The following is a 71,427-nucleotide window of genomic DNA, read 5'->3' as shown; positions in this document are numbered from 1 at the left end:
GAAGGAAAAGGATGAGCACCACCCAGGCACTAGGCACAGGGGCTTTGCAGACGTCTAGCCGATCTGCAATGCCTTGTGGCTCCTCTGCCTCTGGCGAAGTGTCTGGAGTCAAGGGCCTGCAGGAAGTCTGAGGACAGGTTCTCAGTGGTTTGGGACGCCACAAGCCCCCGGTTCTCGGAGGGGACTGAGAGGGTTGTCGGGGAGGAACAAGGAAGCCGGGAGGGAGATCTCAAGGTTCCAAGTGGCATCCTTTAAACAGACGCTGGAGACAGATGTCTAAATTATGCAAACCGGAGTGGTTTGTTTTAATTGTGGGAGTTCATGGGGCAGTTGTTGCCGCGGTCCCGTCTCTAAGCCTTGCCCTGCGCGCTGCGTTGGTGGACTAGCGAGGCTCTTCCACCCTCGAGCGCAATCCCCTTCGCCACCTCCCGAGGCGATGACCTGGGGAGATCAGGCATTCTTGTAGGAAGGCCGCAGAAGGGTGATTGCTGTATGAATCCTCCCCGAGAGAACCTCGGAGGGTAGCTTGTGCCCTGAAACGACTGAGCTGAAGCTCGGACGCAGCTTATGGGGGTCTGGAAAGCCTCTGCCCCGGGTCCTTACTCCAAATACCCCGCACCCACCTCCACCGGAGGCGAAGGCGTGGCGCCCCGCTATCGCCCTCACTGCCGCCCCCGGTCCCTCCGCAACTTCGGTGACAGCCCTTCCCGGAACGTCTCGAACTCCGTCGAGGCGCTGACCTAGTTTCCTGAGCTGCGGATGCAGGGACCGGCGTCTTCCCTCCCCGCGCCTCCGGCCTCTCTGACCCGGAGCTTCACCCTCCCAAACTTGCGAGTCGCACTCACCACCAGGACGTGTCTACGCGGACTGGCAGCGTCAGCAGCGTCAGCAGCAGCAGCAGCAAGCAGGCAAGACTCAGGCGGGCTGAAGCCCGAGAGCCGTCGGGGGCCGCGGGTCGGGGCGCGGGAGTGGGGACGGGGGCGCGGGAGCGCCGAGGGGGGAGCTGCGCGGCGTCCTCCGCACCACCGGGCTTCAGCATAGCTCCCCAAAGACTCCCGCCGCGCGGCCCGGAGGGGCGAGGACGCGGCACCGGCTGGGGGTACTCAGGCTGCTCCTACTCACCCCCCTGGGGGGCCATAGGCTCACGGTCGGCTGGGGACCTAGGGGCACCTGAGCTCCAGGAGTCGGGGAGCAGGGCCCGGAGAGGGGCACAGTGAGCTGTGTCTGGAAGCCGACGGTGGCGCTCGGAGCTCGGGGTTCGGTGTCAGGGGGTCGGCAGCGCGGAGTGGGGCTGCGGGTAGAGTGTGCGGACAGCCCCTCAGGCCGCGGGCTCTCATTGGACGGCGCGGGGCGGGGCCGAGGCTGGGGACACGCGGGGCCCTCAGGGCGGCTCCGCCCGCGCAGCCCCGGCCCTCCGCTGCGCCCTAGCCGTGGCGGCCGCCTCCGCCCCTCGACGCCTGGGCATTGCACCGCTCCGCTCCCCCACCTGCTCCGGCGGGTGCAGTGGGCGCAGCGGCGCCCCATGGCGCCCAGAGCGCCCTGTCCCATCCGACACCGCGCCACCGGGTCCTAGCGCCCTTCATTCGGCAACCCCAAAGTAACGTGGGCGATGGCCCGGAGCGCGGGGCAGGGCTTTCAGACACTTCCCCCTGTCCGTTAACCTACAGTGACACTGGAGCTGAGCACAGGGGGCGCACACTTTTCCTTGGGTCCTCTCTCCGTTCCTGCGCTCGTGTGAAAAGCGCAGAAACGGGAAGTTGCAGGAGAATCTCTATTCCCTTTGCAACGGTGCCAACAGGGCGCCTTGGGCAGCCGGCTCCAGGTAGGACTTCTCTCTTCTAGGGCTCGTTGCCTCAGTTCCTCCGACCCCTGCCCCACCAAAAAAACTTTTAGACTTGGCTTCCGTCCGCCTATCTGGTCCTGCTGCTTCCCTCCGGCGTGAGGACCGGCGATCGGTAGCAGAAACAGAGGGGGCACACCTGCGGACCGGTTGCGGACTCCCGGCCTGTTACAGCCCGGGGTCGGCAGAGCTCCCTCTCCCCCGGCTTCCCCGGTGCTTTGGTCCCCCACCCCCTGGGGCGGGGCTGCGAGTAGGAAAGAATCAGAAACAGCTGGGCGGCTTTCCCGAACAGAGGCCGGGGTGGGGGTCCTGCCGAGAGAATGGAAGCCTCCGAGCCATTTCTCTCCTTCGCCGTTCCACCCTGGGTCCTCCCCACTGCTCCCCGCCCTCCCTCCCGGCACCGCACACCGCCTGGGGGCGTGGCAAATCGGGAAGGGGTGGGAGGCGTTACTGCTAAAACCGACTCCCCTCGTCTCCCCCAACACACACGCTCTCTCTGTCTCTGTCTCTGTCTCTTGTCTCTTTCTCTCTCCCCGCCTCCCTCTCTCCATCCCTCCCCAGCCCTGCCCCGCCCCACACTTCCCCGGCTGGCAGGTGGAGCCTCTGGCGTTAGAATGGTCCTTACAAAGACTCAAAAATTCTTAAAACCCTGGGTCCCCAACTTGGGGGTTCAACTGAAATCTGGCCCCACCCCCTTCTCCAGCCTCAGTTTCTCCCACGTAGCCCCCTCATCTCCGGGTGTCTTTCAGGCCTCTTCCCTCGATTTATCTAAACTGTAAAGCCCTGGTGTAAACAACGCTGTGGAAACCGCCCGCCCCCCTCAACCCCAAACTTACTGTCAGTTCTTGGTTGGGGGTGTTAGAGACGCGGGAGTGTGAGCGGACAGGGCGCAGCTGGCTGCAGAGATGCCGCAGACATCCCGGAGGCAGCTGGGGGAGAAGGGCTCCGAGGGACCTTTATCCCCTCTTCCCACCTCTTGCTCCTTTACTCCTCACTTTCTGTGTCGGGGGGCGGAGTGCGTTCATGAGTTCAACAAGTATTTATTTCTTCCCACCATGTGCCAGACCGTGCCAGCACTGAGGACTGTCAGTGAACAAAGCAAAATGCAACAATCTCTGCTCTCATGGGGTTTGCCATTTATTGGGAGAAGATAGACAACAAACAGTACACATCATATGTAAAACATAATATGTAAGAAAGCTGTAAGTGGGAAAAATAGATTTGGAACTAGGACGATCCAGCAAAGGCTCTGTGGAGGCAGGGGTCCATCCAGGCAGATGGCCCAAGCTGAGGGAGCTGCCAGCACAGACCTAGGGCATGGGCTGGCGTGCAGAGCTAGCAAGGGGCCGCTTGCTGGCGCAGAGGAAGGCAGGGTGGAGGAGCAGAGTTCAGGTAGGTGGCAGGGCTGGGCCAGGTGGTGCAGGGGAGAAGGTGCCCACCCTCAGGGGAAAGGTGGGAAGTGGAGCTGGAGTCGGATGGGAGTGGGAGAGGGCTGAACAGAGACCAACCGGCTGACCCTTCCCCTGCCCTCTGTCCTTTTTCTCAGCCTGGGAGGCGCCAATGGGCCCTCATGTTTCTTGAAAAAGCAGTGGACTTTATGCTGAGCTCTTGTGAGAGGGGCAGGTGGGAGAAGAGTGGGCCCAGGCTCATTGCTGGCCCAGCCCCTTCCCTCGGACCACGCTTTCACCTCCTCCCAGCCAGTCCCACCCCGAGGCTGGGCAGCAGTCTGCAAGCTCCAGCAGCCTCTCCCAGACTCCCCTGTGCTTAGGCCTGGGTGTGACTCTGGCCCCGTGTTTATTTCTGCATATGGGCCTGAGGTTGCAGGGTGGGGAGCTGGAGATGATCACATCAGCCCTAATCATGGGTGGACTCACCCACATGGGCCCCAAACTCACTTCTGAGGCCCCTTCATTGGCTTCAGCTGTCTTTACAGTCAAGTGGGACTGTGTCTTGGCACAGCACATAGATGCTCAACTATTAAAGCATGTTGCTGAGCTGGGCGGGGGGCGTGGCGCAGAAACATCAGTAGCTTCAAAAGGAAAGTGGGTGAGGGGACAAGACTTCTCTCCACCGCTCACAGGCTACCTCTGTCCAAGAGTGGACAGCAGAGGATGGGGCTTCACTCCCTCTTCTTCCTCTCTCCTCTGAGCCCCCAGCTCCCAAGGAGTAACCCCAGGCCGCAGGAGCCAGCTGACTGCAGAGCAGTGCTCAACCACTTAACTGGAGAACAAATACAGAGCCAGAGAAGAGGTTTTCTGGGATCTGCCACTTTGGAGCTTCCAATCTTAAAATAAACTTCCAGCCTCAAGTCCTAGACACTACTGGAGAGTTCAGCTCCTCACGCAAGGGCTTGTTGTGGGACTTCCAGGCAGGGGGTCAAGGCCAGAGGCTGGGTTAGTGGCTAGTGCCTGACCTGCTCCTCCCTCCTACCCCGACCCCACTCCACCACAATGGGGGCCAGGGGAAGAGTCACTGATTTGGGAGTCAAATTCTGGTCCGGAGGGGCCTCCATGGAGTCATGTAGGCACTCGCGGAGCACCTGCTGTGTGCCCAGCACTGGCCAGGGCACCTGAAACGACATTGGAGGAGTGAAAGGGCGTTTTCTTGCAAATACAATAAAGCTCTCTGAAGGTGGCACATCAGGCTTGACTGCCGGAGGCTCAGGCTGCAGATGTCAGCAGAGACCTGGAAGCGAACCCCAGTCCCCCCCAAGGCTGCTGCTGCTGCTGCTCTGCACCTCCAGCGGGACAGCTTCCCCTCAGCCTGCAGAGCCAGGCCTTCCTCAAGGTGGCGCCCTAGCCTCCTGCCCTCACACCCAATGCCTCATCTACTCTGCTGCCCTGCGGAGCCACGTAAGATTCATCTTCTTTCATGCTATTCTCAGCTATATGTGACTGAGCAATTTTGAACTTGTACTGGCCCTTGGAGGGGAGTGGAGATCAGCTCCAGGAGCTTGGGTGCAGATAAACAGCTCTTACTCTGCCGGGCCTGTCCGCCCCAGAGCCCCTCCCCCACCCCCTTCTCGCCCCTTTGGCGATGACCTTCTCTCTTTCCCAGTGGGTGGGAGGTGGTGTGGATGGTAATGAGCAGAGAGAAGGCCGAACGGGTGGGGGGGAGGTTTGGATGAAAGTCAAGGAATTCCTGCTCCTGCTGCTTGCACTAGGGGCCCTGAGCTGCCTTTCCTGAGATTTCTTTGCAAACCGAGGCAAGTCTCATTTGAAATGGGGCCAGTTTCACACAGGAATCCCGCACTCCCCACCCCCCCCCCACACACACACCCCGTGCTCAGCCCCTGCTCTGTCTCCCCCTTCCCAGCATCCCCATGCAGGTGTCTAGGGAAGAGAGGGGAGCTTGGGAAGAACCCAGGGGATTTTAAGGGGGTGGGTGGGGATCTATGTTTTCTACATAGCCTGACCGGCCTCTCTTTGGTATTTATGAGGTCCCAGGCGAGGCATGGAACGTGTCTCAAAGAGGCCAGGCCAAGAGGGCTTTGGAAGGAAGGAGCATCCAGTCCCAAACCCCGGAAGGGGGTTGGTAGGGCAGGGACCCCCTTCCTCCCAGCCAGTGACCACAGCGGGGTAGACTGCTCCCCAAGGGGCCCCGGGTGGAGGGAAAGGAAGAGAGGGAGCTGGGGGAGAAGGGGAAGGAGGAGGGGAAGCTTGGGATGTGGGACCCAGGGGGCGGGGCGTGGGGGTCTGGAGCCTTTTAGCATTTTGGCTGTAATCAGACTGGAGCCAGGCAGTGGGCGGGCTGCCGGCCATCCCGGGCGGGGGCCCAGGTTCTGTGTGAGGCCAGTGGGTGTGCTGCAGGGATCCTGGGTGGTCACTGGCCAGCCTGACCCCAAGGGATCGTGGTTCCTACTTTGCCTCCAGCTCCCCTCTTCCAGTCTGCATGTATCAAACAGGCCAAGCATGGCGCTTTCTTTCTCTCCCCACCACCTGTTCTGGGCCCGGAATGATCTGCTTCAGTGGACCAAAATCTACAGAGCCCACTGTCTGCCTCCCTCCCACTCTGCCGTCCTCAGTTCACTTGGCCTCTTGCTCTCCCCGCATGGCCTCTCTGTGTCCCTCTGGGTCATATCTCTGTCTCTCGGTGTTTGTCTCTCTGTGTCTGTGTCTGCCTTTCCTCTGTCTCTGCCATCAGTCTCTGTCATTGCCCATCTCTTGGTGTGTATGTGTCTCTCTCTCCATTCTGCCCTCTGCATGAATCTGCGTGAGTCCGTCTCTCATTCTTCTTTCACTCTCCCCATCTGTCTCCTCACTTCTTTCTGACTCTCTCTGGCTTTCTCAGTCTGTGCATGTGTCTGTGGTCCTCTCTGTGTTTTCCTTGGTGTGCAGCCTTCTTTTCGTCCCTGTCTCTCTCTCTCCCTCTGTGTTACACCTTCCCTGGCAGTCCCAGCAACACAGTGCAAAGTGCACTAGCCTGAAAAAGAACTAGAAAAACCTCAGTCTCCCTCCCCCCCCAACTCAGTCACACATGATTGCATGGCTCTGTAGGTCACTTGCCATCTCCTGGCCTCAGTTTCTTCACTCTTGAAGCAAGTTGGGTGATCTAGTTCCTCCGGTGGGGATCTCTCTCTCTTTACCTCTCTCCTATTTCTTGCAGCACAGTCCATCCATCCTGCTTCCCTGCTCCCTGAGGTCAGGGCCTTGGCTCCCTTTGGTTCCCGGTGGGGGTGGGGGAGTTTCTGCCCCTGTCAGCCAGCAGGCCCCCGAGAAAGGACTCCTCACGCCTTTAGCCGGTAAACGTCAGTGCAGACAAGGTCCCTTTCTGGGGCCTTGTCTGGGACACACACCAGATTAGCTCATCTCTCTAATCCTCTTTGTGCTGGGGCCTCTGCCAGGCAGGGACACCCACGGCGCAGGGCGAGAGTGTGTGTGTGAGTGTGCGCAGCTTCTCCGAGAAGGCAGGACCGAGGCTCTCCGTACACCCGCCTGCCCGAAAAGCCCCAGTCGGCGGCTCTCACTGTGTAAGAAACCATCAGGTTTGAGCCAGATCTGGGTTTCCTAATCCCAGCCTGCCCTCCCCCACCCCTTCTTTTCTCCAGCCTCCACCACCCCCCTGCTCCCGAACAGCCCAGAACCCACTCCTTCTGCACACACAACACATGGCATATGTGCGCACATTCTCCATTCCTTCGAAGAGAAGGGTCCTTCCGTCCCTTCTTGGAAAGCCTGCAGTGTCCGGCCGCGAACAGGGGGCAAGGGCTTCACACTCCAACTTGGAGGCCTCCAGCCCCTCTCCGAAGTTTCACTTGGAGACGTCTTTCTTGGCTGATAAGATCAAAGTATTCCCTCTGCCAAATCATTACCTTATTCTTGAGACAATGACAGAACTTATTGTATCAATTAGCCGGGTCTCCAGATGCAGCCATTTATCTCTGCCTGTCGTGCGATTGCACACGAAAGGGTCTGTGGGGCCCAGCCGGCCGGGCCAGCGAGGGCAGGGCGGGGAGCAGGGCGCTGTCCCGCTGCTGGTTGCGGGGACAGGCAGGTGGAGGGCACGGGGCTTCCTCGGGGGAGCGGGGAGCGGCCGGCCCCTCTTCGCGCGCCCCGGCACTGCCGCAGGAACGCTCCTGCCCGCGGGCGCACGCCTGATGGGACCCAGGAGGGCGAGCCTGGAGACTAGACGGTTTAGGTCCGGCCGGGACCCCGGCCCCGCGGAAGACCACGCTGCGCTGCAGCCCAGACACCCAGACACCCGCGGTCCTGCCTGGCCGGCGCGAGGCTGGCTCTGGGGGCCGTGCGCCCCGCAGCGGCGTTTCCTGGAAAGGCAGGTCAGGGTGAGTTGGCTCCTGGAGGAGAACTCCAGCAAGTCAGGCTCCGCGAAAACCTTGGCGGAGCGTGGCACCGAGCAGCGTGTGTCCCTGTGGGTGTCCAAGTGTGGCCTCCTATGCCTCTGCCCTGTCTGCAGCCCCTTCCTGCGGAGAAACAGTGCCCACACCTGGTCTGGGGGTCAGGTGGGGTTCTCAAACGTTTTGGTCTCTAGAGCCCTTTACACTCTTAAAAATTATCAAGGACCCCAAAGAGCTTTTGTTTAAGTCGTATCCACCCATGTTAAAAATTAAAACGAACACAGGAGTCAGCTGAGAGCACCCCCAGTAGTCAACACTAGAAAATATGAGCAACAACGTTTTTAACTTATTGCCCAAAGTATAAAATAAATATGTATGAATCCGTACTGATATAAATAAGTAAGTAAATAAATATATGGGGGAAGACACAAATCGCCCATGCAGAAGAATTCCAAATACTTTCCATAGCTACTTGGCTCTTACTGAGGTGGACTCATTAATAGTTCCCTTAATAATTCTCCCTCCTTACCTGTGGGCTACAGGTCGTGACTTCCTCCCAAAGAGGACAGAACATAAATGGTGTGGTGGTAGCGGGAGGTGAGGGTAGCTTGACAGTGAAGAACGCGGCGACCTGGGCCAGGTGGTCCAGGGGGCAGCGTCAGTGCTAAGGCGCGTTGGCAGCAAGCATCCTTCGTAGGAAGTGATGAGGGTGACCCTTTACTTCTGCGGGGTCCTTCCCATGACCATGGTCCAATTGTAGAAAGAAAAAAGAAAAGAAAAGGGAAAAGAAGAGAAGAGACTTTGAGTGTAATTGTTAATTTTATTTATTGGGTTCTTTACTGACCACAAATCTTAATTTTGAGGTAGTCAGAACTACCAATTTTTGCCACGTGGTTTTGTGCTGCTTGGGTTTAATTTGCCAGGTCCTTCATCCAAGAATTACAAAAATATTCCCTTGTATTTTTGACTAGTTTTATGTTTTATACTTCAGTTTTTATTTTCCCTAGACTGAATTTTGTACATGGTTCAAAGTCTGGCTTTACCTTTTTTTTTTAAAGATTTTATTTATCTTTAGAGGGGAAGGGAAGGAGAGAGGGAGAGAAATATCAATGCATGGTTGCCTCTCGTGAGTCCCCTGCTGGGAACTGGCCTGCAACCCAGGCATGTGCCCTGACTGGGAATCGAACCCTGATACTCTGGTTCACAGGCCCGCGCTCAATCCACTGAGCTACACCAGCCAGGGCTACTTTTTTTCATATGTCTCTGAATTTTTTACATTTCTCTGACCATTAACCAAGTACCCTTGGTCTATAAATAAACTATTTTTTCCCAACTATCTCAAAACTTTTTTCAAAACTATTTACCCTCCCTTGCCCTTCCCTAACCTCTGAATGTGTTGAAAATAGAGTCTACACTCTCCATTAAGGAGAAATCCAATTTTTCTACCTTAATTTTCTTAACTCCTATTTATTTCTTAGGCTGCTATAATCTGGTTTCAGTACTCAAAAGTCTATTTGGCCCTGGCTGGTCTGGCTCAGTGGTTAAGTGGTGGCCTGTGAATCAAAGGGTTCCCAGTGTGATTCCCAGTCGGGGCACATGCCTGGGTTGCAGGCCAAGTCCCCAGTAGGGGGTGTGCGAGAGGCAACCACACATAGATTTTTCTGTCCCTCTCTTTCTCCTTCCCTTGCCCTCTGTCTAAAAATAAATAACATCTTCACAAAAAAAAACACAACAGTATATTTAGAATTGTTCTCAGTATCATGGCCTATTTTCATCTTGTATTTGCCTAAGAACTGCTTTATCTGTGTCCCACAAATATTGATAAGTTGTGTTTTCACTTTCATTCATATACAAATATTTTTTAATTTTCCTTTTGGGTTTTTCACTGACTCCTGGGTTATTTAAAACCATGCTACTTTTCAGCCCTGGCTGGTGTGGCTCAGTAGATTGAATGCTGGCCTGTGACCCATAGGGTCTCCAGTTTGATTCCCAGTCAGGGCACAAGCCTGGGTTGCAGGCCAGGTCCTCAGTAGGGGACACATGAGAGGCAACCACACATTGATGTTTCTCTCCCTCTCTTTCTCCCTCCCTTCCCTTCTCTAAAAATAAATAAATAAAATCTTAAAAAAAAAAAAACGTGCTGTTTTTCAACCATTTGGAGATTCTCCAGAGACATTTCTGTTATTGACTTCTAGTTTAATTCCATTGTAGTCAGAGGAGATGCTTTGTATGATTTAAATCCCTTTAAACATAATATTTAGACATTTAATGGTGAGTGTTCTATGTGCACTCAAAAATAATATGTATTTTGTGGCATTTGGTTGGAGTATTCTGTAACAATCTACCCAATTTATGTCTTTAAAGTAGGTTCATTGTCAGGCAGCCTGTGTGTGAATCTTACTGTTTTATCCAACATGACAATCTCTGCCTTTGGGTTGTTTAGACCTTTTACATTTTAAGTCATTTTTTAGATGGTTGGTTTTCAATCAGCATTTTTGCTGTTATTACATCATCTGTTCTTTATTCCCCTTTTCCTTTGTTTTAGATTGAGGACTTTTCATGAGTCGACATTCATCTCTTTTGTTGCTTTACGAGTTTTTTTTCTTTTGGTTGTTTTAGGGATTGCAATATAATATCTTTAACACTTTGTGGTCTGCCTTCATATGATATACTGACTCATGAAAGTGTAGGAATCTTACTCTGTTATACTTCCGTTTCTCAGCCTGTGTGTTCTTGTTGTCAAACATTTTACTTCTTCTTATGTTTTAAATCCCACAGTACATTCTGAGGGATTTTCAAAGACATTTAAAGAACAGAAAATACTCTTTCATACTCGCCCACATCATTACCATGTCTAGTGCACTACATTCCTTTGTACGGATCCAGTTCTCCAGAGTCAACACCCTTTCGCCTGAAGTGCACCCCTCCGTATTTCTCCTACCATGAGTCTTCTGGGGATGAGCTCCTTCAGCTTGTGTAGGTTGGAGAAAAGTCTTTATTTTGCCTTTGTTTCTGACAGCCATTTTCACTAGGTATAGAACTCCCTCTAGGTTGACAGCTTTTTTCCCTCAGGGCTCTAAAGCTATCACCCGACTCTCTTCAAAATTGTATTGTCACCAATGAGAAGTCTGCTGTTACTATTCTTTTTTCTTTTCTTTTTTTTTAGTTTTTTAAAAAAATTTATTTAATTACTTTTCAAGTACAGTTTTCTGTCTATTACTCCCATCCCATCCCACCGCCCGTGCTCCCCCCTCCCTCCCATTTCCACCCTTCTCAGTTGTTGTCCATGTATCCTTTATTTAGGTTCCTCTAAATCCCTCCCCTATTTCCCCTGAAATTCCCTCCCCTCTCCACTCTGGTCACTGTCCCCCTGTTCTCTATTTCAGTGTCTTTGGTTATATTTTGCTTGCTTGTTTGTTTTGTTTGCTGTTACTATTCTTGTTTGTCTGTGTATAATATGTTTTTTTCCCCCGTCAGGCCGTTTTGAAGGTTTTTCTCTTTATTATTAGCTTAGACACTTTATGATGTTCCTTGGTGTAGTTTCATTCAATGTGTTTTATGCTCAGTTTTCACTGATATTTTTGTATCTGCGTATTTCTCATTTTCTTCAAATTTGGAAAATTTTGGCCATTATATGGTCAGATATTTTCCTTCAGAGACTCTGATTAAACTTATATTAGATCACTTGAATTTGTCCCAAAGTTCATTGTTAACATTTTTTTTACATTCTATGTTTCACATAGTTTTTATTGCTATTTTTTCAAGTTTAGCACTAATTTCTTCAATAGTATGTAATCTATTAATACCATCATATATATATATATAAATAAAATACCATCCTACATATTAAAATGTACATATATTTTCATTTTAGATATTGTGGTTTTCATCTCAGAAGTTTGATTTGGGTCTTTTCTATATTGTTCATGTCCCTAGTTATTTTAGTCTTTTCTCTATCTCCTTGAACATATGGAATATAGTTATAATAGCTGTTTTAATAGAATTGTCTACCAATTCTAACATTATGTCATTTTGGTTAGATATCAATTGATTGATTTTTCTCCTAATCATGGGATATATATAGATCTAGATATATTTTCTTCGCGTGCCTGGTAATTTTTGATTGGGTGCTAGACTTTGTGAATTTTAATTTGGGGGTTTAGATATTTTTGTTTTTCTATACAAATTCTAGAGTTTTGTCTGGGATGCAGTTATTTTTAAAAATCTGATCCTTTTAAGTCTTGCTTTAATTTTTTTTGGGGGGGGTCAAAGAAGCATTTAGCCAGAGCCAAGTTTGGCCCATTATAGAGACAAAACTGTGAGGTGTGAGATTGTCATTCTGCCGGTGAGAACAAACCACTCCCATCTCAGTGAGCTCTGAGGATCGTTTCCTCTGCTCCTTTTGGGTGGCACTCTCCTTGGCCTTGGGCCAGGGTCCTCGCCTGCATCCGTTGAATAGTGCCAGGCTGAAGCCTCAAGGGAAGCATCTGAAAATCTCTGGAGGTCTCCAATACTCTTGTCTCTAGTACTCTCCCCTCCCAGCTCCCAGCTCCGTCTGGACTTGGGGAGGTGCCAGGCTGTGCTTTGACCCCCCCTCACTGCTGGGGCAATCGGAGGACTCACACTGTTCGCTTCCGCTCTGTCCTTTGTTGCCTGATAGGTAATGTCTAGAAAATTGCTGTTTACTATATTTTGCTCCAGGTTTAGTTGTTTTAGGCGGGAGAATAAATACAGTGCCTGCTATTTCATCTCAGTCAGAAGCAGAGTTCTCTAAAACTGAAAAACACGCACACACCCGTTTTGACTCCTTACTCTTTGATTACATCTTCATATTTATGATTGTGTACCCTGCATCACTGGGTATTTTCTGGACAATAATTTTCCTTTCATTAGGCAATGATGAGAAATTAATTGCCTGCTCATAATTATACACATCCAATAACTGGAAGAATGCTCTAGAGACCATCTTCCAGCTCCATACATTTAAGACCTTCTTTCTCCTCCTCTTAGAGCAGCACAGGCTGGTGTTGCATCTCCACGTCCCTGTGCAAAGTGAGGTGGCGTGTGCCTGCGGAGGGCATTCCTGGGAGCCTCCCCTACACTGAGACGGCTGCACGTGGGCGACTGCAAGCCTCACAAACACAGTTCACTCTCATACAACTTACCTGGAGCCGAATTCCCAAAATGCTGTGGCTGCCACTCCAAGGCTACCCAGCACGGTGTGACATAGGAGAAGTCAGAGTGACCAGAGCCAGCAGTCTTAACTGATTGAAGTCATCTGACTTCAGCAACTTTGGGACAAACGTATGACCATACGAACACACAGCTTGGGCCCTTCGGGGTCTGGAAAAGACTGTGCCAGGAATGGTCCCTGAAGCTTAAACATCCTGGTAAATCTGCCTCTGCTCAGGATGCTCCCCAATTCAGGCTCTCCGTGGACCACCACGCAGAGTCCCGGTGCTTCCCCTGGGCAGACCGTGCCCTTCCTCACACCCATCTGCCTCTGCGGGTCCACCCTCCAGCCCAGACTCCTCACCAGGCCCCTTGGCAGCTCTGTGCATCGCTCACGCTGTTCCCAGTCCCTGGGATGCCCTTCCTCCCCTCCTTTGCCTGCAAGCATCTACCCCTCTTTGGAGACCAGGACAGGCATCATTGCCTCTGTGACCCCATTCCTGACTCCACTGGGGATGAATTGTCATGGCACAGAGTGTCCCTATTTTTATTATAGTCCACAAACAGTGATGGAGCGCATGCAGGGAGTTGGTCACAGTTCCAGGAGCTATGTAATAGTGGTGGCTGTCACTTGCAGAGCGCTTACTAGGCCCCAGCTAGTCTGAAGTTGATTTGCTCACTTCAGGCCCACAGCACCCCTGAGAGGTTGTCGCTGTGGTCTCCCTGTCACTAGTTTGGGCTCCCATCCAAGGCCTTGGCCCACCCTTCGCTGTCAGGGAGATGGTTGAGCAATCAGGGGACACACCTGTGCTCACACCAGATTTCTGAAGTGAGTCCTGTCTCAGGGAGGCGGAGGCGCGGCGGGCCTCGGTGCGGAGAACCTCAGCAACAGAAACACCAGGGGGCGCGAGCCGCTCAGCTTTGGGAATAAGGGAGCCTATAGCCTTCCCACTTCGACCTGCCGCCCTCTCCGCCCCGCGCCTTTCCCCAGAGGCGCAGATTGTCTCCTGTTGCCCTGACCCCGGTGCTGAAAGGGAGGCTAGCAGAGGCTGACCTGCCCGCGGCCCCGCTTCGGCACCCCCTTGCCCTCTTCCACGCAGACCAGTATCCCCTCCTGTTCCTTTACATCTGGGTCTCGACCCACAGGTTTCATTGCTGCGCTGAACTTCTTAGGCATTTCGGGGGTCCCATCACCCATCTGGGTGTCGGCTGCATCCTGCCCAGCACTGCCCTGAGGTATCCCATCCACCAAACTCATCCCCCCTCAAAGTGTACTGGGCCCTGGTGGGGGCTCGGCACACAGTCAGTGCTTAACACACGTGGGCTGAATGGATGACCGGCAGGCACGGCAGGCGTGTGTGTGGGCAAGAGTCCCTTTCAACCCGGCTCAAGGTCTGCAGAGCCAGCAGCAACACACACCAGTTGGAAATATGCAAATGAGGACTTCATAGTTCAACATTTCTATTTTGTTCAGCCTCCTTTATGTTTGTGTCCAGCTGGGGCTGCAAACTCCCAGAAGGTGTGGATGAGGAATGAGGGTGTGTCTGGAGGGCGGGGCAGAGCTCAGGGGCGTGGAGCCGGGAGCAGAGCTTTCCCAGGGAGAGAATAAAGCCTACACAGAAAATGGAGAGAGAGATGCCAAGGGCCGAGTTAGGGCAGAAGGAAAGTGAGCTCTGAATAGGAGCCTTGTGTGTGGCCCTGTGGTGTTGACTCACCAAGTTTCAGGGGAGGGAAAACCCACCAGGGATGAAGAAGGGGCCTGTGTGCCGCGGGCACCACCCCCATACCACCCGACCACGCTGAGGCCCAAACAGTCCTGGGAGGCTTTGCCTGGGCTGGGCAGGCGGGGAAGCAGGGGAGTGGGAAGCTGGGCACTGCAGGGAAGGGAGGGGTGAGTTTTGGGAGAGTGAAAAAGGCCCTTCTTGGGAGGGCTGTGTGTTTGCGACCAGGAGGGGAAGGTGTGGCAGGTCAGAGGCACACCCTGGGAGGGGACAGACATCCATGGCTTCAGTGAGTGACTGCATGTCCACACCTGAGGAGCAAAGGATGCCTTGTGAGCGCATGCTTCCCAGAGCCAGTGCTTCACAGACGGAGGCACGGCCCCGGGGGAGAGGCCCCACTGTCCTCCCCTCAGCTGTCAAACCGGTTCGGAGACAGGACGACAGGATTTTTCTGGCAACTTGTACAGCGGACAGCCCTAGGCCAGTGGACAGAGGGCAAGGTCTGGAATCTGGGGCAGCTCAGGTGAGCAAGATCAATGCCCAGAGAACCAGGTAAAGGGAAGGAGGAGTGGGGAGGCAGCAGCCAGGGCTGAGCTAGCAATGCCTGGTCCCAGGGCAGGTCAGGGGGAGCAGGTGGCCGAGCAGAAGCAAGGGAGCAGGACTGGCTCTTCAGCCCCATCCCTGCCAAGAGCTAGGTGTGGTGGTTTGGACCAGCCGCCCGGCCTTTCTGGGCCTCCCTCTCCTCTGTAAGGAGGGAGCTGGAACGAAGGGTCTCGCTTCCTTCTCGCTTTAAGGCTCAATGGCCGGTCACCCCTCTCCTTTCTCCTCCTGGAACCCTGTTGTCAGTGCCCTGCTCCAAGCTGAAAGTCTCCAGACTTTCACACGGAGGAATCTGAAACCCACAGAGTAATAATCTAAACTTTCCGCGTGTGTTTCCCCATAGAGTTGGCTACAGTAGGGCCCATGGGAGGCAGGTGGGCTGGAAGGCCGATGGGAAGGTTTCAATTCCAGCTGTGCCATCGAACCTCAGCCCCGCTCTGCTGGGGCACCTTGGGCCACGACGGGTGCCTCGGTGAGACTCCATTACCGCGGGGGTCACGTAGGAATACCAGCCTCGCTTACTGGTTAAGTAACATAAACTTAAGGCCTGGTTCAGAGTCTGGCACCAAATACTTTCTTTAGGGGACTTAACCACGGCCACAAGGCCCATCAGTCTGAGAGGGAGATTGAGGCGCCCTCAGGACCCACAGGGAGGGAGGGTAGGGTAGGGAAGGGAAAGTTGAGTTGCAGCCAGTCAATCCTACAGGGGGGCTGAAGCTGGGGTGACCCTTCAGAGCTCCCCTGATTAGAGAGAGACAAGGCGCCCGGTCTCCACCCTCCACAGCAACCAGCCTGTTTGCCCACGGAAGGAGCTGTGACCTTGGTCAAACTGGTCTTTCAGTTACGGCCGTTCCTACACGGGGCTTATGGCCGAGGGAGTTCACTGCCCTCGAGAGGGAAAAAACCCTTCACTCCTGAAGGGAGACGGGGTGTCTGCCTGGTTAAATGAGTGAGCAGGTCTCTTGTCAAACTAAGTAGGTGACTCTCCAGGGATAAGGCCAATCTGGTTGGGACACTTCCAGTAATTGCTCAGGGCCAACCACTTGGGCGGTGTGGACAGAGCCCCAGGCTACTCTGTGTCACCTCAATTCCACCCAGTGCCATCGCCAGGACTGCCATCGCCAGCCCCACTTGGCTTTTTAACGCCACTTGGGCTCCTCAGTTGTAACTTCTTGTGTTAATGTTTCCCTTCTCTGAACTGCAGTGTGAGCCCCCTGAGGGCAGGGGGCACTTTAAAACTCGTCTTCCCTAATAGCTACCACGATGTCAGTCTCCTCTGAAACAGTGATGTGCAGCTTGAGGGAAATCAGTCTCCCTGGTCAGGTCTGATCATCCACCCCTGAGGGTGGGGTTAGGGGGTGGGGCGGAGGCCCAGTGTGGTGCCCTGCAGGGTTGAAGCCTAGGCCATTCTCAAATTCAGACCAGGCTTTTATCTAGAGCCCCACCTTACTCTATCGAATCAGGGTCTCCAGAGGGCCCGGGGTCAGCTGCAGGACATTCTTATTTATGAAACCCAGGGAGTGGCAAGAGCACAGCCCCGGGGCATCGGTCCAGGCCCCTCACTTACTAAGGGCCCTGTACAGCCTCTGGTCCTCAGTGACCTCACCCACACACCCAGGGCCAATACTACCTCACAGCCCCTGTGAAGCTCAGGAAGGTAGTATGTATGCGAAAGCATTAACACTGCTCAGAGCTCGGAAGCCAATAGACATTCGTGCCTCTGAATACCACTGCCTTTTAAAGGCAAAGAACAGGTTCTTGGGAATGAACTGGTGAGGGAGGGCTGGGAGGCACTATTTCTCCGAAGGTGATCCTCAGGTCTGGTGCACTGTGGACCCCACGCCCACCCCAGGGGTCTGTGCACTCAGCAGGCTTCTCGGGTCGTACTGAAGCAGTCAGGTTTGAGAACCGCTACCCTCTCCTTCCCCTTCCGCTCTTGCCCATGAATTGGCCATTGATACGAGGGCCGATGGCTGGATATAGATCCTTGCATTTTCTCAGCCAGTTTTACAGCAACTACATTCAAATGACTCCCGTGGGACAGTGCTCATTGCCTGCCTGACTCACAGTACGGAGAAAACACATCAGGGTTTCCAAAGACAGGTGACATTTCCTCTCAAGTCCTGAGCACCAAAAGTGTTCTTTACAAACCACACACATGCAGACTGATGGGGAGGCCCTACTGGCAGGCTGCTGTGGGAAACTGGAGGCCCAGCGTTTGCGGAAATGATCATTAATTGGCTTAAACACTGGAAACTTAGGATACGTCAACACCCACAGTTTGAGCATCTTTTGTACATCAAAGGATTTTCCAATGCTTCTGTCTGGCTATGCCTTGCATCTACTAACAATGCAGCTACAACAGCACTGGACCGGGAGGTGAGGGGTGCATGCGTCACTGGTGAAACAAGAGCAGGCATTCTGAAGTCAGGGTGCATGAACCAGGGATGGTTCCAGGGTCTCTGGATCCTGTGACTGCCACCAACCTAATCTGCACAGGAGCATATCCGTTTTTCTCAGGATGGAGTCTACCCTTTAGATTCTCAAAAGGTCCAGAACGCCCAAAAGATTTCAAAATGATAGGCTAGATCCTGTGAAGGCTCCTCCCAGCTCTAAGACCACAGAAAACCAGCGTCCCAGCTCCTCTGGGGTCTCACCTGCATGGGCCGCTGCCTTCATCTGCTTTTTAAAAAAAAAATATTTTATTTATTTTTAGAGAGAGGGGAAGGGAAGGAGAAAGTGGGAGAGAAACATCAGTGTGTGGTTGCCTCTTACGTATCCCCTACTGGGAACTGGCCTGCAACCCAGGCATGTGCCCTGACTGGGAATTGAACCGTGATTGTTTGCTTCACAGGCCCCAGCTCAATCCACTGAGCTACACCAGCCAGGGCTTCATCTGCTTTTTTGAAGGCACCAACGAACGAACACTCCCTCTACACCACCCGCTTCTTCCCAAACAAAACAGGCCCTGCAGGGCAACGTTCTTTTGCTTTGTACAAACCAGACTCTCCCCCCGACAGGATGATTTAACTTGTTTTAATGTAGTCTGCTATAAAAACGGATGCAGACTTCTGCACGGCGCATTTGCTTCACAAATGTTAATGACAAATCAATGCTTGTGTTATGTGTTGCACATCGTTACACAGAATCTGTTGACCAGTGACATAGCTCTTGCAACATGGGTTAAACACCAAAATCGCAAATCATGGAAATTCTATTTAGCACACACAATCTACAGCAAACTTAAATACTAATCTATAATACCTAACTGGATCATTGGATCCATTGCAGTATTGTGCTTATTTAGCTCAGAAGATAGGCAACTAGCAAAAATACACATTTTTTCATTTCCCCACCCCCATATTACACTGTAAAAGAAATACATTATTCAGTGCACTTCCTAAGAAATAAACTTCCTCATAATCTCTCTCTCTATATATATCTATGCCAAAACGAAGGAAGAGCACAATGCACCTTTTAAGATTACCATTTAAAGCAAGAGAGGTATTAACGTTCCAGGATTATTGAAGTTCAGCCATTATATCAACACCATCGTTGGCTGTGCATGGGAATCAAGGTCAGTGCATGGCGGCCTCAGGCAGTTTCAGGTGTCCCCTCCGTCATGCGGAAGACTCCCGGGGCATCGACAGGTTTCGGTTTCTGCGGATTGGCCTTTGCCAGAGCTGTGGCCACACCAACGTGCTCCCGTGTTACACACAAATTTCCACCACCGGCCCATCAACTCGTATTGGATTCAGAGGGAATAGACTTAAACGACAGCAGGGAGTCGGGGGAGAGGACGGCTGGGGGAGCGTGTGAGGTGCCCACGGCCTCTCCATCCCTGTGGACACAAAGCCACGTCAGCACACGTCAGTGCTGGGCTGTGTGCAGTCTTGTCTGAAAGAGGGAGACAGCTCTCAGGTTCTAAGGACTTTGAATCAATCACATCACCATGTTCTAAGGACGGCTTCTGTCCTCACAAACTTGCTGTGATGGAAATGATATAAGTTTCTAGAACAAAAAAGATATCGCAACTTGGTAGCTTGTGGGCTAAATGCAGCTGCAGAAGTGCTTAACTGGCAGTGTTTAACATTTTTTGGAATTTCCTGATAGTTAAAATGAGAGTGTTTCTCATGAAAATTTGAGGAGCCAGTAACATAGCTTTTGCATGGCACCTAAGTAGCCGGAGCTGAAGGGGAGAGGACGGGCCTTTTAAATGGGCTTGGGCAGTCCAGTTTGCTGCGGGTCCATCACGCCACGTGACTGAGTGCCCGTTCCGCTCATCTGCGTGGCCAGCTGAGCTCTGTGACACCAGGGCCAGGGTGGCTCTGCCTTTTTACGAGCCCAAAGACCTGACTTCACTGGGCACGTCCCCCATCCCCTTGTGGACAAGGCAGCTCCTCTGGTGGACCGGGTTCCAGGCCCGCCCAGCTGCTTTGGGAGGTAATCTTAACATGCATCTATACTCATCCTTTGCGCTCTACTGCAAACTCCAAAGATACGCTCACGCTGATACTTATGTGGCGTGTGTGTGTGTTAAACATGTAAAGGGGCGTGTGTCTATACAGATATATGCACACTCGCATTTAGGCAAAAGTTACACATACAGACACCAGGTGCTGCCAGCCTGGAGAATAAGGGTAACAATTTGGTAAAACCTATATAATTCTGACTTACAATATTACAAAGAGTGAATTTTAAGTTATTGCTTTTTGATTACAGAATTAAAGATCTCATTCTGTTGCAAAACGGTTATACAAGAATGAGTAACCAGTTCCTATTCAAGTAACAGCAATCAGAATCAGAAGTCCCTTACACAACAGTAGAGGCCTGAAGACATTTTTTTGAATGGAGATGTGATTTCCTTCTATTCAAGAATTTATGCAGGAACCGGGGAGTGACCTAATTTTTAAAAAGTACAAGAAAATCAGCACCCCAACTACCTAATGCTCAGGAGGGCGTCTCGCGGGCTCTGAAGGGCTCCAATGCGCAGTGAGTTCACACCCACCTTCAGGATCCCCACCCTACTCATGCAGCTGGTAGTATTCAAGACAGTAAAAGAAGATTAAAAACAGTTTGTTTTCAACATTAGGAATTCACAGAGGATCTCATTTTCTGCAATTAAACGAGCCGGTTTGTGTTTTTGCTGCAGAATCACATTCATATGGCAGTCTTATTTCAGGCACTTTTAAAACATGTTCATCTGGAATAAAAATCTGCATGAACCACTTCTGCATAATTAAAAATGAGTGTTAAGTGATTCTAGTCCCCCAAAAAGACAGCAAGTCACCACCTGGGGCTCAACTACCTTCGCACGATGGTGACCGCCAAGCTTGAGACATCTTTGAGGTGCCCTTCGTAGCTTTATGGTACAAAGAGGTGAGTCATAAAAATCCAAAGTACTTAGTTTCTACTTAAAAAAATACAAAAAGGCAAAATACACTCAATGTATTATACAGATGGTTTCAGCTGCTATCAAAATAAATAACGTGATCTGACTCAGCAGTGTGACTCTGAGTGCTGATGGCAGCAGACGGGATGGTGAGCAGAGCCCCTCCCAGAGACTAGCTGCCGGTAGGCAGAAGGACCCCCACGTCCTTGCCGTTGGCCACGGCAGCATTTGAAGAGCAGCTGCTCGCCAGGTCCTCTGTGCTGGCCAGCGGGGTTGCCTGGGAATGAGTCTTGGTCAGTGGAGTGGTAGTGGACGGAGAAGGAGCAAGGCCAGGCTTTTTTGGGGGGATGGGTGGAGGGTTTCCCCTCTCAGCTCTGGGGATAGTCGGGGACTTGATTCCTGGAGACAGGGGACTCAGAGGACTGGACACTTTCCCTGGAGTTGGTGAATGGCTGGTGTCACCTCGTGGGCTGGCAGTACTGGCCAGATTTCGATAGTCTGTGCCGAAGGGGGAGCTGTTGGGGGAGACGGGCTTGATGGGCCCTTGCTGGCTGGTGAATCTGGAGAGCACCTGAGTGACTGTGTTGCGGGCCAGCTGCTTGGCGGCAGAGTTGTCCATGAGGGTGGGGGACAGGTCCCTGGACGGGGGACTCTGCAGACCGCTGGCTTGTTGGTCCTGATCTGCTTGGGACTGGAATTTGTGCCGAGCTGCATGGAACCGCTGGTTGATCCCTACCTGGTAGGATGACTGGTAGCCGGGGCTGTTGGCTGAGGACCCCAAGAGGCGCTTAGTTAGTACTGGTGACGAGCAAGGAGAGGATGTGAGAGAGGAGGACGCGGTGCTGCTGGGAGACAGTGAGCTCCCACCGGAGGGGAGCTGACTCGGCACTGGGACCAGACTCTCGGCGCCCACAGGACACCCACCGTTCTCCACCGCTTTCTCTTGGGCTGACCCCACAGATTTCTCTCGTGGAGGCACTTGGTTTTCTACATTGCTGCCTGTACTCAACTCCTTGGTAGTATGCATCTCTGGGTCAAAATGGCCATTGGTTTTGGCGTAAGAGAAAGTAGGAGTGGTGGGGCCAGGCAGCCCAGTGATCGTCGCCTTGGCCGCACTGCTGCCGTGGGTTCTTTCTTCCTGAAAACTCTCCGTTTGGCAGAATACAGACACTAGTCTGGGGGGCTCGGTCACTGTGCCTTTAGATGTGGTTACTGGTTTCTTCGACTGCTCATTAGAACTACTACGCTGGTGAGAAGCTTCTAGGTCCTTCACGATCTTCTTCAAACTTTCCATCTCTTCTTTGAGAGTTTTGGTCCGATTCTCTTCTCGGTTCAGTTTTGCTCTCAGTTGTTCCCTTTCGATGTCAAACTCAGACAACTGCTTCTCCACCTGGGCCTCCGTCTGCAGGCCTCGCTTCCTCTCGGCGGCCAGCTCCTCCTCCAGCTCACTGACGCGGCCGCGCTCCTGCTGCAGCTGCAGGCTCAGCTCCCCGGCGCGGCGCCCCTCCTCGGCGGCCTTGCTGCTGGCTTTCTTGCACTCGAGCACCAGCATGGAGGAGAGCTGCTTGTGGCGGGCGCGCTCCTCTTCCAGCTGACTGCACAGCTTCTTCTGCTCCTTCTCAAACTTCTTCACCTGGGACTTCTCAAACTCCAACTAGGAGAGAATGCCACCACACGTGTCGGTTAGAGTTGGGAACCAGAGCTACACTGAAAACGCACTGTAAGGAGAGCGCTCTGGCTCGCTGCTCCTGGCACCCAAGGTGACATGCATGCCCTGTGCTCAGGTCGGGTGTCCTGAAGTGTCAGGACACTCACCATGAAACTATACACGTTGTGATTTTTTTGATCCTCACCCGAGGACATTTTTTCATTGCTTTTGGAGAGAGAAACATTGACTGGTTGCCTCCCATACACACCTAGACTGGGGACTGTGCACGCCTGGACCGCAGGTCACAAGCACCCACACCCAGGTGGGGAGTCCAACCTGCAACCTGTTGGTCACAGCACGATGCTCCAACTGACTAAGCCACACTGGCCAGGGTTACACATTATAACTTCATCTTTCTCTGATGCTTTAGGAGGCACCTGTAGTTCTTATAGAGCAGGGGTGTCAAACTCATTTTCACTGGGGGCCACATCAGCCTTGTGGTTGCCTTCAAAGGGCCGAATGTAATGTGGAGGGTGGGATTCGGCCCACGGGTCTTGTGTTCGCTACCTGTGTTATAGAGTCTCAGGGTTGTTAGTGGGACTACGAGCCATCACTGTGTTTTAGGTGTGGCGAGTTCAGAGGATTAGAAGCAATCAAAACAGGCAACAAAAAGCTACATAAACCAGATTTTGTGATGAATGCTGCTGAAAACAAAGCCTTTAATAAGCTTCAGTAACTATTCTTTCTGTTCTTAAATAACAAACACACATTAAATAGTTCCATTTAAATCATACTTTTTACACAAATGCAGTCTGTTTTAGCCACCGTCTCAACCACATTAAAAGGGAAGGGTTGCGGGAACCCTTTTAGTCAGTATTTTTCAAACTGTGAGACCCATTAACGGATTGGGAAACCACTTTAGTGAGTCATGACCAGAATGAGGACATGGTCACTGATTTTAGAGAAAGCGGGGCAGGGGGAGAAACATCGACCGGTTGCCTCCAGGATACGTCCTGATCAGGGATCGAACCTGCAACCAAGGTATGTGCCCTGACTGGGAATCACACCCACAACCTTTAGGTGTATGGGGTGATGCTCCAAGCAACTGAGTCACCCAGCCAGGGCATGACTGGAACTTTTAAAAGATAAACTGGAAGATAAAGCATCAATGTGTATTGTAAGCGGTAAGGATTATGTGTGATTTCATGGTATTTTTGTTTCAGGCCTCTGTGTATATAACTGGGTTGTTAAATGTATTTCTTACTGGGAGTCCTAAGTCAGAAAAAGCATGAGTGTGTTCTATGGAACAACAGTCCCACAGTGAGTGATCTATATCAAAAAAGATTTGATGGAAACACAGATCTGTTAAACATAGAACACATGATCTTCTTGAGGACACACGATGTGCTTCTGCATCCCAGAGGGTCTAAGAAACTGAAGTTAGGAACCTGCTTAACTTTGTTTAATCCAGTCATCCCCAGACTCACTTGACTATAAAGCCCTTTTTCTCAAGTAGTGCCAGTTCACACCCTGCAGGACCGTCTCTGAGAAATGCTGTTCTTGGCAAACGTCGCACCAACCCTCCACCTTAATCACCTGTTGAGTCAGCCGCTCTCGCTCCTTCTCCAGCATGTAGGTGACATCATCTCCTTCAGCCGTGTCCTGGGCATGCCTTTGCCTCTCTTCCTCAAGGTCTAGGATCACCTTTAAAGAATTTTAAAAACAATCATTTCCGAGTACCAAGGAATCCCAATTATAATACAGTTAAATACTAAGAGCCTACCTAACTAAGCAACTAAGACAGTTCCCGAGTCAGAAAGATAAGGCATCCCAGGCAGGGCCGACAAGGAGCTCCTTGTCTCGTGGGGTGAGAGACAAGCAAGTGGGGTGCTGGCAGCCGGTGAGGAGGGGCTTTACTGAGCTCCACACACACGGCAAGTAGACAGCAGAGGGTAATGGCGTGTAAGTGACTGCAGGGCCAAGGAGGTTGGAGGTTTCAGGGAAGTGACAGAGGCCCAGGGGAGAGGGGGTTTGGCAGCGCAGGGGAGAGGACAGATATGGGGAATGACGCCAGACAGGACAGTGGGAAGCGGGGTGCCGACAGCTCTCCTCAAACGCGCAGGTCATCCGAGGCACCAAAAAGAGGCCCGAAACGAAGTGTTTCAAGTGGGTGGCATTGTAACTGTGCCTTGCTTTGTTCCTAACATGCAGTTTGTGTCTCGTTAGGTAAGAGGTGAAAAGACTCTCTTGACTTCGTGGAAAAAGGCCCGGTTATTGGGATGTTAAGTAGAGGTTTTTCACAAGGCCTTTTAGTTAACCTGCCTGCCCATTACACTTCTCCCGATGCCAAAGGATTACGCCCAATTTTAAGGGCAACACACACTGAAAGGGACACTGGCAGCATCACCCTCCCCACCATTAGCCACACGCTGTGCGAAGGGCCATGGGCTTTGTAGGGGCCGCCGCTCACGCTACGGCAGGGCCGCGGCAGGCGCAGGGCCGAGGCAGGCGCAGGGCCGAGCTCTGACGCCCTAGAGGCCATGGCTCGCGGTTTCTCCTCACTCACAATTTTTATAAATGGAGGCAGAATATTTTCTGGGACATGAAACACCCCTTTAAACCCCCCAAAATGAAACTGTTTTGGCATACTTCCTAAAGAAACATCAATCGGTTGCCTCTTGTATGGGCCCCAACCAGGGATCAAACCTGCGACCTTTCTTTCAGTTTACGCGGAGACACTCCAACCAACTAAGCCTCACCAGCCAGGGCCCCCCAAGTTTATTTTTACATGTAGAATATCAGCAGCCAGGCATCTACGGCCCAGGCATAAGCCAGAGACTAATCCTCTGAAGACACTGAACAGGCAGGCTCAGGATTTGGGAAGAGTGGGTACAGTGGAGAATGGGGGTGAGGGAAGGAGGTTATGTTTGTGTTGGGAAGACGGCAGGGGGGGGTTTAAGGTAACAAAATCCATGTCTGAAATAAAAGGAGGTGGTTAAGTGTCTAAAACTGATCGAGCATGAGAGCTGTTTGTTATTTAGAAGCATGGGATTTATCTAACCAAATAAATGGGCATTAGAAAACAGGGCTGTCTGCATACTGAGGGGCGGGAGTGGGAAGGGGTGCACTAGGAACCGCTACTTTTCATAATGAGCAGAGCGACCATGAACTTCACTGTCCAAACCGCTCCTGAGAGGCGGAGCAGACGCGCCGTTAATAACGCCGTTAATAACCGTGCCGGGGGCAGGCGCAGGCTGGGCTCTCTCGGCAAACTGGGACTCCAAGTGCCCCAGTTATAGACCTCTCGATGCTGCTTGGTTTCTAACAAAGTCGGTGTTCTACCTTAATAAAACACTTAAGGCTAGACGGGCAGCTGGTTTAAAGAGTTAACATGCAAAGAATCTTGTGTCGAAAGTTTTAAGAATTCTGAATTATTTCTAACTTCTTCCTTCCCTGACCACCCAGAGCCACAAATCACCCCAAAGCTACCCCTTCCGTGGGTGCCACAGCCAGCTCGCCCCTCGCACAGCTCAGAGACGGCGTGTGTGAAGTGGGGAAAGGTCCGCCTGTCAAACAAGGGTGCTGTGGAGGTTTTCTCAGAGGGTTATGTAAAAACCCTCTCCCCAACACGGAGGCAACCAACCCAAACCCACTGACACCCGTCAGGTCAGGACACAGATGTCGTCAGGTTCCTTCAGCAGACCAGAGGTTCCAGTGTTCTAGGTTCTGGGCCACTTTAGAATTCAATTAAAGATATCTTATAGAAATCTCCGTTTTCTGTAAAAATGCACAAGTTTTTGGCACTCTGTATATTTTTAGGGGGATCATGAGACACCTGAGGCCCATGAGTAGCTAAGAACCTGCACTCCGGTCTCTCGTTCGGACTCTGTGAAGGGACAGAAAAGCCATGGGCAAGACGCAGGCCTAGGTGACCTGTCTGTCAGATGTATTCGAAGTGGAGGGCTCTCTAATGCAGGTAATCAGGAAAGTACACTAAGGAACATTATACTGCAGCCGCTGACCCAGTTTTTCAGGGCATGTTGCTTCTTACTAATTGCACCGATGTCCCCACTTGTTGGTATAAATCTAAACCAACAACAGTTAGAAAAACAGTGCATATTTTAGCCAAGCATGCTTTACAGGCCAAATTTGAGTAGTAAATGACAAGACTGGGAATTAAATCATAAGCACCAGAATTCCAATGAGATGAGGAAAGCACAGGTTTGCTTTGCTAACCAGGGGCTGTAAGACCTGGAGCCAACCATCCCCCACCTCGCCTCTCCTTCCCACTTCCCTAGCAGGGCCGATCAGTTTTAAGGTAAACACCCTTAGGGACTGTTTGTGTATGCTTTCATGAAGTAAAATGCAATGAAACTCAAAACTAGCAATAAATGAAAATAATCTATTGGCTTTCATGTTTATAGTCCGGTAAATTCTCTCTCATTCCACAAATACCTGTTAATCTTGCTATCTATCACTTATAGTCCAGTAAATTTTTTCTTTCTCTCTCATTCCGCAAATACCTGTTAATCTTGCTATCTATCACTTAAGTAAGCAAACAGCAACCGCTCCTTTCAGTTACAAGCTTGGTCAAATCCCAGTTTGTTGCCAAAGTTTGAAAGATCGAGAGCTGAGAAAACATACCAAGTGTTTGGAGTGTCATATCAAGAAGGAATGCTGTCTTGAATGTGTCTGGCACACTCCCTAAATTTAACACTTGCAGTAACCTGTGTTTTCTTTCCTGCCTCCTGGCTCTTTGGTGAGCTAAGGATCTTTCCAATACCTGAGGGACCTCTGACTGAATTGCTATGGAAACTGGCAGCTGCCGATGAATCACAAGCACTGTTCATGAGGCCTTCCTAAGAGTTCACGCAGCCCATGCCCCCGGGCGGGCCCACCTTTCGGTGCCTGCTCTCGGCAGCGGCCAGCTGGGACAGCATGCGCTCCTGCATGTTCTTGCACTGCTTCATCACCGTCTTGAGAATCGAGAGTGGGTTTGTGCAGACTGGCTGCTTTTCACCGTCGTTTTTCTCCTTCAGGGTTTCAAAATCTCTCTGCAGAGCCATTAAAGGATCACTGATGTTGTATTTTCCATAGCGTTCTTCAATGAAAGTATCTCTGTGTTGGGCCTGGGAAAGAGAAAATGAGTTGCATTTTGCTTTTTAAAACTCTTTAGGAGGGGGAATTTGCTAGTAGTTATACATTAAGGGTGGTGAGTTAGTATGCCTGTCGCCTGCTGACTACAAATCCAGTGGGGCCATCATCTAAATGCAGAAACAGTATCAGGATGGGCACGCAGTGTAAATATTAACGAGAACGAATACTACACAGAGCGAACCATGAACCAGACGTTGTTCTAAGCACTCACATGAACATTAACGTACTTAAATTTTACAGCCCTGTAAGGCGGTGCTCTGATCCCCATTTTGCAGCTGAGAAACGATTACACAGAGGTCAGGTAACTAGTTCCAGGTGACCCCGCTGGCAAGGGATCAGGCTGGGATTCACACCCAGGCAGCCTGGCCCTAATGCCTGGTCTCTTAACCACCACACTCACTACCTCTGCTTACGATGCAGTATGACCGATAGGTACATCTGATCTTTTCTTCCCGAGGTGTAGTATCTGAATTTTTAAAACAGGCCTTGCATGATATTTTGCTGAGTCCACATATTTGGAGACCCAACAAGGAGGCCGTAGATAAGTGAAGGATGCTAAAAATATTTTCATGTTATGATCTGGGTCTATCTGTGACTTGTGCATACAGAACTTCACTGAGCTGGTGGGTCAGGAGGGCAGAGGCCCTTACAATGAAAGGTGCAGACAAATCCCTTCCAGCCACTGCCAAGTCCCCCCACCCCTGTCCTTCTAGTCTCCGCGTGGGCAGCTGTCTTCCACTCTCCTATCTGTCCCCTCAGGGTGGTGCGCGTTGAGGACGAGAGAGGGTGAGCAGGGAATGCGGGCTAGTCTGGTCAGGGAGCAGAAAGCTGTTCTCGGGGCTCCCGCTTCTCTCACGTCTGCTAGGAAGGCCCTGAAGCTCTGCTTCACGAGAGCACCACATGTCGCGTGCAGGGGACATAGCAGCGATTACCGTACCGCACAGACTTGAGAGCTTCCTGAGACGTTTTACCAAAAAAGTATTACTACAGCATTGAGGGAACTTCCTTAAAAACCCCAGCAAAGTACCATACGATTTAAAGTTTCAAATGAAATCTAGTTAAGAAAATTACTGTCATTTATCAGTTAAAAAATTATTTCACCAGCAGCTCTATTTTCCTTAGCACCACCGTCCAACAAACAGGAACCCGTTTGAAAGGGGAAATTCACAATTCAATGACTGCTTAAAACAAAAAACCCTAAAAACCCCCCAAAACAAAACATGGGGTGTCTTTTTTTAAAAAATTTTATTCATTTATCTTTAGAGAAGAAGGGAAGGAGAGAGGGAGAGAAACATCAATGTATGGCTGCCTGTCTAGTGTCCCCTGCTGGGAACTGGCCCGAAACCCAGGCATGTGCCCTGACTGGGAATCGAACTGTGATCCCTTAGTTTACAGGCCCGAACACAATCCACCAAGCCACACTAGCCAGGGCAACAAAACATGGGGTTGGTTTGACACAGAAGTAGGTTTCAGTGCTGAAAATGTGATGCTTCCTTTTTTCATTAAATGGTTCAGGTTCAAGGCCCAGGAATCACAGACTATGCAGTCATACTAATTTGCGTTGGTCCAGTTGGCAAATGTTCAGTGCAGAGTTAGAAGCGCTGGGTTTTACTTATGTATTGACAAAAAGATGGCACTGTTGGAATATGTGGATAACGCTCGTATACTGGAAATATAAAGAGGGAAATTTCTTTGTTCCTTTAAGTTACTGATAACCATTTTCCTCACCTTATTGTGTGTGTGTGAGCAAGTGAATTAAACGGTAGAGGGACTTGAAAGACAGAATCCTATTTTTTTTTCAGCTTCAAATTAAAAAGGAAATTTTCAGTAAAATTTCAAAATAAGCTCTAGTCCATTTAGAATGGAGAAAGACAAGACCAATTCCTGAATTGCCTGTTTATATGCATATGTTATTATTCTATTTAAACATCATAGTGAGAACAAAACAAAAAAGCTAGTTTTCAGTTAACACTTGAAAAAGCAACTCTGTTAGACAACATGGGACTCACCAAAGTTTTCCTTTCACCGGGAACATCTGTTTCTTTATGTTCAAGTATAAAAACATGAGATTGATAACCAAGGATTCAATGAAAGCATCTATTTATAGTATTAATGTCCTGAGGCAAATCCATGGTGAGCAAAATGCTCAGACACATTTTTTATTCATGGTTACCATTTCTGTATGCTTAGCGATGGTAACGGGATGATTATGGGTACTGAAAATGGCTACTAGGCAACCCCCCAGCAAACCTCATTATTCTATGACCTCTCCTTTTTTCAGAACACCACGGAGAAAGTGGAGTGACAGGGCAGGAGCTGGGGGAACGATTCATGACCTTGACATCAGAGCTGCTGCGAAGCCTTCCCTCAGGTTTGAGTATATAGTTAGCCAATCCTTAAAAATATGACTTTTTAAAACCCACACTGTCATTACTCTGTATAATTAATAAGCATCACTGAATTATGAGTAATGGGCGAGGAGCTTGCTTGGTGAGGTCTCAGGCTTCCGACAACAGTCGTTAAGCTGTCTGTTTTCTCTCGAAGCACTTCACAGTAATTCCATAATCACTCGCATAGTAATTACAAGTTGTACAAAATTGGTGGCTTTACACACAAATGAAAAGAATCTGTGAAATAATCTAAAAAGGGCTCCCTATCACAAAACAGTTCATTTAAATACGTTCTAATAGGCAAAGTGAACTCAAGGTCTGTGTTTATCATGCCCAACACTGGATTGGAAAATGACAGAATATGGTATTTTTCAACTAACTTAATGCCTCAATCAAGTGAGTTGTATGGATGACAGGTTAATAGCACAAATAATAATGACAACAACCAAAAATAGATGTTAAGATTTGAAGAACGAAAGAAGAGCTTATTAGAGGTAAGCAAGCATTGGTTGTCCATTCCTGTGTAACTGATCACCCCCAATTTAGCAGCTTAAAGAGTACATGTTTTTTTATCTTCTAAGTTTCTGAAGGTCAGGAATCTGCGAGGGGCCGGCTGGGTGGTTCCAGCCAGTGTCTCCCAAGGCTGCAGCTCAGCTGCTGGCCGCACAGTGGCGTCGCGAGGTGAACGTGGGCTAGTTTTCCAGAGCAGGTGATGCAAGATAGAGCTCGACACACCATGACGGAAGCCCCAGCGCCGTTCATAATAATCTGCAGTGACATACCATCACTTCTGATGTCTTCTGTTGGTCACACAGACCCACCCTGGTTACTGAGAGGGGATGACGTACAGGCGTGACTGTCAGGAGGTGGGACTGATGGGGGCCATTTGGGAGGCCAATGACCACAAGGTGGTCGACTCAGTGCTGCCACCATCCGCACCTCGGGTGTGAATTTAGTGACAACTGTCAAGGCTGAGTTTTAGTACTTTAATGGTATGTCAGCTACTTTACAAAAAACCGTAAATGATCTTGACGTGACTTTTTTGGGGAAGAATTCATGACTATGGCTGAAATCAATCAATTTCTTGTAATTTATTATTTTCACTTCAATGACAACATATATTTTAATTGCACAGAAATTCCAACATTGTCAGAAAGCATAATGCTCTTTGGTTTCAAATGACAGGAAAATAACTGGCTGGTTAGACAGATTCAATTTCACAGGGTGTTCCTGCAGCAGACAAAACACCCGAGTCATCACTCACGCGCTCCCACCACCCCAGGCTGAACGAAACACACCACTACCGAAAGCTTAGAACAAAACCACGTGACGTCCTTGGGGTCTGCCATGCTTGCTCTCCAGAAATTTCAGCTCTGCTCTGACCAACTTCAAAGAGAAATGTGAAGCAGGCACCTCCTCTCCCCTTTCCAATATTACCTATACCATTACAAGAAATTGATCTCTTTATTCTCTGGATGATAATCACCAACATGAAAGTGGTTCCACATCTGAAGGTGAGGAATTAAGGTCTATTTAATTGGGGCTTATATTCAAGTACAAGGTTTTATGTTCAAGAAGCAGGCTGGTACCATAACTGTATAGAATGTATTTTTGTCTGGGCCCTGGCTGGGTAATTCAGTAGGGTACAGCATCATCCTGATATGCCAAGGTTGTGGGTTCAATCCCTGGTCAGGGCACATCCAGGAATCACCCAGCGAATGCATAAATGAGTAGGACAACATTTCAATGTTTCTCTCTTTCCCTTCCTCTCTCTAAAATCAATGCCATTTTAAAAAGTAAAAAAGTAAATTAAGGAAAAAGGAATGCATCTTTGCCATTTACTGAAAATTCTGAAGTGCTACTTTAAATCATCAGCAAGACATACTTTGTGTCTTTGAAAGTAGCTGAGTACCTCCTCTATGCCAGAGATCAGAAAGACAAAAGAACGTAATTTCAAGATTTTACAAACACTGCCAAAAGCATGTTAAACAGAACCCTTTTCACACACAAGTTGAATCAATTAATGTTCAAATAATTTACACCCTAGGGTCCCTGATAAACTATAAATAGCTTCCTGAGCAACTGGAAATAAAGCAATCATTCTGGATAGAGATGGCATCATTACAAGGGTACCCTTTGTCCTGGAAATTCCTTTCATTTGCTGAAATAAAACCAGATTTTAATGTCTGACATATTGATAAAAGAGGATTTATCCTCACTTAAATGGAATTTTAATATTTGAAAAAAGGTACAACATTTAACAGGGAAGTAAAAAGCAAATATTTTCATGATTTAAAAAATATTTCCAATACAGTACTGAAAACCAGTGCTCCTTCCATTTCACCGTAAATGCTACATTCTCAAATCCTGCCTCTTCCATGTTTAGTTTCTTCAATCAGTTTCAGCTCTAGAACCTGGCAGAACTGGGACCTGACCTTGGCTCCACAGCTCTCTACCTGTGTCGCATCAGCAACTCCATCGCTTCCTCTGTACCATCAGAGTGACCACCTACCTGCGGGCTTATTATCAAAATTAAATGAGCAGTGGGAGGTGCTTCCTAGAGTATCCCCCACAGAGTAAGCACTGTAAGTAGAAACTGATTATTTAATAACAAGTTTAGAATATAGGCTTTCCTTTATTGCAGGCCCAATGACTAAACCTACCCATGCAGATGAAAGATTCTGTAAAACTGAGTCGGGGCAGGAAATCTTCATTTAAAAAGCAAAACAAAATCCACCAATCCCCAGATAATTCCCAAGTAACTCCACTAAAAATGCTTCGGGAACCCAGATAACCAGTAACTACGCATTCATTTAGCAATTAGTCCTGAACTGCTATGTGACATTCTGTATCTATATAATGTGGAATTAGTATTTATCTCTTGCATTGTAATTAAACAGTTCCCATCCTGCCTAGATTGTAAGCAACTCAAAGAAGCACTTCTTACATCTTTCTTCTTCCCATATCCTACATTTTCCGTGAAGCCCAAGACACGTAACAGATGTTTACTTGCCAGCCTCTGTCCTCACCTTACTCTCATCATTTTTGTGAGGTCAATATTTTACTTTGCTGTTAGTAAAGTCTATGACTTAGTACAATCACCTAAGGCAGCAATTTTCAACCTTTTTCATTTCATGGCGCACACAAAGTAATTACTAAAATTCCGCAACACACCCAAAACCTATTCCTGCTGACCTGACCCCCCTCAAAAATAAATGAGAGGGGACCCTGGAATTATCTTCTAGAGGGTGGGCCCCGTGTGGCGCAGGCTTCCCCCGCTAGGTGAGTGCTCTAGCAACCCATTTGTATCAGTGTGCCAGCTGGTGGTGTGGTGAGAGGCTGCATTTGGCTTCAGTGAGTTTTTTTTGAACACTCAGAAGCGTTTGCCCATTTCATGATGGTCGTTTAGAAGCACACCTGCTCACACTACACCGAGTGTTCAGTAGTTTTTGACCAAAAACGGCATGACCTCTGTGCCCCACCCTCCCTATTCACCTAATCTCGCCCCAGCTGACTTTTTTGTTTCCCTGGATGAAAAAGTCTTCAAAGGGAGACATTCTGCTGATGTGGAAGAGACAAAACAAAAAACAGCACACGCACTAAAAGGCATCAAACTCGGAGAGTTCAAACACTGCTTTGAGTGTGGGAAAAGGTCTCGGTAGGTGTGCACTGAATCAGATGGACTGTGAAGGTGGCTGAAGTTTAAATGTAAGAATAAATACACAATTTTTTAAAACAAATTCCGTTTTTTGGGTCCCCCTCGTATATCCTGATCCATTTACATCAAATGGCTACTTACTGTTGGGTTGACTGTTGTCATTTTTTTATTTGACAGTCTCAGGGAAAAGAGGCCAGTGCCCCCGACTAAACAGTCAGGTGCCGCATGTTTTAAACGTTCTTGTGGCACAGCAGCTGAAAGTCGCTGACTTAAGGTATTACCGCTTTATACATTTAGCAAACTAACTCTGAAGTAAAATGAGTGCCTCCACAGGTATGTACAAAAGCAATTACTTACATAAGGACAGACGATCGTTTATCATTATTGGACTAAAGTGGACTAAATTCGTTTGGAGACTAACAATGGTAAGGGCAACACAAATACCTACATGTGTGGCACTTCTGGCCCGTGAGCTGCTGGTAACAGCAGAGGAATATGGGTAAGCAGCACAATGTAGCTGCTCCAGTATGCAAACTCCAGGGAGCCCTGTGAACACTTCGGGGAAAAAAAGAAATACATGTGGTTGAAACGAGTTACAGGTAAGCTCTGGGCTGGGTTTACGACTTTTTGAAGTGGGGGAAAAATGTGTAAAGGGATTCAACAAGTCCTGAACAAATTAATGCTTTGAATATAAACTAAGGATTTTAAGTATAATTTTAAATGATGTGTTAGATCCTAATCTGTTTTGTTCAGGAGACCGTACATCTCTTAAAATGAGAATGGACACCTGCCTCATAACATCCACAGAAAACAGATGGATCACAGGCCTGGGGTTAAATTGGAACAGCCAAAAAGCATGTGCATGGGTGCTCACCCCCTTGGTGAGCAGGGAGGTGCACGTTAACGCAGCGATGAGACACCACTATCCAGCCCCCAGAAAGGGTGAAGCTGAAGGCTGGCAACACCCAGTGTTGGAAGGGATGCAGAGCGACTGGCGCACGCACACACTGCTGGTGGGAGTGCAGATTGTGTAACTGTTTACTTTGGAAATTAATCTGCAAGTTTCTCATAAAGTCAGAAAAACACCTACCTGAAATTCCACCTAAGTATTTATCCAAAATAAACGAAAATACCTATCTACACAAAGACCTTTACACAACTGTCCATAGCAGCTTCACTCATAACAGCCCCAAATGGAAACAATTAAATATTGGTCAACAGAAGAGAGAAATAAAATGTGATGCATTCAGACAATGGAATACTACTCAACAATGAAAAGGAGTTACTGATGAACCTGAAAATTACCATACTGAACAACAAAGCCAGACTTCAAAGAATACATTCTGTGTAACTGCGCTGTAAGAGGCAAAAATATCTGAATTACATCTTTAGTTTATTTATCTTATGTTTTTAAACTTTATTTATTTTTAGAGACAGGAGAAGGACAGGGGAAAGAGAGGGAGAGAAACACCAATGCGTGGTTGCCTCTCGCTCCCAGCCCACAACCCAGGCATGTGCCCCGACTGGGAACTGAACCACTGACTCTTTGGTTCACAGGCCAGCATTCAGACCACACCAGCCAGGGCGGAATTACATCTTTAGTTTACAAATATAAAATATATAATGAGCGTTAAAGGAAAATTAAGTTATATGTAATATATGCTTTATAGATGGTGCTTCAGAAACATGGGAAATTCAAAGCAATGTAATTTTAGTAATAGTAACAGCAGCAGAAAGGACAAAGGAGGGTTGACACTGGAGACCTTGCTGCCCGCCCAGCAGGGCACAGCTCTGCATGCCTAGCTGATCCTAACATTTTTCTGGAGGTCGACACTCTGTCTCTGCATTTTAGAGAAGAAACCGAGTCACCGTGTGGCTTTCCTAAGGCCACGAAGTCAGCGAAGCAGTGGAGAGCAGTGAACGGTATACAGGAGGTGCCGACTACGCTGACTGAGTGATGCAGAAACAGATCCCCAGACCCTAAGGCATGGGCTGTTGTGAGATCTTTTCTTTTCGCAGAAGAGCACAGGTGTGGGTGTGTTGGTGTGTCCCCTGGGCAACAATATAGTCTATTTATTACTATGTGTCCCTGCCAAGCAAGTTTGGAAAACGTTAGACTAGAATGAAGAACCTAAAAGTCTGACTCCTGAACTTAAGATTTTAAACAGTTTAAGCTATGATAAATAGGTAATAGCTAAAAGTAATATATAATCAGTATCATTTCATTTTAGGCTAATGAATGTGATAAAAGTCTACAAACCAGAACATCAGCCTAACATCAAATACACAAAACACAACCAACCATCTCTCTGTGTTATCGGTGTTACACAGCCGAAGCCAGCACATGCTTGGAGTGCTTTGCTTGGACACTTAGTTTGCCGGGTGCTGAACATGCTGGATGGTGTGGGCCATGGTCTGGGGTACAGATTTGATGAAAGTTAAGATCTTTACTCTCAAGAAAGTACGTCCTCTACTCTTAAGGAGCTCCAAATTTGCCAGGCAAGTTTAAGGCCTAACAGCAGAAATAAACAAGTTGCCTTTGCTTGTCAAACGCTTTCTAAACAGCATCACCAATGTTGAGAGGAACACCGAGTACAGTCTGTTTGATCAGAACTTGCTAAGACTCGGACCTCACACTTGTAAAGGAAAGGAAGGAAAAGGCCGACCTTGGAAGTGCGCGGGCTATGGCAGATAAATGGGACTATCAGCAATTTAATGAATCACAGGAAACGCCCCAGGTTGAAGGGGCACACAACCCCCAAACTGTCTCTGAAGTGCACATACAGGGAGCCAGCCTGCAGGCTGTAACCGGCCGTGGTACACGATGCAACGGTCACCTTGAAAAGCCTCCTTCATCAGTGATGTGTTCAGGCTCTTCCACCCACTGTGCAACGACACTGCAGAAGCTAACTTCAAGGGTAAAATAGTAAAAAAAGAGCTCACTAAAGAAGATGTGAACGAATATCTTCTTCCTCTATTAGAGGATTCTAGGAGGAAAATGTGTAATTGTGGGGTGGGTCTTAACTTTAAAAATTCGTTTCAAGCAAGATTCATCAACTGCGCACACAGACTGTTGCTCCAATAGAACATGGCAAGGAACAAGGTGCCCAAATGTACGATCCCGGGGAGCGGGTCCTTAGCGTGGCTGAGAAGCCGAAGTGCTCACACTTACAAGTTTTTTATTAAGTAAGAAGTTTGCGGGGCAGAGGAGGGTGCAGGGGCACACAGACAGGTGGAATGAGGACCGGGACCCGGACGGTGTGGAGCCACACCACGGGGAGAGCGAGATGCCAGGGCGGCACACGGAAACGAGGACGGGGCCAACTCCACACCCGGATGACAGAAGGTAGAACGCAGTATCCGTGATGACACAGCAAGAGAACGAGTCAGAGCTGGAAAGGTGGGAAGTTCTATGGCCACTGCAACCTTCTGCAGAGGTGGCTGGCTTGCCATTCAGTTTTAATCAGCAGTCATACGGGTAGATTGAGACTCAAATTAGAGAAGGATCATTTTCCTTTAGAAAACAGAGTGGGAAGAGGGGTGAAGAAGCTAAGCCTGGAGTGAAAGGTGGGCATACATGCACTGTGGGGTGTCTCAGGATCACTGCAAACGTGGGCTGGCAGTGCCCATCGCTGCAGTAAGGTGCTGAGTGTACGGCCAGACTGGGCACGCTCCAAGTCGGCCACTGCTGCTTTGAGTAATCCCAACCCAAGACTGCCCTCGTCTTCCCAGTGCACTGGAATGTGCAAGGGTCAGAAGAGGGGAGGAGTTACCTCTGTTAGGGGACACATGAGCTCTTCCTTTTCATCCCAGAGGGGGTCCCACCATTAGGAAACTGTCCTAACAACACCGAGGACAAGCACGGACAACTGACACCCCTGCCCTCACAAGGGACAGGTGGCCTGGCTCGATTCTAAGCCTCTGAGACTCTGTTTCAGCATTCTTTTCCTTCGCGACTTCTGGGTCTGACGTCATTGGTCCCACTGATGGAGGACACTACCCAGAAAGGAAGGACAAGAGACTGAAAAGAAGCTTTTCGAGCAAAAAGAACGCAGTTATCAATCTGGAAAGCAAACAGAGGAGGGGGTGATGGAGATTTTGGGCAAGCCTGGAACAAAACAAGCACCGGAGAAACGGGGGAGGAGTGAAGATGTCCCCAACCTCAGAGTGAGAACATGCGTGATTCAGATGGACACCGAGGCCCGCAGCTGACGCATCTGGGAAACAACTTTGGTACCTATCTAGGTAGATGACGAAAGACAAGCAGTATTATATGCTCTTAAAAACATACTACTTTCTCCAAGGCTGACAAAGCTCCCATTCCTATCCGCCAGGAAATTCAGATGACTACACCCCAATCTGAAAGGAAAGGACTCGGAGGGAAAACCTGAGTCGAAAACTAAAATACAATTTTGGATTTTTTTAGACCAGGGCAAATACAGAGTGAACAAAGGTACATATCCCAGTTACTTGGTTTCCTTTACTACGAACGTGGAAACAAACACAAAGCAGTGACTTCCTGTCTGAAGAACAAACTGTTCCTTCTTAGTGCGGGGTGACATGTAGATAGTGCCACTGGGTGAAAGTTATCGACGACAGTAAATGTTACGAAACTGCATTTCTGTCGCTAAACGTTTCTTCTCAAAACCATGAATTCATAAATAGTAATCTACTTTGAGCCTTAAATGTCAGTGCATTCAAGTTAGATGTGAAGGCCCTGAACTTCTTTCATAGGAGAGAACACTCCTGAAGAACTTACTAGGTTCTAGATATTTGGGATGCAGTGCTGAGATTACGTACCTGTCCCTTGTGGAGCTTACATTTAATGACAAAAGAGAGAAAAAAAAAAGAAATATGAGACCGAAAGAAAGAAAACAGATGAAATCCCTATAATCTGTGATGTTTCACAGCATGAACGACAGTCTCATATGATCACTAATGGAGTACAGACAGAGAAAGAAACCACATTAAGCATGATTCAATTCTACAAAAATTTATTGGGTATAATGACGGGAGAGGCTCTCTGTATTAAATCTTCAATCAGTAAGAACAAGCATATATTCATTTCTACCAATGAATTCAGCCTTTTGTTGAACAGACAGCGTGGTAGTTTTTAAAGTCATGCATTTGTAGAAGTCACTGGGTACAGCTGGCTCTCTGAGACAGAAGATTCTCTTTGCTGTTCAATGGTGGAATATTATTAACTAAACATAAAAATGAAAACAGAAAAAATACTTTTGAAGGGTGGCAGGTCTCCTGTTATAATAATTTCTTGACATTGTATTCACATTGCTCACATGCTGTCAGCCTCATTTAATCTGAGTCCCTGTCCCGTGAAGGGATCTGCTAGGTCTCCTGTGCAACAGCAGAGTTTGAAAATGAGCAGGAAATGGACTTTTTGCCTGTTGGGAAGAACACCAGGGATATGGAAATAACACGCCCTTCCTAGACATGCTGCACTTGTCTCCACTTCTTTAACGATATTCTGCAATTAATACCGATCATGTGAAAAGTAAAAATACTTAGCAGTAATGACAGAGAAAAGTAAAAGTTCTGTTTTCTGCTATCCCACTGCTCACACTCTATTTCTTACAAACGGTATGACTGTGCAATAGAATCCTATGCAATCATTAGAGAGAATGAGAGATAAACTTCCTGGGCAACATTCTCCAAGATATAATAAGTGAAAGATACGAGAAAGAACAGTGCGTGTAGTTAAAAAGAAAGCTGCAAGCTGTGAAGCCCGCACTGTATCTCACAAAGCCTCTTCCCTCCTCTCCGGACGTGGCTCCTTTGGGGGATGGCGAGGCTCCCCACTCGGTGCCGGGAAGGGGGTGGAATCAGCGACAGGGAAGAGCCAGGCCAGTGCCGGGTGCTGGGCAGAAAGGAGCCAAGGGAAAAAACAAAGGCTGACTGTATGTATGGGTTGTTTACGAATTGGGTATTTATGAAGAGGATTGCATCCGTATGTAATTAAGCCTCTTGGTTCCATTCAGAAAAATGCTGAGCCCCCGTATGTAACAGCCAACATTTACAATAATTGTCTGATATCAGGTACTTGCTATACAACCTTTTATCAGATGTCACTCTTCACATTACGAATGGTGGCATGTAGGGGTTCAAGGTGCCAAAAGAATAGGCAAATTTCCCATCTAACTGACATCTTCCTGGGGCCTGGGGCCTAGAAAGGAGGAATTCTGCTTGTAAAATGCTACCTATTTTGAGAACACACAGTCCTCTTCTCATAGGGGTGGAGAGGTTTCAGAAAAGATTACAGCAGCGGGGAATTTCATTGCACCCATTTGGTCTGAAACAAAAACAAATAAAAAAGGGAAACAGCTCATTCCTGTTACTTTGACTTCCTCTTATTGTGTCTTCCTTGCATGTGTTTGCCTTGTGATTTGGGATTAATCAGGGGTTATTTCTAGTTGACCCCAGAAAAAGAAGAGAAAGGAAGACAAAATCCAATTGGCAAGTTGATTCTAAAACTTATAAAGACCATGAACACCCCAAACCACACAAGCTGGAGGATTACCACTACCTGGTTTTCAGATTTACTGTAAGGCCACAGTAATCAAGACGACATGGTATTGTCACCAAGATAGACAAACAGACTAATGGGACAGACAGACTCCAGGAACAAACCCACAAAAATGAGACACTGACTGTGACAAAGGAGCCAAGGCCATTCTACAGAGGAGGACAGTCCTTTCAACAACTGGTGCTTGAACAATCGAATATGTACATGCAAAAAATGGGGGGCGCTGTGTGGACTTTGATCCATGTGTTGTACAATACAACACAATTATGCCGACTGGTGTGGCTCAGTGGATTGAGTGCAGGCTGTGAACCAAAGGATCGCCAGTTCAATGCCCAGTCAGGGCACATGCCTGGGTTGTGGATCAGGTCCCCAGTATGGGGCATGTGAGAAGCAACTGCACACTGATATTTCTCTCCCTCTCTTTCTCCTTCTCTTCCCCCCTCTCTAAAAATGAATAAATAAATTTTTTTTAAAAGTCTATTTATTTTAAAAAAACCCAAAAGACTCCAGAATTATGTTGTCCCACATAGCAAAATTAATGAAAGTTCTATCATAGACCTAAATGTAAACGTTAGAGCTATAAAATTATAGAAAATAACATAGACAAAAATCTTTCTGACCTTGGTTTAGGCAACGATTTCTGACACGAAAAGCAAAATCCATAAAAGAAATACTGATAAATTGAACTTCAAAACAAAAACCTTATGTTTCAAAAGATACAGCTGAGAATGAGACGACAAGCCACAGACTGGGAGGAAAGGCACGTACCTCAAAAAGGTCTGGCAGCCAGACATAAAGGGAGTGCTCCAAACTCAATAATGGGGGAAAAACAGAGAATTTAGTTTAAAAAATGGGCAAAAGATTTGATCACATAGTTCAGCAAAGAGGACAACACCAACAGCAAATAAGCACATGAAAGACGCTCCACCTCACCAGTCAACAGGGAGCTGCAAATTAAAACTGCGACGAGCTGTTACACGCCCTGTAAAGGGGCGGAAATGAAAGGACTGGCCACGCCAAGTGTAGCAGAGCACGTGGAGCCGCCGAACTCTCACACATGCTGCTGGGGGTGCGGAACGGGCCAACCACCGTGGAAAGCAGTTTGGCAGCTTCTTAAAAGGTTAAACAGGCACCTACCAGACAGTATAGCCATTCCGTTTCTAGGTATTTCTCCAAAAGAAATGAAAGCATGTGTCCATACAAAGCCTTGTATACGAACTTCATAGCAGCTGTATTTTTGATAGTCTCAAACTGGAACCAATAAATATGTGCACCAGCAGATGAACAGATAAAACAAACCGTGGTGCATCCATGCAATGGACCACTCACTACTCAGTAAAAAAAAGGAATGAACTATTCATATAACATGGATGGAAGTCAAGATCATTCTGCTGAGCGATGAATACATTCCTTATCGTACTTAGAGTAGCAGTTTCACGGAGAATGCGTGTATCGAAACATCAATTTGCACACATTTAATACATGAAGCTTGCTGTGTGTCAATTATACCTCAATAAAGCTGTTTATAAAAATATAAACTCAAAATGTAACTGCCAAATCAAACCTAAGGAAACAGAGACCAATGGAAAAAAATCAGTTCTAAAAAGGCTTCCACACCGTCCCTGTATTTCCTGTTTTCACTACAGCGAGAGAAAGGGGAATCTAACACGACATCCTGTTTCATGCCCCGGAGTACCCCCTCACCCTGGCCGGCTGTCTCAGAGCACATGCTTTCGTTTAGTGGAAATATCCTCAGGCAAGGATTTCCATTGGTTTTAGAGAGAGTGGAAGATGGGGAGAGAGAGACTCGAGGTGAGAGAGAACACGGATCAGCTGCCCCCCGTATGCGGCCCGATGGCCCTACACGGGGATCAAACCTGCCACCACTCGGCGTGTGGGACAATTGTGCAAGCAGCTGAGCCACCAGCCAGGGCTCAAAACACATGCTTCTGGTTGTGGGGGGTGGGGACGGACCGACTCAAAACCATCAATTCCCACATGGAAAACAAGCCAACGTGCCAGCCCTGCTGATTAACAAAGATTTAAATATTCGTCTCATGAAGGACATGACCATATTACGGAATTCAGTATGCTTTATGAAATACACCTCATTTCTAAATAGATAAACTTGAAACCTGTGTTCTAATAATAATAATTAACAGACATGAGCAGCGAGCACCTCGACTAGCATTTGCTATCTCACTGAATCCACACAATGATTATACAAATTTATAGATAAAGCTTTGGGGGTAAATAGCTGGTCTAAAATAACACACAGCAATTATTTAATTGCAGAGCTCCAACCTAGCTGATTTGAAAGCTCACGCTCTTAACAGCTGCACTTGAATGTTCTAGCTGATAGTTTTATAGAGTGCCTAGTAATTACCTTTATGTCTCTTTTTTGAAAAGCTAGATTTCACATACGGACTTTACTCAGAAAGAGCAGAAATAAAAAAATATCAGGCATTCCAACTATAAAAACACACATAAAAATATGGCCCAGAATGGCCATTGATTAATCCCTTCTAAACCATATATTATTGTAAAGATTATGAATATAAACCTAAAATCTTATAATTCAATTTCCAAATAAAGTTGTTTGCATCTTAATTTTCCAATTCTTTTACCCAGGCAGAAAGTGAACTTCTCTCAGTTTTAGCTTTTATGTTCATGTGACCTTTATCAAAGATCTAAATTTGCCCTGGCTGGTGTGGCCTCATTGGATTGAGTGCCAGCCTGCGAATCAAAGGGTTGCTGGTTGGATTCCCAGTCACGGCACGTGCCTGGGTTGTGGGCCAGGTCCCCAGTGGGGGACACAGGAGAGGCAACCACACATTGATGTTTCCCTCCCTTCCCCTCTCTAATGATAAATAAATAAAATCTTTAAAAAATACATAAAAAGATCCAGATTAACTATTTAAATTATTCTAACCCTGAAAGCTCTTCTGAAAAATCATCCATCAAAATGAGACCATTTTTGGCCAAAGAATAATGTTAGGTCCAGGCTTATCAGTGCTGAAGAATGTGTCAACGCTGAGTCCACTTATTCACAGACCCGTTATTAAGAAAACTAATATTTGATATTTTTTCTTAAATACAAAAACTCTTGACAGGCTTACTGATACAGGATAATGTGTGCTGATCGCTAAATTCAATTTAACCCCCTCACCTTAGACCAGCTTTTGTAATAAGAGTCTGCTTCCATAGCAGGTTCAAGGCCACGACCAAAAGCAGGTGTCACTCTGCTCACAGGGAAACTGTGTTTGTGATGTGGAGCCACAGCATCTTACATATTAACTTTCGTTTTGCTCTATACATATCACTGGCACTTTATTATTGTTTTAAGATATTTTCAGCAAAAGCACAGGCCTACCTTGGAGATACTGTAGGTCTGGTCCCAGACCACCACGGTAAAGAGAATATCCCAATAAAGTGAGTGAACTGAATGTTTTGGTTTCCCAGTGCATAGAGAAGTGATGTTTACATTTCTAAGTGTGCAACAGCATTAGGTCTAAAAAACCAGTATATGTACCTTAATTAAAAAATACTTTATTGCTAGAACATGCTAACCATGATCTCAGCCTTCAGTGAGTCGTAATCTTTTGCGGCAGAGCTGCCCCGCACCTTCGCTTTATACGGAAACGCCTCATCTGTGAAGCGCAACGCTAAAGGGAAACACAGCACAACCATGTCTGCCTGCAAATGATTCGCTGTTTCAACACGCACTCACATGTAATGTTCAGATTTTTACTTATAACACCAGGCTGCTTAAAAAACTCAAAACAGTTAAACCAGAGTGACACATTACAGTCTCATACTCTAAATCTATTTCTAACTCTGTTCTGTCTATAATGTTTTTGTCTGTAAATCTTCTTGGTTGGGGAATTCTGCAATGGACTTCGGCCAAAGACAACCAAGTTCTATCCTGAGCTTCAAAAGAGTTATACCTGCTTTATTATTGAGACATCAGTGGAAAGAAATTCAAGACTCCTTAAGCTAATTCTACATAAAAGTTGTAATACTTTAACATTTATTACTCTTTAAGCAATTTAACGGATGCTTTCAAATAAAATGATACTGTAAGTCAATACAGGGCCGATTCTACTTAGTCACAGCGAAGTGTAGCTTTGCATCAGATCTAAAACATACAGACATACCCAGTGTGGGAGAGGCAAAAATGAACTATTTAATCTAATTTTTATCAGCAGCCAGATCTATTTTCTAAATTTACAAGTGACTATTCATTAAGGTTCCCTCATCTTCCTCTGTAGCCGTTCCCCAGATGTGCCGCCATTGGTGAGCTGAGGGTCTCCTCACTGAACTGGGGGAGTCCAGCCCAGCCTCCCCGGGCAGTTAGTGGGCAGAGGGAGAGAGACTCTCACACAGAATGCTTTTCTGTGACGTAATCCCTTCTAAAACAGAAAATCACTTTATAGAAAGTTCAATTAGGACCAAATACAGTATAAATGGCCTCTGTATAACAATCAGACTTCAAATATAGAAGAGGCTGAATATGTTTTTTACTGGCTTCCTGGGTTCTCTGCCAAACGAGTCTTGGCTCTGACAGAAGAATGAGGAGGCTTTTATATTTTGGGGGAAAAGGGGCACATAACTGTGGGGCCTTAGAAGGGTATAGACGCCACCTGGCACTTTGCAGGAATTTTGGAAAATGAATGAAGCTCTTTTATAATCACAACTCTATCGGTAGGGTCTCTGTACACACTGTGGGAACTTTGTAATACATTCCTGTGTAAACCCAAGCCTTGCCAATAAGGTTTTGTTCGAGGTACAAGGTTGAACCTAGATTTTATGTCCAGGAAAAAAATCTATTTTGGAGGTAAGAAGACAAAAAAAGATAAGCTTTTTATTTATTTATTTTTACTTAAACAGAAGGAACAAACCAATCCCAGCTATTTAGAACAAAGACCAGAAACTTTTCAGCCCATGGAGCATGAATTAAGAAAGAATACTAAGAGGAAGAGAAGCAGCACGCTGCCCTATTAGCCCAGGAAGCCTACCAGGTGGTGCTTATTAAGCAAGAGCTCTGGGACTAATGCAGCGAACCCCAACATATTACACAATCAAAACAAAAACAAAACAGCCCCAAAACTACTTCACAAATAAAAATGAGGTTTCATTTTAATTTCTGAGACTCTGTTACAGCAGTTGCTTTTTTTTCAAAGGGTGGAAACAATTTGGACTCCAGCTGCTATTTATTTTATCTAACAATAGACTGTTCAAAGATCCATCACTTCTGGTGAGGCTATTCATTTCACCCAAGCGGCACCCAGCTTAAGCCTCAGAAGATAACTCTATTACCTCTGGGCCGTTTGCACAGACTCAATACAACACTTGTGCCTGATTCTGAATGGTATCTTATATCAAAATGCTCCCTTAATTATAGCTCTTGCTTCTCAAGCTGCTCTTTCAACTTGCCAGAGGCTGCCTAAAGTAACTAAAATTGGATTCCTGCAGAAAAAATATATTTTAGGAAAACACGTGCACCAAGCACCTAAGCATCTGTTAACATTAAAAGCAGAAGGCAGTGCATTATAGCATACGTAAGAGCAGACTGTAAAATTTAGTAATTTACAACATTCACTTTGAAATATTATGGCAATCTTTTAAAGCAATATGCCACAATGGCACAATCATTTCCTCTGTTCAACAAATATTTATTGAGCATCTATACACTATGTGCTATGCTGAATGCTGAGGATATGAAGATTAAAAAAAGACATATGAAGCTCTGTAGATTTGTAGCGTTCTAAGGCTGAAAAGCAAAGGGAAAACAAGGTCTCCCTTTGCTTTTTCCATCGAAGGCAGCCACCCCAACCCCCTCCCTAGCTATGAGGGGCCGAGGCAGTTTCTGGGCCGGTCTGCAGTGCTACCACTGGGTCCTGCTCCCTGGGGCCCTGGGACACGTGGCAGCAGAGCTGAGCTGCAGGCGAGTCCGTCTACGCACACCACCACACTGCCGTAGTTTCATAAACTCTGATTGCTATTTGCATTACTGATCCTCCTGGAAAACACTTTCTGAGTTTTATGAAGGGGCACCACGAACAAAGTTCTTCCTGGTTCTGCTTACGCAGAGTGAAACCGGGCCAGTCCTGAGCTGAAGACTCCTCCTAGGGCGAGGATCGCAGAGAACCGGGGGAAGGAAGTGGGAGAAACAACGAGCACCGGGAACAAGGGTCAGGAACCAGCTCAACCATCCCCCCCCCCCCCCCCCCCGGAAAAAACAGANTGGTGGTGGCGGGACGGGTTCAGAGAAACAGCACGGAGTGCTTGGGAAAGGAAGAGAATCGACACTCGTGTCAAAGGGGAAGTGTAGGTGGATGTGACAGAAACAAGTCACCCACCAGAATGACCTGTAATATTAGTGGCAGATGTTGGCAGAGGAGTCATTAAAAAATGAGGCATCACTGAGGGCATCTGAGACAGGCGTTCAAATGAAGACAACCTTGGACTGTTCCCTGGATTGGGGAACAGGACATGCGCTGACCAAACACACGGAAAGGGAGACACGAAGCCCGCGCCACTGGAGCACTGGCAACGCCGCAAAAACTGTGACGCTGCACATTAACACTAGTCACTAACCATTGATTCGTGCCATGGACAGGGAAGCTCTGCTCCAGACAGAGGGAGCGGCTTGACTGAGGCCACATTTATGCTCAGTGGCATGACAGGCAGACTCGGGCAAAGAACCTCAACACTATGTGACTACGCACGTGTCAAAGGCATAAACATGCAATTTTTGTCCAAAAACCACAGGGTTGTCACGAACAGCAAGACCGAAGCAAGCAGGGAAAGGACAGTAAGACAGACCGCACCCCCACGTCACAAGGGCCCTCCCTTGTGCTCTCTGGGGAAATAAAACCCCTGGGAACTACTCTCACACATCAAAGAGCTGCAAGGGAATACAAACAAGCCACAGTTTTCCGTGAAAAGTTACCCCGAAGCACATTTAATTAGATAGAAACGCCAGTCTTTTCCAGTCAACCTTAAGTAACACAAATTAAGGTCACTTTAACTTTAAGAGCACATAGAAATAATAGGTTGATATTTTTATCACAATTGTAATTTTAGTGTGATCCAAGAAAAAACTACCCAGACATGAGTGGAGGAACACAGTCACTCTATCTCAGAGCAGGAGGGGAACAAAGGCGAGCGGGGAAAGAGACCCAGCTTTCCGCTGGAACTCCCACCCTGCTCCCAGCTGGGCACCCGGGAAGTCACCCCTTCTCTAAGCCTACTGGAGAGGCAAAGAGAAAGTTACCTTTGTTACAAAAAACCTTCAACAAAGGAGCTTCATATAAACACACATGCCATATTAACATGCTACTTAATATAAAGAGCTAGGGTAATTTTGGAAAACTGGAGTAAAGCACTTCATGAACCTAATGAGCTTTAGGATGCACATCCATGTAACCTCTAACTATAATTTTAAACTGTCAAACCTTCTTAGACACTCAGACTCAGTAACACGTGGCAGGGGACTCTGCTCCCTTCGGCGCACTGAAGTCTCACCTTTGTCGGCTGTTTCCTCTCCTTTTGGGGGAGTCCTCGTCCTACTACTCACAGATACCTGTAAGGTCCCCAGACCTCCTCTCATGACAGACAGGTAACATCCTTACTTAGGTCTACAAGTTTATGACACTGGGAAGGGGCTATCCTCCTGTGCACCCCCAACCTTGTATTTAAAAAAAAATTAGACTGTCTTTCCGAGCAGTTTTAGGCTTGCAGCCACATCGGATAACAAGTACAGTTAACACCCCACCCCCTTTATATTTTAATGGGCACCAAATGCCAAAACAACAGTAGAATTCTTATCCTGCGGCCTAGCAAATCCACGGTGGTCTACACGGGGTCCTGATCTCGTAGCTATCACATCCTGAACTGGGGTGTATGGGCGCATATACTTTTAGGAAGTGGGCCACATCAAGCTATCAAGAGGATGGCATTTAAGTACAGTGAAGGTCACTTAGCTAAAGAATGAAATTCAAGGTCCAGAGACTAAAGGAACTATGTTGGGGACACAAAGGCTTCAGTGTCCCTAAAATCACGCCCCATAGGTGGCTGCCACTCTAAGTAGCAATGAGTACACCCAGGCCTCTGACTTCAACAGGGCTATAGAAATACTCTGGTTAAATAAATCACAGCCAATGAAACAACTCTCAAAACGCATGATGACATACCTTTAAAGCCTCTATAACAAGGTCCCTGGCTTCAAGCTCTCCTTCAAGAATACTGAAGAGTGTTAGGAGTTCTGGCTTGCTGAGTGTTTCCAGATTCATCCTGAAAGCCTAAAACAGAGACAAAAATCACACCATCTCCAAAGACAGCGTTAATTTGATATTATTAAAGAAAAATAAGAGACACACGAGAGCAACAATTATGGTATAAAATGCTCTGAGAAAATAAAATTCCCTTTATTGATTTCATTGCTACTCACAAAAATAAATTTTTATCATTTTTTCCTTCAGGCATATTTACAAACATCCCAGAAGGTCTCAGAATGACTTAGTCACTAGTTTTTTTTCACTAGAAATTGTGTTACAAGGAATAGTATTTCACCAAAAATTGTTACACCATAGACAGATTTCCTACCTTTAGATAACCAGACTTGAAAACTGGTGTCCCTTTGAAATTGGTTGAAATGAACTTTGAGCAAAGATAATTGTCAGTAGAAGTATGGGAGAAATTTTTCTTTTAAACTGTCTACTTTCACAGAGACCATCTATCATAATATTTATATTTCATGTAGCAAAATAAGACTTAGATGCAACCATATGAAAAAATAATTTTAAATAACTTCTTAAAAATATATTGTTTTAAACATCTTAATTGGCTAGGCTACTAAATGCACCTCACTTAAGGTCACATTTGTATAAAGCCACGCATCTTTTGAAATATGTTAAAAAGCACAAGCTTTTATCTTTTCTACAAGATTAACTTCTCACACACCACACATAGATACAAATCAGAAGGCTATTTTAGGGTCTTCTGACCAGCATTTATGGTAAAATACATTTTATAACTTCCAAAGCAGAGCAAGTCCTCGTTTCCCTCTCCTACTTCTTACTTCCAAATCGCCAGTCTCATATAGTTTTCTGTAGAGTGGACAGAAATCCCACCAGGGCCCACCTGGTCACACACCCTGGACTCTCACGAGCACACTCAACTTTAGGAGGCACGCAAAGACCCACTGCTTCCCTCCAGAGCTCCTGCCTTCAGGTGAAGGAAAACATGGAGAAAACTCTTACTTTGCTGTGTTGTTAGACTGTGTCTTGGGATGTGCTGTACACACCATTTGCAACACGGTAAAATATGTTCAACGTAACTTTAGCTTTAAAATGCTAACTTTCTAACTAGTGAGTTCTAAGACTAGTAAGTGATTCTTATGTCCATATGAGGGAGATATCCCAGAGCAGTGATTTTTAACATAAGAACAAAAAAACCAACCAAATAACGAACCCAATAAAGCTTAACTTAATGGACGGTGGAATGCTGGGCACAGCCCGTGGCTTTGCAGAGAGATGCCAAGACCGCACCTTCCTGGTTGTGTAAGGCCAGTTTCCCACTTACCGTGCTCTCACCTATGAAAGGGGGGTGATGATCTCTAGCTCATCCAGTTAGTGTGGAAACTGCCTTAATACGATAAATGTAAAACTCACCGCCGAGTTCCTGACACAAGCTGAACAGTGGCTTACTAGTAACTACAATCCTCTCTCATTTTCCAAAGGAAGTCAAAGAAAAGTACTGCCAAAATTGGGGGCAGGCAAGACCAATGACCTCAAAAACAACTTCAGCTGCCCTTCATTTAAAAAAGAAAAACAGAAGAGGGTGATAACATGCCAAGTGAAGAGTTTGCCAGCTGAGTCACCTACTTCATTAGATGGAACCCTCCCCAAATCTTCCCGATGGTTTCACGTTTTTCTCTCTCAGAGAGATAAGGCAGAGGACACACCTGATCATTTTATTGCAGGTCTGGAATAATGGAATTATTCCCCTCCACAGCATCAAACAGGCTAACGGACACTGCTAAGGGGACCCCGTGAACACCAACTGCACTGAAGTCACCTGGGTGTACAGGCACCAAAGCAGGGACGTGGGAGTAGTTAGAACTGAAAGTGTCTCTGCATATCACTTTTCCTTCAGTACCCTTACAGTCTGTAAATATTCTCACTGCGCGATCCAAAACCGTGGCTTCTAGAGGCAGTGGGATGTGAGCAGGACGCAGACCGGAGCGAGGAGTGCAGAACTTGAACCCCAGCTCTGCCCTGGCCAGCTGCGTGGGAGGAGGTTACCCAGTTGCTCCGGCACTGGCTCCTCACTGGGAGAACTAGACAGACCAGCCTGAGTAAAATCACGTAAATAAAAACATTTACAGAGGGTGGAAAGGGGAGGGAAGTGGGGAGGGCTGGGATGGGAGTAAAAGGCAGGAAACTGTACTTGAACACCAATTAAAAGAAAAAAAAAACATTTATGGAGTGAAAAATAAAAAAAATTAGACTAGATAATCTCTAAGGTCCTTCTTGATTCCATTCTAAGCTTCTATGGGTGAAAATCAAGAATGATTTGTTAGAGAATTCAATTAAACAAGAGATAAACACAGTTGTAATACAAGTAAATACTACAATAATTGGTAATAATACAACAAACTGTCCCACATTCTCACAACTGTAAACCTATTTTTGCCCACCCTTGTATAGAAAGAACTAAAAAAGACTGTACCTAAACCAAGTCTTCCATCTATTGTGATGAATACATCTCCTTACAAAAGGATAGAAGTGAAACAATCTTTAGCGTCACTTTAATTATAAAGCAGTCTGGCCTAGGCAGGAAAAGAGTCTATTCTTGGTCAGTGGCATAGAGAACAATATTCCTGATATCCCTACATCTATAAATCACGCCTGCACACTCATTTTAGTACCTGGACCATTGTGCGAATGTGTACCAACCCATTCAGCTTGGTGTCTGCATGAAGCGAAAGCAGCACATGTGACACAGGATGGGGTGAAAGGCCACAGCTGTGTGACAATCCAAACACCAACAGACCTCTTTTTGCATAGTCCGGTAACCTTTCTTGATAAACATTAAAATTTAGCAGGTCTTTGCTTTTTTCTACAGTTGAATGTAATCTCTATACACCAAACAGACTGCTGGGGATGGAGTGGGGAGAGAATGGGGTGATACTGACCTGATAACTGGCGGTCACACCTTAGTCCTCGAATACAAACTCTTACAGTTTTCTTCAGTTAAAACTTGGGAAAATTGACAAATGTATTTAAGGTGCCGTCAACATGGTGAAAAAGTGTCCAACACTGCAAGATAATAAAAAATTTATTGCCTATGTGCCCACACTATGAACACAGTTTCTACGTCCCACGAATGTCAACTGTCATTATGAGGAGGCGGCCTGACAGCTGTAGGTTGATTCAAAAAACAAAGAGGAAAGTGCCACTTCTTGTAGGTGAAGCCGAGTGATACAGAGAAGACACCAGGGATTCCACTTCCCTCCGCAATTCTAGTTAGGGAAGGCGAGGGCGCCCGATCTCTTCTTCACTTTTAAGATGTCACTTCAAGGACTGACCTGTGAATGTCTCTAGCAGAGACTGATGTTCTCTCCCTGAACTGGTGGAAGCCCATCTGCTTGAGTCCTCACGACTTACACATAACGGACTCAGAAACATAACCTAAGCATAACCGACTTGTTCCAAGTGCCCAATCGTGTGAGGAATGTTCTCCCCTCACCTCCTGCCAGTGAGTAAACTGATGAACCCACCTGCCACCGTCTTGACTTTTGTCTATGAAGGCTGATTACTCATCCCAAGGTTCTACTTTTTCCCATTTATTTTCAAATATTAAATGTTGAATTGTATACAAAGTGTTTTTAATGTTGTCCTGATGGTGTACTGGATCCAGCAGACTTAAAAAAAAAGACTGGTTTTACATTTTATTTGATGAAACATGATTTTTAAAAATATCTTTTTAAAAAAGATTTTATTTATTTATCTTCAGAGGGAAAGGGAAGGAGAGAAATATCAATGTATGGTTGCCTCTCGTGAGTCCCCTGCCGGGAACTGGCCTGCAACCCAGGCATGTGCCCTGACTAGGAATCAAACCGCGATCGTGTGGTTCGCAGGCCTGCGCTCAATCCACTGAGCTATACCAGCCAGGGCTTGATGAAACATGATTTTTTAAAAAGATTTTCTTTATTTATTTATCTTTAGAGGGGAAGGGAAACATCAATGTATGGTTGCCTTTTGTGCGTCCCCTGCTGGGAGTTGGCCTGCAGGGAACTGGCCTACAACCCAGGCATGTGCCCTGACTGGGAATCGAACAGCAATCCTCTGGTTCGCAGGCCCGCGCTCAATCCACTGAGCTACCCCAGCCAGGGCGATGAAACATGATTTTTGTCTTGCATTTTTACAAGGCCTCAAAGCCTCTCTGAGTTGCTGAAACCTGATTGTCAGACAGGGACAGTGTCAAAGGGGCTTGTGTCTTCCAACCGGGAGTCAGTCACTGACCTAATGACGAGTCTCCCCACCGAGGAGGGAGTGTGAGCCTGTCGCAGAGTCGGTAACCAGAGCCCAGAGCCGGTGTGCAGGCAAACCCCTGAATAAGCCCCGCCTAAAACTTCTGCCCGGGATACAAATTCCGTGGCCCAGGATCTTCAGAAAAAGCCTGTTTCTGACTCCACGGTTATCGTCAGAAATACGACTGCCAGATTCCTGGCGTGCTATACTGCAGCCTGCAGACTCACTCTCTGCTCATTTTCTAAATGAGCTGTTACTTGTCACTGTCATCATCCATTAAGCAGCTCTGAAAGACAAGATCATTTCGACCAGATGCTCAGCTCATTCCCCATTAGAATCTGAGACCCAACTTTCCCTTTCCTGAGAGTTGACACACAGATATTTCTGTCTGAGGAATGCCAGTCTATAAATCTGAACTAAAGACCACTTGTGGACAAGTTGTCTGGGTACAGTATTATACACCGGGATGGGACGCAGCTAGTCGTAGCTAGATTAAGTGTCATAGTTTTCCCAGTGAAAAAATTAATATGTATATATATATATATATATGATTAAAAAGACAAAGTTATATATATATTTAATACTCAGAAAACTAGCCTCTTTATGGGCTAAGTATGAAACTTATTTTTAAGTTACCGGTCAATTTCAGCCTCGGGCTTTCCCCACACACCATCTGGCCATGCGCACGCTGTCCTGGAGTCAGAGCCAGCAGCCCGGAGGGCCGAGTCTCTTCTACACCGCTTCCTTGTGCCCACAGCCACGAGTCATGGGTGTTGAGAAAGCCCCCCGCAGCCCCCCAGGGACCTCTACACGGCAGCACCGACACTGCCCTGGGAATCTGTTGTTGTGCCTGGGCTCTGTTCACTAACTTCTGACCTTGTCCCCTCCCTGGAGAGCACCCAGGCCCCACTCATTCAGGTTCTGGTGGTGCCTTTTCCTTCTTCAGGCTGTCTCAGCTTTGGCTCTGGAACTCTGAATTAATTCTACGGGACAGCAGGCTTTGTTGCCGTTTTTACCACAAAGAGTTTGGGAGGCAGAAAAAGAAACACCCCAAACAGCTTCTATAGCCACGTAAACAGTGGGCAGGGCGGGGTGGAGTACAAGTGCGATGTTTGTCTCCCCAGTATCTGGGTGTGTGTGTCTTCACGTGAAACTTCCTAAGTGGAGGGCGACATGGGACATGAAAGAGGGAAAATAGCCTTTTTCAACATGCTTAGATATTTCCTGAAATAAAACACCTCAAAAAATCTGCACATGTACACATTAAACCAACTTGGCTAGTACAAAAACAAATTAGTTGTTTTACACAGATCACGCTTGCAAAACTGGATAAAAATTGCTTCTTAATATACTCAGACATCATAAGTAAGGAATTTATACTTGAGCTACAAGTGATTGAGATTCAAGCCATTCAGAAAGCTTTTAGCATCGGTGATAAGATATGAGCAAAGATACAAAGCAAATTTGCTCTGATTATGTAAAGACTCTTTCATATACACAGACGCAAAGCCAAAATGTAGGAGGCCAGAGAATTCTTACAAACCAAAGAGCCAACACTAACACAGGAAATGAGCGTGACTGCTTTCCACTAGACACCGCTTCCTCAGAAACCCAGGGCACGGGGTCCGGCACAAACGACGTCCCTTTCTTACCTCACAGTCTTTTATCACAACATCCCAAACAGGTAATTCTGTACCATAACAACGTCACACTCAAGCACACCATGGGACATTTTAGGTGAAATGTTCAAATTAAAGCTGTAAGTTATTAACCCCTATCATTACCCTACCAACCACACTCAAGCAGGCCTTACTTCTGCCGGACCCTGTAGATGAGATGTGAAAAAATGAAACACATGTGTCACACTTATAAATACTAAATCTTAATATGGACAAAAAGCACTGCTATTTAAAAAACGGATGCACAGCAACCTCCCATCTGGAGGTGGGAGGTGTTGACACGTTCCCTAGGCTTTCTCAGAAGATTTAAGTTTCCCCACCAACTGGCACTTCCGGTTTTCCAGAAGGGTTACTTATCCATTTGGGGGTAAAGAGTGACAACAGTCTAAACTGTGCCTCTCATTCCACTTCTGGCATTTTAGGGTTAGGCCAGGGAAGAAAAATGTGTCAAAGTGCTACTAGAAAATAATTTCCTGATGAAGAAAGCCATTTTTTATACATTTACTAAAGGGAGCTGTTTTCGCTATTACTAGTTACAAAGGTTCTAAAACCACCATATACAAGCAAACCTCATTCTATTGAATTCCACAATACCGAGCAATGGAAGCTTTTACTACAAACGTCAAATCAATGTTCTCTCAACTGAAGGTAAAAGTATTCCTGGACTATTTGGATCTTCATGTGTCTGTGTGATAACATGTTATGGGCTGAACATATCCTCCCCCGCCCCACCAAACTCCTGTGTTGCAGTCCTGATCCCTGGGACCCTGGAATGTGACTGCATGGGAGCCACGGTCTTTAAAGAGGCAGTTAAGTTAAAATGAGGTTGTTGGGTTGGGTCCTAATCTCAAAGGAGTTGTATCTTTAATTGAAGGGAAAAATCTGAATGCAAACACAGGACAGGAAAGACCACGTGCAGACATACGGAGAATGCAACTCTCTACACGCCAGACAGTGAGACCTCACGCAAACCCAGTCCTGCCGACAGATCCTGGACTTCTAGCCTCCAGCGCTGAGAGACAATTAATTTCTGCTGTTTAAGCCAGCCAGTCTGTGTGCTGTCCTCTGTGATGGCAGCCCTAGCAAACTAATACAACATGCTAGCCACTTACAACTTTTAAAGACCACTAGAGCAACTATGTCCAAGCCTTCCCCTTCCCACGAGTGTCGTAACATATTTCTTGGAATGCCTTGCTTTGTCTTATCAGTCTGCTTTTTCCAGCCACACTACAGATAGCATTTTATAAAACCAAATGGCTTTGGAAGTTTGAGAGGTTGTCAATTTCAAGACCCTGAAATATAATATCAACAGAGCACTCACCAAGAAATCACGACAGTGTTAAGGGATCGAGATACTTGTTTATCCAAAATTGTCAAAACACTCTTTAAAGTCAACATTTAAGATACAGAGTCCGGCACAAATAACGACCCTGTCTTATTACAAAATCTTTTATTACAAAATCATAGGCATGTAATTAATTCTGTAACATAACACTATCACACTCCAGCCTACCATCTGACACTGTAGGCGAAACGTTCAAACTGAAACTATACATTGTCACCCCCACATCACCACCCTAGCAACCACACTCCGGAGGGCGTTAGTTATGCCGGACACCGTACTTTCAGGAGTTTATTCAAAGACATGGACTGTGTTCGTCAAAGCAAATTCTGGGATATCAGATTTTCTGGGTTTATGCTCGGTACAGAAGTTCAGAATGACATACCTGAGCTTGCCATGTGATCACCACCACCTCAGTCGCACCGTGCACAGCACTCGAAGGGTTCAAGCAGCGACACTGACCATGAAAAGGACACGCTGGAGCTAAACAGACACTCGTGTGTCCCAGGCAGCGTTCTAAGCACTTGACGTGTACTAGTAACTCAATCCTCACAGACAGCTTAGGTGGTAGATGCTGCAACCCCCAAGGAATCTTTATCGTCAGCATCATCGCCACCACCCTCACTTTACAGATGGACAGTAAGGCACAGAGGCTAAATGCCTTGCTCAGTTTCACACCTCGTATGTGACGGAAACAGGATTTGGGCCTAGGTAATTTGATTTCAGAGGCTTCCTACCGACCCCCGCGCCTTGGTGACCACAGTTGACATGTGATCTGCCGATCTGTCACCTTTAGGAATCACGTGGTGGAAAAGCCTCGGCTCACATGTGATTCACCAAAGCTGGAAGGGACCTCAGAAAAATCTAATTCAGCACTCACATTTTATAGGTGAAAACTGAGGCCAGAGTTAAATTTACTTTCTAAAGATTACAGTGAGATAGTAAAACTAGGCCTAGCATTCAGGTCTTTTTAAGATCCAGTCTAACCCACTTTCTGGGACATGGAGATGGATATCAGATTTCTGTTTTGTTTAGCTTGTTCTAAGTCTCCTGCGTCTCTTGTGCATATCCATGTGTGCGTGTGAGTGTCTGTCTCTTTCTCTCACTGTGAGTGCACATGTTTCTCTCATTGTCTTTACGCTGCCAACAGGATCTGTATGTATACTGGAGAAAAGGAGGAGGTGGCCTCCCGCTCATAAACAAACACTCAAACATCGCTCCCCCAAACTGAGAACATGTAGCACCGCGCTATTAAGAACAGGTCTGTCTACCTGGATATCTGCTTACACCCTTTCAAGTATGCTCATCTGAGACAAGACCAAACCAGAAGAGCTACATTATTAGGTAAGCTACTGGAATGTATGGTAATGAAAATGAATAATAGTTTTTGTTCATGCATTTTTCATTAAAATAAAAAGATACGTCTTTTAACATTAGAAAATTACCAGAAATCTGAGCCATTTCAAGTATATTTGTCAGTTGGTTTTATTTAGCTTAAATGAGATTATAACACCATTTCATTGAAAGTCCGTTTATGTCACTATCTGTCTGTTATTCCCCAAGATTTTTGCTTTTCTGACACAGAGCCACGATGATTTGTAAAATCCCAAAAGGAGGGAACAACAACATGTAGATTGATTTTATTTCCAATTGATCCATGGGCCGTGGTTTAAGAGGCAGCCTGGAATACAAAAGCCCTTCAGATGTTGCTGTAGGATGAAGCTGCGGACTCCGCGAGAATTTCAAACTAGAAGAAACAGCGTGTGCTATGGAGGAGGACCCCGAACAGTCACGGTGTCCGTGTCCCGGCTGAGCCCCCACCCGGACTCTCCTCCCTACACTGCAAAAGATTTCACAAAACCTCTAACGGGAACACTCGTAACTAATGACGCTGCCGTGCTTTTAAAATTCTGTGTTCTAAACCAGATCAGGTTTACAAAAAGGTTTAACAATTTGGCATCAGTTGAAAATCACCCACAACAGACCTAGCGACTGTGTCTGCTCCAAGGTTCTTTGGGGACAGTAACTCTCCGGGGAGGCAGTCTTGCAGTGGAAAGTACACGGGCTTTAGAGTCAGACAGACCTAGCTTTGCATCCTAGCTCAGTCTCTTTGTTGCTCCTGCATCCGTTCAACCTTTGAGCTTCAAGTTCTTTATCTATAAAGCAGGGACAACAATACATACTCTACCAGGATTCTAAGGATTCTAAGTGGTTTAAATGAGTAGTGACTGGTCAGTTTTCTCATTTCTCATCCCTGGAGAGAATATACCTGGTTTTGTCTGCAAGGATAAGGTTTTCCTTTTCCCAATGAGTTGTCACTTTCTGCCATTCACATGTCGAATTTAGAAATCTAAAGAGTTCACCCCTTCTGACTTGACAGCTCTAAGGGAGAGACAGGCCAGCCAGCTCCTGGGAAAGTAGGCTTGGGCACACACACGACCCTTGTTCGGCCCAGCAGCATCCGGACACTGCTGGAGAAAATGAAGGCATTCTTCTGCCTAGACTAGTTTTGTGTGACTCTGGCATACAGGTGGCAAAGCATGTCTTTGCTTCCGCTGAGTTTCTACAGCTTTTAATCAAGTCACAATTTTAACTTGTAATGACTGAGAAATGGGTTTTCTAAAAATAGCACAGCTATTTTTTAATTATGTTAAATGCATAATAAGTATGTAGCTATATCCTAACCCAGGAGCAGTTATCACATTGTATTATATCAATTCATCTGTTTACCTATCTGTCTTCTAACTCATATACCTCTTCTAGACAAACACTCTGTCTATTCACCTGGTTAAACTTGGCAGCTAGCCGTCTCTGGTTCATCAAAGGGACACTCAGAAAAGGCTGGCTGGAAAGAAAGGTACAGCACACAGTGCCTTGAATGACAGCCATCAAAACTGGACCTTATCTTTTAGGAAATGACACAGCACTGAACATGTTTAACCAGGTGACCGTCCTAATAAGAGCATAGTTTTAGGAAGGGTAAGGCTCAAAGCATGCAGCTGACTGAAGGCAGAAGGGGCAGCCGGCAGAAAACTTTCCCAGGATAGATCATCGGAGGCAAAACTGCATGAAGTAGGATGGGGGCAGAAAGAATGACGCACACACGAGACTGTATAAAGAATCTACAGTAACTTGGTTCTGGTTCCATTTAAGGAGGCAAGGGGGGGACTTATCCCAGATCAGCTGAGTTTTCAGACTGGTGATTGAAGTCATGATGACACGAACAGAAACAGGGATGTTAGAGAAGGAACTGGTTTTAGGGGAAACGGTGCCTGGGATGTGAGACATGCGGAATGAGAAGTACTTGGACTCTAAGAGAAATGTGTTCAAAGTCCGTCCGTGTGGTGAAGGCTCAAGGTTTAGAAATGGAGAAGTCTTTAGGGGCAGAAGCTTTTCAGAAAACTCCTACGTCTTTAACTTAAAAACAGAAAGCAACAGGAAGCAGTGGATACACAGAAGCAGACCAGATCGTCTTTGGGCCCTAAAACATTAAACCAGTTAAGAACCACACTGCCTGTGTCCTCGCTCCTCTACGACCTGTTGCAACCACCACTTAGCAGAGGGCAAGAAGGCCCCCTTCCCACCAAAAAACAGTTGTGCTTCTCCTTCTCCTACAACTTAAGAGGCCAATTACTCTCTTTCTTCTCTCCTTTGTAACTCAGTTCCTTACCTCTTGTTAAACCAACTCACCCCTGCTTCTTCTCCCTTCCACTCCCCGACCCCCTCCCTGGCTCTCACCTCCTAAGGTGAGCAGACCCAGAGCACCCCTGGCTGAGCCTGGCCTGGCGGCTTTCCCCAGAGGACCCAAGCAGGTGCTCCCAGGTTCAGGGCAGGAGTCTTTTTTGTCTGTAAACCCCCCTCATCCCAAGCTCTGTCTTCTCTTCTTGGCTCCTATTGAACTCTGTAATAATTAAGGATTACAGTCTTTAAACTCAATTACAACAGTACTGGGCTGGCCAAAAAGTGTATTTGTTTTTTTCCTGTAAGATGGCTCTAGTAATGCTAAGTTGTCTGTAACTGCACTTGAAACAATTTTGTTAGACTGTGTTGTGACAGCTGTCATATCAGCATGCAATAAAACAAAACTTATCAAAAATAGGTGAATTTTTGTGTAGCCATTTTACTATTGAAGATGGAAGAAAATACACAACATTTTCTGGCATATTATGCTTTATTCTTTCAAGAAAGGTAAAAATGCAACTGCAATAAAAAAAAAGATTTGTGCAGTGTGGAGAAGGTTCTGAGACTGACTGAACGTATCAAAAGTGGTTTGCCAAGATCTGTGCCGGAGGTTTCTTGTTGCCCGGTGCGCCACGGTCAGGTAGACCAGTTGAAACTGGTAGCGAGCACATCAAGGCATTAACCGAGGACAATCAATGTGATACCATGTGGGAGACAGCCAACATACGCAAAATATCGATCAATAAAGTTATCAGTGAGAATGAAAATAATGTGTCTTTTACTGCACGAAAAAACGAAACTGACTTTTTGGCCTACCCAGTCACAATTAAGAATTATACTCTCTGTGGCTCCTGAAGCCGAAAGGATTCCTTTAGTAGCAAAGGACACAGACTGGAAGCTCTGGCTCTGTACCTGGACTCCAGTTGAGAAACACCTGGCAGACAGGGAGGAACCATCCACCCACCAACCGCATTCAGTCCTGTTTGCCTCCCCCCTCCTCGCCTCCACTCTTAATTCCTCTGCTGGGCTTCTTCTCACTTGTCTCAGTTGTTCCTATGACTGCGCCTTACTTCGGGTGTAGTGGGGGAGCTGTCTTCAAAAGGCAAAAATCACCTTTAATCAGAATTACACCGCAAAGCCCTTAAACCTCACAGAGGGTGCCCTATGACAGTAGCCACAAAACCGTTCATGTGACACTCAGGACAGAGGTACTTAAGACAACAGAGTCTGGAGTAGAACAAGGACAATGTGGAGAAGACATCAGATGGTTAAATCTCTTGCTTCCCCCCCCCCGCCCCCCTCAGCCAAAAAAATTCAAGAGAAAATCTGCATGACAACATTAGGAAACACACCATACTACAGACATAATCTCCTAGAAATGCTTGCCTCCCGTCTGAGATTAGGACATATCTACAGGGTTTGTTTCCCTCTACTTAGGAATCTTAGCTGTACATGGAAGAATTCAAATAGAACCAACCAGCATCTAAAACCAGACACCAGCTCTTCACTACTGCTAGAATGTTTATTTAATGTTAAATTCTTTAACATGCATGCACAGTGCTAATAATGAGGACACCTACCAATTTCTACAGTCTGGGTGACTTGCTTTATGATCTGTGCCTGTCTCTATGTCACAGCTGAGGAACCTGGGATATGGTGATGACGGAAGACAGTCTTACCATGGCTCACACAGTGAAAAAGGTGCGGAGTTGCGATTTGAACCCAGGTTTGCCTTAAAAATCTGTGCTGTAAATTACCACACTCTACAGCCTCATCATAAATGCCATTTTCTCACTGAATGCTTTGAACTGAAATTTGGAAGACTTGGTTTTTAGTTATTAGCAGCCAGCATTCAGAAAATGAGAAAAAAAATGAAAGAGGCTGACAAGCCATCCCCAGGGTTAATCACCAACAGGCTAGACAAGTTTCTTCTAGAAAGAAATCTCTGCTTCTTATCGCATGCCACCAAACACCATTTCAATGGCGACCCTTGGAATACCATTCTGCTCCACTCAGAAAAGGCATGAATTCCAATCTTGTTCTGCAAGATTCTCTGGTAGCTCTGCAAACCAGAATCTGCCAAGACACAAACTCACTGTAGCTTAAGCAAATCATGACGCCCACGATCGCTCTGAGGACTCCATTGAAGCACCAATACTGTTTGCCCCTGTTCACGATTTAGTGCTAGTTCAGAAAAGCACAACCAAAAATCTACTTTGAAAAAAATCCCAAAGTAGATCAGTAACTTGTGGAAACCAAATACACTCAGGAACCATTCTTAAATGAAAATCAGCAATCAGTTACTAGTTTGCTCTCCAGAATTCACTTCATTCCTCTGGGGTCAGATTCTCAGGAAAAAAAAATCCTAAAAGGACTAGCAAGGATTGCATGAAATTTCTGGTTCAGAGTTCATTAAAGCAAAATTATATATTTAATCAGTAGCTATTTTCTTATAGGAAATTTGGTATTTGAGAGTCACTTAAGATAATGAAGTTTCCTAAGACACAGGATACAGAAAATAAAGTTAAATCAAGAGAAAAAGTAGCTTGTTTATACTAACAAGATGTGCCATAACTTAACAGTACATTACCTTTCTAGATCACCCTAAGGTGACAGCTTCGAACTAAGTTTAATACTCATTTAAGTCAAACTAGATACTAGACACCGTGAAAGACAGAAAGATGAAAATAACAAAACATACTACCTACACTCAAGGATTTGTAAATAAATGAAATAGATTACACACATACATCAAAATTTGCGTACAATGCTTTTCTCCATCTACCATGACCAAGCAGGTGTTGAAAAAGTTAAAGGAAACTTTTCCAAGACCAAATGTGTATCAAACTGGTCTTACTTCTGGTGCCAAATAATCAAAGAGCACGCTTTGCTTTTTCCTCTCTGCTCATTAAGGCCCTGGCAATCACCACTATATTGGTGGTGATTTGGTTTCCTGCATCTCTTACCTTAGTTTATTTTCTGTTCTCTGCTCATGTAATAAGATCTATCTTTTTGGGATTTCCTGTTCTGCTTTGAGTTTTCTCTGCTGCTATTGCTGGGGGCTTGAGCCTCACCCTCTTGGAGCAGCACATTTTGCGTGGGCTGAACAGACCCTCCACACAGTTTCTTCCTTGTGCTTTTTTTACTGGAGATCTGGAAACAATCAGCGAACAGATCTGTGAGCCCTGCGAGCGGCTCTGAAAACTTGGAACCTAACTATTCAGAAGTAATTTCCTGCGGGAAGTCTACCTTTAGAAAGTTAAATCAGGAAGGTAAAAGACGGCCATTCCAATCACCTTCTGCGATTCCGAGTCCTCCCATCTCATCGATGTTAGCTTTAGCTAGGTACGTAATGGACAGTAGTAAGATGGGCTACGGATTGGAAGCAAAAGAAACAAGCTAAAAATATGGCAAGTTTTAAGATAGGGAAGTAACCAATAGATGATTACCGGGGATTCAATGGCATTAACGCTAGGCCAAAATCATCACTGCACCTGCTGAAATGAAGGTCAACTTGACAAAAGCCTTTATGAGCACACACAGACAGTCTGGCGGCACACACACATGAGGATAGCTGGAGTTAATTAACTACATTTTTATTTATCCTTCTCTCTGAGATTTAAAATGTGCTCTCACTTTTCAGCCCCTCAATTTTGGTAGGTGATACTGGTCTTGTAAAACCAATCAATAACATATAATCGATGTATGTTTTGCTGGGAGGAAACAAACCCACCATAAGAAGAGGGGCTTTTGAGAGTAGTAACCAAAGGCCACAGGACCAGATTAATCATAAACCTAGACGACAGGACCTGAATTTTCTTCAAGCACTTCCTGCCTTTTGTTTCAACAGGACTGCACCTTCAAGGTTAACTGCAGTCTCCCTGAACACCACACCAGCCCAAGGTAGATGGAGAGACACGTTCCTAACCTAATGCTCTTTATTGACTGGTCAGTACTGTTTCGTTGAAAAGCATGCTACTATCCGCTGACAGTCGAACAATATACACTGCACTCCTACCCACACAAGGCCACCTCTGCAGATATGCAACACGCCCGCCTCACTGTGAAATAGAAAGGGTGATTTTTCATCAAGTTTTCAGGGAAGAAATATGGAAAGCAAAAACGAAACGCCACTCTCATCTGAAAAGCCCTTAGAAGTTGGGTTCTCCCCCAAGGAACAGAGTAGAGGGAAGGCACAAAGGGGAACGTGGGGGTGGGGAGTTACTGTTTCTCCCTCCTCCAGAGTCTAAAAAAGTCCCGCGGCAGGTGAGCTCTCGACCCCCACAGGACAGGAGAGGATCCGGGAGTCTTCGGGAGGAAGGCCGAGGGTCAGTTTCAGGGGATGGGAAGGGCTCAAGTGAGGGAAGAAGGCCGCTCCATCCGTGGAGCTGGCTGCTAGACTGGGTCTTTGATTTCTGCTTCGCCCCAGCCCTGTTTTTTGGAAAACACTGATTTTTTTCTTACGGATGAAACCAGCTCTGGTGCCACCTTAGCGACAGGGGGCAGGTGTAGGAGGGATGTCTGGCCTCACGCGGGGACAAAATGGGGGTGGGGGCGGCAGCCTAGAGAATGGGAATCTGTGCGCCCTCCCCCACGGTTGAGGCGCTGGGCGAAGAGGGCCTGTGCATGAGGGGTGTCAGAAGGGGCGCCCCCTCTGCGGAGCTGGGATTGACGCGGACGAGGAGTGGCGGCGAGGACCATCGGTGGATCAGGAGCCGCCTCCTCGGGGAATACCGGGAGGTGGGAGGCACGGCCCCGCCCCCTCCGGGGATGGGCGCGAGTGGCATTCGCCACGGTGGCGAGAGGATCTTAGGGGTCCAACCTTAGCTTTTCTCTCGGGAACACGGCCTCCCCACCTCCGCTAAGCCCCAGCCTTAGCGGCTCCTACCTTTTCCCGGCGCGCCCGGCTTCTCTCTCAGCCGCCTCCGCCACCCGCTCCCATCCACAGCCCTGCGAGGCCCCGCCCCTCAACCGCCAGGCGGGACAATGGCATTCACCAGGGCCAATCGCCACCTCGCCCCTCCAGATTAGGCACCAATCCTCGCCCTCTGGAGGCGGGGCTTCTCCAAAGTCATTGCGGCTCCTCCCAGGGCCCCTAGATCCCTTTTGTTTGGGGAGAGCCAAACTGGGATTGAGGTCGCGTCACTTCCGGGAGGAAGCGTTTCCCTTCTCGGTCCAGAGCTTGTGGGTGGGCTCGCGCCTCTCCGGCCGGCTTTTGCAACTTTCCACGTTCTGTGAGGTTTCCGGGCAGGACCCAGGCGGGTGTTTCGTGCTCTACCCTCCTGGTCCTGGAAGTTTAGGAATGGCGGGTGCCCCGATAGCTTGGCCACATGAACGTTTTGAAGTGTGCTTTCGTGTCTGGTTTAGAACTAGTTGTTGAAAACCTGGTAACGTGTCTTTCTTGCCTTTTTTTTTTTTTCATGGATGAGCTTGTGGATGTGCTACTAGAAGCAAGGGCGCAATGATGAAAAAACCAGGAAACACCCGCCCTCCTTTTCACATTACATTTGGGAGAAGATGCTCAGGCGTGGGGGTGCCGGGTAGTACCCGGATGAGCATAAACCCAGCCGGACTTGCCTTACAAGTAGAAGGCGAATGAGTAATTACAAATTGTGTGTCAAGGTTTTCCAGGCTGTGGTTGCTAAATGCAGGGACTTTTTTTATGTGTCCTTGGCCACCTTAAACTGTGGGCAATGGCGTTTGCATTGAAGCTGGAACAAAGAGTAGTGTAAAGGATTCAAGGAGAGTCTGCCCCTTCTTGTGAACACAGAAATGCAGATCTTGCTGGTGGCAGCAAACCCCACCCGGACCACAAAGGCCACAGAGGGGAGAATATACAACCCTGCCTGGGGTCAAGTTTTCTGGATTCCTTTTCCAGTTCACAGATTGATTCAGCTAGTTAAATGATTAATAACCACATTATTTTAAATACAATAAATACAATACCATTGCATATAATGGAATGGTGTAGTAATAGAGTACTAATTTTAATATATTATTTCTAATCTTAATTATTAAGCAAGACAGTATTAGGGGCTTAGTATTCACCTAGGCAGACATAGCCCTAAAGGTAGATGGAGCCCTGCCCAACACAATTTACAGTCTGAAGGAGGGACGTGGTCAGTCTGTTTAATCACAGGGAAGTTGGGAGGAAGTAAACCAGTTTTTATGTTACCACTGTGCTGGGTACTTTTATGTAAAGGTATCTTCACATTATATCTTACTTCATCTTTACTTTAATCTTCACTACTGTATGAAAAATATTTAACCTGTATGATAGATTTCTTTGTGCCCATTTTACAAATGAGATGATAGAGATTCAGAGAAATCAATTAAAGTCATAGAGCTAGTCAATGGGAAAGGAAGAACTTCCCACAAGGATGTGTAACTCCAAACCTGTGCTCTATTCTGCTGTTGTTGACTTTCACAAGGAGAACAAGTCCAGAGAATGGGACTCTTGCTGTGAAATCAGCATTAGAGCCAGAAAAAAAATTCCCTGCCTCCCCTTATTGAGTGTAGGCTTGGGAGGGTCAACAGCAGCCCAAGTGCCTTCTAGGTAATGAATTAGGAAATACGGAACTTCGGAAAGACATTATTCCCTGTGTTTAGGAGAATGACAATCTGAAAGGCAAGACAAAGGGGCAGGTACATAGTAGGTGCTCAGTAAGTGGTGACTTGATGGTTACACAGAGGCCAGGTACTGGAATAGGCCAATGGACTACAAAAATCCCATTTCCTCCTCTTCCCTTTCACCCTGCCTATGAGTGTGCAATGAGGAAGTGCCTCATTGCCTGACAATGAGGCAGACTTGGGAGAACAGGCTATTTTCTGCAGCCTGAGTCACTCTAAGAGTTGTCCTAGTGAATCAGCTCCTCCCTCCTTCCCCTCCTTTCCCTCCTTTCTTTTGTAGCTGCTAACCCACCACCACCCATTCTACTCCCAGGCTGTAGTGCTCTGTAGCCTACTCCCTTTAAATAGCATTCGCCAGCTCCCCTGACTCCCTGGGATCCCTCCTGCCTACTCCCGAGTGTGGGAGGGCCCAGCAAGACTAAGATCATCTTTGCCTTGTACAACTCAGAATCCTGAGGGTTTTCAGATTGCTTTTCTCAACAAAAGGTTTCTGTCATCAATCCAATGCCAGCAGGAGTCCCCAATTTCAGGTGTGGGTGGGGTGGGGTAGGAGATTATTTAGTTTTGCAAACATTTTGCAAAGGTGGGAGAGGAGGAAAAAGGCAGCCTCTAAGGGAAAAGCAGTTTGGAAGAGGACAGGAACAGAAAAGGGGGGCGCCAGAGACAAAGGGGAAGCCTTCTTTTTTTTAAAAAAAGTGCCTCCCTGATCCTGATTGGTCCATTTTATGCAAATGAAGACTCAAAAAGTCCAAAGTTTGATTGGTTTAAATAGTATGTTCTGATAGGCTGTTATGGAGCTGTTCCCACTGGAACAGTACATTCTGATAGGCTGTTATGGAGCTGCACATTCTGATAGGCTGTTATGGAATAGAATTGCACATTCTGATAGGCTGTTATGGAGCTGTTCCCACTGGCAGATAAAGATGCAAATGAGGATATAACTGCATGCCTCCTATTGGATGAAGCAGGTGTCAGCCCATTGGTTGAAATACGATTTGAGGCGCTCCTTTATAAGGCAGCTTGGCCAGTAGGAGCTGGACATAGCAAAAAGGCATGGCTAGCTCGGTATGCAGCTGTGTGCCTGAGAGGCCTCTGCAAACAGTGGCTTCTCCTCTCTCAGTTATGAATTTGGAGCCAGTTAACCACAAGGAGTCCTTTTTGACAGGTACATTCCTTCTTGGAATCAACACTTTCTTTTTAATGCATCACCCCTGAAGGTAGTGAATGAGCAGGGCTGTAAACTTCAGGAGACCTTGAGGCTGCAGCCCTGAGTGATATGGTCAAACATTGGTTCTTGAATGTCTCCCATCCCCAACAATTTGGCTTTCGGCCAAGTTGTTCTTGGCCGAAGTGTCTCCAGTTGTCGAACAAAACTGGTTCTCGACCCAATAACCCTTTCATGCCACTCACACGTTTCTCAGGTGACAAAGGAGATCTGGTGTTTGAACAAATCGCTTCTCCAACAGCCCTTCCAGAACGAACTAAGTTTGAGAACTTAGCTTCCACTTCTGGAGTGAAGGAAGTTCGAGAACTGAGGTTCTGAGTTTTGTAATTCTTCTCTATATAAAGTGTATAAATAAATTTAGAGTACCAAAGTGTACACAGAAGTAGAAAGTGGGTTCATAATATCTTAAATATGTACCACAATGTACCTTTTTATATTGTCAATTTGCTAGAAAATATTTATTAAATGCCTACTGTGTGTCAGGCAGGAACTTAGGAAATCCAAAAGATTGTATAGATCGTGTGGATTTTTCTCCAAATAGGTAAACTCCCTAGATAGGTGTTCCGTAAATGTTTATTGCTGGCTTGGGGAGGCGGTGATGGAGTACAGAGAACTAGACTGGAATTCAAAATCCTGGGGTTCTGTTAGTTTCCTAGGGCCGCCCTAACAAGTTACCGCAAATGGGCGGCTTAAAACAGAAATGTATTCTCTCAGTCTGGAGGTTAGGAGTCTAAATCAAGGTGTTGACAAGGTTGGTCCCTTCTGGGAGCTCAGAGGGAAGATCCGTTCTGTACCTCTCTCCTAGCTTCTGGGAGCCGCCGGCAGTCCTTGGCATTCTTGGCTTGTGGCTGCATCACCCCAGTCCCTGCCTCTGACTTCCCTTGGCCTCCTTCCCACTGTGTCTGGATGTAGTCTCCTCTTCTTCTAAGGACGACAGTCATATTGGATTCAGAGCTCACACTAATTTTGTACGACATCATCTTAACTCATTACACCTGCAGAGACCCTATTTCCAAACACGTTCACATTCTGAGGTGCCAGGTGGACATGAATTTTGGGAGGGGGAAGCATTCAAACCCATATGCAAACCTACTTCCCAAAGTAGCATCCCCACCTAACTGCATTTGACTTTATTGGTAAATAGTATAAATGTAATGGTCTAATTCAGGAAGATTCTTTCAGTTCTATGGTGAGAATTAGATATGCTAAAATCCATTCATCAAGCTTTTACTCTATGCCAGTGACTATAAACTTGCTGTACATTACATCTCCTTTAACCCTTAAAAGAATCCAAGGAGATAGGTGTGCATATTCTTAATGTACAGATAAGGAAATCGAGGCACAAAGAAGTCCATTGTCATGGACTTACATGATGAACATAAAATGCTTGCTCAGGTCTGATTCCAAAATACACTTAGTAGGAGCCCTGGTGGGTCAGGGCACATGCCTGGGTTGCAGCCAGGTCCCTTCTCAGGATGCACCGTGCGAAAGGCAACCTGTCGATGTATCTCTCACACATGATGTTTCTCTCCTTTCTCCTTCCCTTCCCCTCTATCTAAAAATAAATAAATAAAATCTAAAAAAAAATCTTAGTAGGGAAGAGGAGAGCTATAGATACTTAACCTGAACCTCGGTTTCCTCATTTGTGAAATGGGCTAATAATCTCCACCTACATCCGCAGGCGGCTGTGAATATACAGGTGGGATGATGGACATAAATGTATTTGGTGAACTCTACGAGGAGCTGTTATAAACTACCTGGGAGATCTTGCTCAGACTCCTCCTGCTTGGATCCCAGCCCTTGAGCTAAGCATGGTGGGGGTGGGGTGGGGGTGGGGGTTGAACACCTAGCTGTGACTCACTGGGGCTGACTAATGCTGGGCGTCTAGATGTACAAGTTGGAGTGACTGGGAAAGGGTTCCGGCCCGTCTTCCCTACCTCCTGTTCCTCACTGGAACTCCCCGTGGGCTTCTCCAGCCGGGGGTATGGAGGTCGCAGGCTAGAAGCCTGAAAGGGCTCTCCCAGGCTGCAGATGGGCTCGCCACAGCTCCCTGCATTTTCTCCCTTCACTTGTTTCCACAAAGGCCTTTCTGAGTATCCCTTTAGCCTTCTCTTCCTGCTTTATTTGCTGAAACCGAGGAACCGGGCAAGGGAAGTTGAGAGAATCTGGGGCGTGGCCCTCACTGTGTTCCCGAGCTTATTGCTCCCCCTAGTGCTGAGCGGTGAGTCCTGCAAGCTGACCGCTTTCCTCTGGGCCTTCTCACTACGCCTCGGCCAGGCCTCTTACTGGAGAGTTTCTCCTTTTATGGGTGTGGGCTGAGAGCCCAACAGGTAGCTGGCTCCAGGGATCTGCATTTGGAAAAACCACTTCCACGGACAGACGCTTCTGTTTTGTAAGCTAATTGTTGGGGCTAGCGTGGCCATGACGGAGACAGGAAATTTTTACCATGGATTATGGACTGTGTAGGGGGAAGTATGGGAAAGAAAGGGGAGGAAATTTAACACCCAGTGCTTCCTGTGTACCAGGTGCTGGTGCCAGGAGCTTTACCGACATTACGTGCATAACTCTTGTCCTCTCTACATGCATCATTCTTGTGACCATCCTAAGTGGTAATTATTATTGCTTCTAGCTGTTCAGATAAGACAGCGGGCTCAGAGAGGTTAACTGTCTTGCCCAAAGCTCACACAGTAACAGTAACAGTGACAACACCACCAGCTAATTACTTAGTGCTTAGTTCCCACTAGGCACCTCATTTCTTGTAATCCTCACAGGAAACCTTTAAAGCAGTCACTGCAATCTTTATGTTACTGATGAGCTCACTGAGATTTAGGTAGCTAAAGAAAGGATAACTGAGACTCCTGACTGAGATCAAAGGGCTAGGTCCTCCAATCCCCTGCTGTTTCCATTCCACCACTGCCTGGTGGTGGCAGGGTGGGGGTTGGGGGAAGGTGGGACTGAGCCCAGGCCCCTGTGACTCACTGTCCTTTCTGTTCCCAAGGACCAGGAAGCTAGGCCCTGAGGTTTACTGGCTCTCCATATCCAAAGATAAAATCCTGCTGATAGGATGGCAGAGACAAAGCTAAGGACAAAGTGCACGGGGTCTTGGGGACAGTTTGCTTGGGGAGATGATAACCAGGTGGCACTTGGGGGGCTGCACCACAGTGTTGCAGTGGAGGCCTTGGGGGCACCACCCAGAGGACCTTGAGTCCGGTCTCCCTCTTTCTCCATGGGGCTCTCCTGCTCCTCTGAAGTTGGTGGGCGAGGATGGAGAGCACAAAGCTCAGGGAGGGGTTCAAAGGGAAGGTGGGTGGGGTGCAGTCTGGCCCAGACAGAGAATTTCTGGAAGGCCCTGGCTGGGGAGTTCAGTTGGTTAGAGCGTCATTCCCATACACCAAGGTTGTGGGTTCAATTCCTGGTCAGGGCACATATAAGACTCAGCCAATGAGTGCGTAAATAGGTGGAACAACAAACTGATGTTTTGCTTTCTTGTTCTCTCTCTCAAATCAATAAATTTAAAAAAGAGAGAGAGAGAGAATTCCTGGAAGTAGATGAGATAAACCGTGGTTTCCAAATTGCCCAGTTCTCAAGGATTTGAGTCATTTTTAACTCTTCCCCTCACCCCACAGATACAAATTAGTCATAGGTCCCTGGAAGAATGTTCCGTGTTCCTTTGGCTGAGTCTCAAGTTCCTTTTATTTCTAATCTTTGAAATTATTAAATTATACCTGAAAAACCTATACCAGATGATGAGTTAATAAACTGGTTGATGTTGTGTTGGTTACTTCCAAGTGTCAGATATAGGCAGACAGCTGGGGAAAGAGATGAGTCAGCTACTGTTTTTGTATGTGTAAGTTGACTTATTTCGTGAAAGGTGAACTCTTTCCTTCTCTTCTAACCCTTCCCCTTTCAGTCTTTCTTCCTGTTTCTGCAGGTGCCTTCTTCCCCCAAAGCCTGGAGCCAGCCCCGATTTCTGTCCTTGCTGGCTTTCCAGACAAGCTCTGAGCCACGTGGCTTTGCCAGCAGGCATACGCTGACCGCTGACCGGAAGGCTGGTTCTCCTTCTCTTTCCCCTCCAGCCCCCCTCTTCCCCACATTCACGGCCTGGCATTCAGCAGAAAATAATTTCTGTGCTATGGCCAGAGGCAGAGCTTCGGCTCGTGTGCTGCCCAGTTTCAGTTTGAGGACAGCCAATGACACATTTCCCCTGGTCTGTTATTTCAGCTGAGGCTCCACGCAGTTGCTGAATGGGTCCTTGTTGCTCAAAAAAGGGAGAAATATTTGTAGGGAAAGTAATGCCCCGGTTGTGACCGCACCTCCATTCCTAGGCAATTTGCTGGTAAGTGGCCCTTTGGAATAGGCTAGTGCTGGAAGCTTCTGTGCCCTCATTTCCTGCTTCACAGCTCCTGCTGGGTCTG

General features: G+C 47.0%; 2 protein-coding genes across 4 annotated transcripts in view; both read right to left on the bottom strand.

Annotated features, from left to right (window-relative positions):
* Positions 1-6,480, bottom strand: part of WNT2B (Wnt family member 2B) — an 18,938-nt gene extending 12,458 nt beyond the window's left edge. Inside the window, exon 1 of one of the 3 annotated variants that reach the window (XM_037038846.1) lies at positions 6,426-6,480. Coding sequence is in view for 1 of the 3 variants with exons in the window: in XM_037038844.1 (XP_036894739.1) it covers positions 846-1,039 (194 nt within the window). In the remaining 2 variants the exon portion in view is untranslated. Of the gene's footprint in view, positions 1-845; positions 2,199-2,676; positions 2,807-6,425 lie in introns of those variants that run through there. The other 2 variants (XM_037038845.1, XM_037038844.1) reach the window with 2 other exon arrangements.
* An 11,666-nt stretch (positions 6,481-18,146) lies between these two features.
* On the bottom strand, positions 18,147-64,125 carry CTTNBP2NL (CTTNBP2 N-terminal like). The gene is made up of 6 exons (XM_037038839.1): positions 64,046-64,125; positions 51,117-51,240; positions 48,112-48,219; positions 27,066-27,296; positions 23,764-23,871; positions 18,147-22,173 (listed from the first exon to the last, which is right to left on the bottom strand). The coding sequence occupies exons 3-6, from the start codon at positions 48,208-48,210 to the stop codon at positions 20,692-20,694; spliced, it is 1,920 nt and encodes a 639-aa protein (XP_036894734.1). The 5' UTR covers positions 48,211-48,219; positions 51,117-51,240; positions 64,046-64,125; the 3' UTR covers positions 18,147-20,691.
* Between the last annotated feature and the right edge of the window lie 7,302 nt (positions 64,126-71,427).

This window comes from Sturnira hondurensis, unplaced genomic scaffold (assembly GCF_014824575.4).
Source record: "Sturnira hondurensis isolate 20B ecotype Veracruz unplaced genomic scaffold, ASM1482457v3 Scaffold0024822, whole genome shotgun sequence".
NCBI lineage: Eukaryota > Metazoa > Chordata > Mammalia > Chiroptera > Phyllostomidae > Sturnira > Sturnira hondurensis.
This window is presented reverse-complemented; position numbering and strand designations above follow the sequence as displayed.

What these genes read in the sequence shown, in the direction of transcription:
- CTTNBP2NL (XM_037038839.1), bottom strand. Translation starts at nt 48,210, where the DNA reads ATGAATCTGGAAACACTCAGCAAGCCAGAACTCCTAACACTCTTCAGT. An exon ending in TTGTTATAGAGGCTTTAAAG is followed by an intron (nt 27,297 to 48,111) that starts GTATGTCATCAT and finishes TCTCTTTCCCAG; the next exon opens with GCCCAACACAGAGATACTTT. An exon ending in GAGAGCGGCTGACTCAACAG is followed by an intron (nt 22,174 to 23,763) that starts GTGATTAAGGTG and finishes ATTCTCTCCTAG; the next exon opens with TTGGAGTTTGAGAAGTCCCA.